A 72,089-nucleotide genomic window follows, 5' to 3' on the forward strand; every position below is an offset into this window, starting at 1 on the left:
GTTAACTCCGGCATTGAGGGTTCGTGTAATCCTACACAGTTAGTGGTGTTCATCATCCAACAAGAGGGTGTAGAGTCTAGCATCTATCTATTTATTCTGTTATGTGATCAATGTTGAGAGTGTCCACTAGTGAAAGTATGATCCCTAGGCCTTGTTCCTAAATACTGCCATCGCTGCTTGTTTACTGTTTTACTGCATCTATACTTCCTGCAATATTACTATCATCAACTGCACGCCAGCAAGCACTTTTCTGGTGCCGTTACTACTGCTCATATTCATTCATACCACTTGTATTTCACTATCTCTTCGCCAAACTAGTGCACCTATTAGGTGTGTTGGGGACACAAGAGACTTCTTGCTTTGTGGTTGCAGGGTTGCATGAGAGGGATATCTTTGACCTCTTCCTCCCTGAGTTCGATAAACCTTGGGTGATCCACTTAAGGGAAACTTGCTGCTGTTCTACAAACCTCTGCTCTTGGAGGCCCAACACTGTCTACAAGAATAGAAGCACCCGTAGACATCAAGCTATTTTCTGGCGCCGTTGCCGGGGAGGAAAGGTAAAAGACTCTCATACTCCGGTCCCAGGTAAAGTACTTTTCTGGCGCTGTTGTGTGTGTGCTCGAAGCTATTTCCTTTAGATCCTGCAATTGCATCTTTTTGTTTCTTGTTTACACTAGTTAGGCATAATGGACAACAATGAGCTTCTTATTCTATTTCCTGATTTAAGACATGGATGGTTTGATGCGAAAATTAAAAAACCTATGGAACATATTAGTATGAACGCTTTGAACACCATTGTTGCTAATGATATGGAAAATTCTAAGCTTGGGGAAGCTGGCTTTGATGAGCATGATATTTTTAGTCCCCCAAGTATTGAGGGGAAAATTTACTTTGATGATACTTTGCCTCCTATTTATGATGATTATAATGATATTGGTCTTTTAGTACCGCCTGTTATGGAGGATAAATTTGATTATGATTACAATATGCCTCCTATATTTGATGATGAGAATAATAATGATAGCTACTTTGTTGAATTTGCTCCCACTACAACTAATAAAATTGATTATGCCTATGTGGAGAGTAATAATTTTATGCATGAGACTCATGATAAGAATGCTTTATGTGATAGTTATATTGTTGAGTTTGCTCTGAAAGTTATTATGAGAGAGGAAAATATGGTTGTAGAAATTTTCATGTTACTAAAACACCTCTCTATGTGCTGAAATTTTTGAAGCTACACTTGTTCTATCTTCCTATGCTTGTTACTTTGCTCTTCATGGACTTGTTTATTTACAAGATTCCTTTTCATAGGAAGCATGTTAGGCTTAAATTTGTTTTGAATTTGCTTTTTGATGCTCTCTTTTTCTTCAACTCTTATTTCTTGCAAGTGCATCATTAAAACTGCTGAGCCCATCTTAATGGCTATAAAGAAAGCACTTCTTGGGAGATAACCCATGTGTTTATTTTGCTACAGTACCTCTATTTTATATTTGTGTCTTGGAAGTTGTTACTACTGTAGCAACCTCTCCTTATCTTAATTTTTTTGCATTGTTGTGCCAAGTAAAGTCTTTGATAGTAAGGTTCATACTAGATTTGGATTACTGCGCAGAAACAGATTTCTTGCTGTCACGAATCTGGGCCTAATTCTCTGTAGGTAACTCAGAAAATTATGCCAATTTACGTGAGTGATCCTCAGATATGTACGCAACTTTCATTCAATTTGAGAATTTTCATTTGAGCAAGTCTGGTGCCACTTTAAAATTCGTCTTTACGGACTGTTCTGTTTTGACAGATTCTGCCTTTTATTTCGCATTGCCTCTTTTGCTGTGTTGGATGGATTTCTTTGTTCCATTAACGTCCAGTAGCTTTGTGCAATGTCCAGAAGTGTTAAGAATGATTATGTCACCTCTGAACATGTGAATTTTTGATTATGCACTAACCCTCTAATGAGTTGTTTCGAGTTTGGTGTGGAGGAAGTTTTCAAGGGTCAAGAGAGGAGGATGATATACTATGATCAAGAAGAGTGAAGAGTCTAAGCTTGGGGATGCCCCCGTGGTTCATCCCTGCATATTTTAAGAAGACTCAAGCGTCTAAGCTTGGGGATGCCGGCATCCCCTTCTTCATCGACAACATTATCAGGTTCCTTCTCTTGAAACTATATTTTTATTCGGTCACATCTTATGTACTTTACTTGGAGCGTCTGTTTGTTTTTGTTTATGTTTGAATAAGTTCATCCTTGTGTGGGAGAGAGACATGCTCCGCTGGTTCATATGAACAAATGTGTTCTTAGCTTTTAATGTTCATGGCGAAGGTTGAAACTGCTTCGTTCATTGTTATATGGTTGGAAACGGAAAATGCTACATGTAGTAATTGGTAAAATGTCTTGAATAATTTGATACTTGGCAATTGTTGTGCTCATGTTTAAGCTCTTGCATCATATACTTTGCACCTATTAATGAAGAAATGCATAGAGCTTGCTAAAATTTGGTTTGCATAATTGGTCTCTCTAAAGTCTAGATAATTTCTAATATTGAGTTTTGAACAACAAGGAAGACGGTGTAGAGTCTTATAATGTTTACAATATGTCTTTTATGTGAGTTTTGCTGCACCGGTTCATCCTTGTGTTTGTTTCAAATAACCTTGCTAGCCTAAACCTTGTATCGAGAGGGAATACTTCTCATGCATCCAAAATCCTTGAGCCAACCACTATGCCATTTGTGTCCACCATACCTACCTACTACATGGTATTTCTCCGCCATTCCAAAGTAAATTGCTTGAGTGCTACCTTTAAATTTCCATCATTCGCCTTTGCAATATATAGCTCATGGGACAAATAGCTTAAAAACTATTGTGGTATTGAATATGTACTTATGCACTTTATCTCTTATTAAGTTGCTTGTTGTGCGATAACCATGCTCCTGGGGACGCCATCAACTCTTTGTTGAATATCATGTGAGTTTCTATGCATGTCCGTCTTGTCTGAAGTAAGGGAGATCTACCACTCATTTAATGGTTAGAGCATGCATAACGTTAGAGAAGAACATTGGGCCGCTAACTAAAGCCATGAATCATGGTGGAAGTTTCAGTTTTGGACATACATCCTCAATCTCATATGAGAATATTAATTGTTGTTACATGCTTATGCATTAAAGAGGAGTCCATTATCTGTTGTCTATGTTGTATCGGTATGGATGTCTAAGTTGAGAATAATCAAAAGCGAGAAATCCAAATGCGAGCTTTCTCCTTAGACCTTTGTACAGGCGGCATAGAGGTACCCCTTTGTGACACTTGGTTAAAACATGTGTATTGCGATGATAATCCCGGTAATCCAAGCTAATTAGGACAAGGTGCGGGCACTATTAGTATACTATGCATGAGGCTTGCAACTTGTAAGATATAATTTACATGATACATATGCTTTATTACTACCGTTGACAAAATTGTTTCATGTTTTCAAAATAAAAGCTCTAGCACAAATATAGCAATCGATGCTTTCCTCTTTGAAGGACCATTCTTTTACCTTTTATGTTGAGTCAGTTCACCTATCTCTCTCCACCTCAAGAAGCAAACACTTGTGTGAACTGTGCATTAATTCCTACATACTTGCATATTGCACTTGTTATATTACTTTGCATTGACAACTATCCATGAGATATACATGTTATAAGTTGAAAGCAACCGCTGGAACTTAATCTTCCTTTGTGTTGCTTCAATACATTTACTATGAATTTATTGCTTTATGAGTTAACTCTTATGCAAGACTTATTGATGCTTGTCTTGAAAGTACTATTCATGAAAAGTCTTTGCTTTATGATTCATTTGTTTACTCATGTCATTACCATTGTTTTGATCGCTGCATTCATTACATATGCTTACAATAGTATGATCAAGGTTATGATGGCATGTCACTCCAGAAATTATCTTTGTTATCGTTTACCTGCTCGGGACGAGCAGGAACTAAGCTTGGGGATGCTGATACGTCTCCGACGTATCGATAATTTCTTATGTTCCATGCCACATTATTGATGATATCTACATGTTTTATGCATACTTTATGTCATTATTATGCGTTTTCTGGAACTAACCTATTGACGAGATGCCGAAGTGCCAGTTCCTGTTTTCTGCTGTTTTTGGTTCCAGAAATCCTAGTAAGGAAATATTCTCGGAATTGGACGAAATCAACGCCCAGGGTCCTATTTTTCCACGAAGCTTCCAGAAGTCCAAAGGGGAAACGAAGTGGGGCCACGAGGTGGGGACAAAGTAGGGCGACGTGGCCCAAGCCCTGGCCGCGCCGGCCTAGTGTGTGGCCCCACCAGGACTCCTCCGAGGCTGCCCTTCCACCTACTTAAGGTCTCCGTCGCGAAAACCCTATCACGTTCGACGAAACCAGAGAAAACCTTCCAGAGCCGCCGCCATCGCGAAGCCAAGATCTGGGGGACAGGAGTCTCTGTTCCGGCATGCCGCCGGGACGGGGAAGTGCCCCCGGAAGGCTTCTCCATCGACACCACCGCCATCTTCATCAACGCTGCTGTCTCCCATGAGGAGGGAGTAGTTCTCCATCGAGGCTCGGGGCTGTACCGGTAGCTATGTGGTTCATCTCTCTCCTATGTACTTCAATACAATAATCTCATGAGCTGCCTTACATGATTGAGATTCATATGATGATGCTTGTAATCTAGATGTCATTATGCTAGTCAAGTGGATTTTACTTATGTGATCTCCGGAGACTCCTTGTCCCACGTGTGTAAAGGTGACAGTGTGTGCACCGTGTGGGTCTCTTAGGCTATATTTCACAGAATACTTATTCGCTGTTATGAATGGCATAGTGAAGTGCTTATTTATATCTCTTTATGATTGCAATGTGTTTTGTATCACAATTTATCTGTGTGCTACTCTAGTGATGTTATTAAAGTAGTTTATTCCTCCTGCACGGTGTAATGGTGACAGTGTGTGCATCGTGTAGTACTTGGCGTAGGCTATGATTGTGATCTCTTGTAGATTATGAAGTTAACTATTGCTATGATAGTATTGATGTGATCTATTCCTCCTTTCGTAGTGTGAAGGTGACAGTGTGCATGCTATGTTAGTACTTGGTTTGGTTATGTTGATCTGTTATGCACTCTAAGGTTATTTAAATATGAACATTGAATATTGTGGAGCTTGTTAACTCCGGCATTGAGGGTTCGTGTAATCCTACACAGTTAGTGGTGTTCATCATCCAACAAGAGGGTGTAGAGTCTAGCATCTATCTATTTATTCTGTTATGTGATCAATGTTGAGAGTGTCCACTAGTGAAAGTATGATCCCTAGGCCTTGTTCCTAAATACTGCCATCGCTGCTTGTTTACTGTTTTACTGCATCTATACTTCCTGCAATATTACTATCATCAACTGCACGCCAGCAAGCACTTTTCTGGTGCCGTTACTACTGCTCATATTCATTCATACCACTTGTATTTCACTATCTCTTCGCCGAACTAGTGCACCTATTAGGTGTGTTGGCGACACAAGAGACGTCTTGCTTTGTGGTTGCAGGGTTGCATGAGAGGGATATCTTTGACCTCTTCCTCCCTGAGTTCGATAAACCTTGGGTGATCCACTTAAGGGAAACTTGCTGCTGTTCTACAAACCTCTGCTCTTGGAGGCCCAACACTGTCTACAAGAATAGAAGCACCCGTAGACATCAAACCCCAAGAGGAAGGTGTGATGTGCACAGCAGTAAGTTTTCCCTCATAAAGAAACCAAGGTTTATCGAACCAGTAGGAGCCAAGAAGCACGTTGAAGGTTGTTGGTGGCGGAGTGTAGTGCGGCGCAACACCAGGGATTCTGGCGCCAACGTGGAACCTGCACAACACAATCACAGTACTTTGCCCCAACGTAACAGTGAGGTTGTCAATCTCACCGGCTTGCTGTAAACAAAGGATTAGATGTATTGTGTGGATGATGATGATTGTTTGCGAAGAACAGTAAAGAACAATTGCAGTAGATTGTATTTCAGATGTAAAGAATAGGACCGGGGTCCACAGTTCACTAGTGGTGTCTCTCCCATAAGATAAACAGATGTTGGGTGAACAAATTACAGTTGGGCAATTGACAAATAAAGAAGGCATAACAATGCACATACATATATCATGATGAGTACTATGAGATTTAATCAGGGCATTACGACAAAGTACATAGACCGCTATCCAGCATGCATCTATGACTAAAAAGTCCACTTTCAGGTTATCATCCGAACCCCTTCCGGTATTAAGTTGTAAACAACAGACAATTGCATTAAGTATGGTGCGTAATGTAATCAACACAAATATCCTTAGACAAAGCATCGATGTTTTATCCCTAGTGGCAACAGCACATCCACAACCTTAGAACTTTCTCACACGTCCTGCATTTAATGGAGGCATGAACCCACTATCGAGTATAAATACTCCCTCTTGGAGTCACAAGTATCAACTTGGCCAGAGCCTCTACTAGCAACGGAGAGCATGCAAGAACATAAATAACATATATGATAGATTGATAATCAACTTGACATAGTATTCAATATTCATCGGATCCCAACAAACACAACATGTAGCATTACAAATAGATGATCTTGATCATGATAGGCAGCTCACAAGATCTAACATGATAGCACAATGAGGAGAAGACGACCATCTAGCTACTGCTATGGACCCATAGTCTAGGGGTGGACTACTCACACATCGATCCGGAGGCGATCATGGCGATGAAGAGACCTCCGGGAGATGATTCCCCTCTCCGGCAGGGTGCCGGAGGCGATCTCCTGAATCCCCCGAGATGGGATTGGCGGCGGCTGCGTCTCTGGAAGGTTTTCCGTATCGTGGCTCTCGGTACTGGGGGTTTCGCGACGAAGGCTTTAAGTAGGCGAAAGGGCAGGTCAGGAAGAGTCACGAGGGGCCCACACGCTAGGCCAGCGCGGCCAGGGCTTGGGCCGCGCCGCCCTACTGTGTCACCGCCTCGTGGCCCCACTTCGTTTCCTCTTCGGACTTCTGGAAGCTTCGTGGAAAAACAGGACCCTGGGCGTTGATTTCGTCCAATTCCGAGAATATTTCCTTACTAGGATTTCTGAAACCAAAAATAGCAGAAAACAGCAACTGGCTCTTCGGCATCTCGTCAATAGGTTAGTGCCGGAAAATGCATAATAATGACATATAATGTGTATAAAACATGTGAGTATCATCATAAAAGTAGGATGAAACATAAGAAATTATAGATACGTTTGGGACGTATCAGATGCCAATACCGATGATGAATTACTCCTTCGGTGATGATGGTGGTGGTCCGTTCCTGCGATCTTTAAAGATCTCCTTCAGCTTCAGCTTCTCAGTTTGGCAGTTCTGCACTAAGACTCGAAGAGATTCATTGTTATCTGAAAGTGGCGGTGGCGGCCTTGTGATGGAAATTGAGTAATATTCCAGCATTCTGCGAAGTCGGTTGTTCTCCTCCTGAAGTATCTCCACTTCCCTTCTCAGAGCACGGTATTGATAACAAAACTCATCGGTGACCCGTAGTGCTTCCTCCACACAAGGGAAAGAGTTGAGGCTAAGAGCAGGCGGTAGAGGTCCCTGCAAGTTATGAGAAAAAGAACGTCCAGTGTTAACCGATCCCACCAAGATTTGCTTACTCTCCACAGTTTGCCGCTTCCTCTTTATTGATGACATCTCCTTCACTTCCTCCTTGAATTCTTCTTTCAACTCGGAGTCTTGAATATCTTCCTCCAAAGGCTCCTTGTCCTTGTTGTTGGAGACCATTGTGCTTCTAGATCAAAAACAAATCCTGGCAGAAAACAGCTCGAAACAAAACACGACGAGAAAACGATATACGGACCTCCAGGGGTCCGGGGGATTATATAGCAGAAATTTTCACGACAGAAGGAAAGTACCAGGTCGAACCAGAGTCGGAGAGGGACCACGAGGCGCCATCCTCATAGGGCGGCGCGGCCAGGCTGGGGCCCGCGCCAGCCTATGGGGGCACGCCCTCGTGCGTCTTCTCCCTTCTGTTTCGATCTCGTAATTTTTCATATTTTCCGAAAATAGCAAAAACATTGTTCGTAGAGTTAAACGCGGACTTTTTATTACCAGTACTGTTACCTATTCAAAGTCGAACTCTGCAGAACTGTCAATTTGACCTTTGATGAAAGCTTCCGGAGTCACCACTTGGATAACATCAACATCTTCATTATAAGAATCTCCAGAAATATAGTGCTTGAGTCTTTGTCCATTCACTACTTGTGTGGCATCTCCTTGCAGAGAACTAATTTTAATTGCCCCTGAACGATACACCTCCACAATGACATATGGTCCTTCCCATTTTGAGAGTAATTTCCCTGCAAAAAATCTGAGACGATACCGATACAATAGGACTTTATCTCCAACATTAAATTCTCTTTTGATAATTCTTCTATCATGCCATTTCTTAACTTTCTCTTTAAAGAGTTTAGCATTTTCATAAGCTTCACTTCTCCATTCATCTAGAGAACTCAATTGTAGCAATCTCTTCTTACCGGCAAGTTTAGGATCTTTATTTAGTTCTCTTACAGCCCAATAAGCTTTGTGCTCTAGTTCTAAAGGTAAATGACAAGCTTTCCCATAAACCATTTTATACGGTGACATACCCATAGGATTTTTATAAGCAGTTCTATAAGCCCATTATGCTTCCTTCAATTTAATAGCCCAGTTCTTTCTAGATTTATTAACGGTCTTTTGCAAGATAGATTTAATCTCTCTATTTGATAATTCTACTTGCCCACTAGTTTGAGGATGATAAGTGGAAGCAATTCTATGATTAATACCATATTTAGCAAGAGTTTTTGTAAAACCACCATGAATAAAATGAGAACCTCCATCAGTCATAATATATCTAGGTACTCCAAATCTAGGAAAAATAATATCTAAAAGCATTTTTAAAGAAGTCTCACCATCAGCACTTTTTGTGGGTATAGCTTCCACCCATTTAGTAACATAATCAACAGCGACAAGTATATGAGTGTTACCTTCTGAAGAAGGGAAAGGACCCATGAAGTCAAATCCCCAACAATCGAATGGTTCAATAACAAGAGTATAATTCATAGGCATTTCATTGCGTCTGGAGATATTACCAACCCTTTGACATTCATCACAAGATAAAATAAACTTCCTTGCATCTTTGAAGAGAGTTGGCCAATAGAAACCTGATTGTAGAACCTTTTGCGCGGTTCTATCTCCGGCGTGATGTCCTCCATAAACACTACCATGACACTTACTCAATATCTCTTATTGTTCATATTCGGGAACACATCTTCGCATAATACCATCCACTCCTTCTTTATATAAGTGTGGGTCATCCCAAAAATAATGCCTCAAGTCATAAAAGAATTTCCTCCTTTGCTGAGCTGAAAAGGTTGGAGGCAAGTACTTGGAAACAATAAAGTTAGCATAATCAGCATACCAAGGACTATCTCGCGAGCTCACCTTTATTACAGCCAATTGTTCATTTGAAAAACTATCATTAACAGGAACAGGATCATAAGCAATATTTTCCAACCTAGATAAATTATCAGCAACAGGATTATCAGCACCTTTCCTATCTATAATATGTAAATCGAATTCTTGCAAAAGAAGTACCCATCTAATAAGCCTAGGCTTAGCATCTTTCTTCGCCATAAGGTATCTAATTGCAGCATGATCAGTATGAATCGTGACTTTTGAATCAACAATATAGGATCTAAACTTGTCACAAGCAAACACTACAGCTAATAATTCTCTTTCAGTTGTAGCATAATTTCTTTGAGCAGCATCAAGAGTTTTACTAGCATAATGAATAACCTTTAATTTTTTATCTACTCGCTGTCCAAGAACAGCGCCTACAGCAAAATCACTAGCATCACACATAATTTCGAAAGGTAAGTTCCAATCAGGAGGTTCAACTATAGGAGCAGTTGTTAAGGCTTTCTTTAGAGTTTCAAAAGCTTCCTTACAATCATCATCAAAAACAAAAGGCACATCTTTTTGAAGAAGATTAGTAAGAGGCTTTGAAATCTTGGAGAAATCTTTAATAAATCTCCTATAAAACCCAGCATGACCAAGAACACTACGAATACCTTTAACGTCCCTAGGATAGGGCATCTTCTCAATTGCTTCAACTTTAGCTCTATCAACTTCAATACCTCTCTCGGAAATTTTATGTCCCAATACAATTCCTTCATTAACCATAAAGTGGCATTTCTCCCAATTAAGAACAAGGTTAGTTTCTTCACATCTCTGCAAAACTTTATCAAGGTTTTGCAAGCAATTATCAAAAGAATTCCCATAGACAGAAAAATCATCCATGAATACCTCTACAATATTCTCACAAAAGCCATGAAAAATAGCAGACATGCATCTTTGAAAAGTAGCAGGAGCATTACATAAACCAAAAGGCATACGTCTATAAGCATAAGTTCCATAGGGACAAGTGAAAGTGGTTTTCTCTTGATCTTTAGTTTTAACAACAATTTGTGAGAACCCAGAATAACCATCAAGAAAGCAAAAATGGGTATTTTTAGACAACCTTTCTAACATCTGATCAATAAAGGGTAAAGGGTAATGATCTTTCTTAGTAACCTTATTAACTTTTCGATAATCAATGCACATTCTATACCCTACAACTACTCTTTGAGGGATGAGCTCATCATTATCATTAGGCACAACAGTCATTCCTCCTTTCTTAGGAACACAATGCACAGGACTAACCCATCTACTATCAGCAATAGGATATATAATACCAGCTTCAAGAAGTTTCAATACCTCATTCCTTACCAAATCCTTCATCTTAGGAATTAGACGGCGCTGATGTTCAACAACAGGCTTTGCATCATCTTCCATGTTGATAGCATGTTGGCAAATAGAGGGAGAAATCCCCTTCAAATCATCAAGAGTGTAGCCAATAGCTCCTCGGTGTTTCTTCAGTATTTCCAATAACCTTTCTTCCTCAAATTCTGAAAGCTTAGAACTAATAATAACAGGATATATTTTCTTATCATCCATATGAGCATACTTAAGATTATCAGGCAATGGTTTTAAATCAAAAATAGGATCTTCCTTTGGTGGTGGTGTTGTACCTAAATCTTCAACCGGCAAGTCATGTTTAAGAATAGGTTGACGAAGGAAAATTTCATCAAGCTCATTCTTTTCTTCCCTAAAGACTTCACTCTCACTATCCTCCAAATGTTGCTGCAAAGGATTATTAGGAGCAAGAGCAATAGACGCACACTGTTCAACTCTAAAATCATTATTAGGCAAATCAGCTTTATAAGGAGTTTTGGCAAATTTAGAGAAATTAAACTCATAAGATTCACCAGCAAATTTAGTCACAATTTTTTCCTTCTTGCAATCTATAACAGCTCCACAAGTATTTAGGAAAGGTCTACCAAAAATAATAGGACAAGACTTACTAGCAGCAGAACCAAGTACCAAAAAGTCAGCAGGATATTTAATCTTACCACATAGAACTTCCACATCTCGAACAATACCAATAGGAGAGATAGTTTCTCTATTAGCTAGCCGAATAACCACATCAATATCTTCAAGTTCACAAGAACCAATTTCATGCATGATCTCCGTATAAAGCTCATAAGGTATGGCACTAATACTTGCACCAATGTCGCATAAACCATAATAACAATGATCACCAATTCTAACAGAGAGCATAGGAACACTGGCTTTCCTAGACTTATTAGGATGCGAAACAATATTAGAAGCATCTTCACAGAAAATAATATGACCATCTTCTACATTTTCAGTCACAAGATCCTTAACTATTGCAATAGCAGGTTCAACCTTTATTTGTTCTTCAGGTTCTATAGGTTTCTTTGCACTTTTATTAACCGCACTAGTTATAACAGAATACTCCTTCATTTTAGCAGGAAAAGGAGTTTTTTCAATATATTCTTCAGGAAGAATATGATCAACATGATTTCAATTATAGCATATTTATTTATAGATGAATCAGTTTTATCTTTGTATGGTTCATGATACTTATCAAAATTCTTCCTAGGCAATTCAAAGTGAGAGGCAAAAGCTTTATAAAAGTTTGCAACGACTTGAGAATCAAGACCATAAGTAGCACTCATATTACGAAATTTATCAGTCTCCATAAAAACTTCAATGCATTTATAATCATAGTTTATACCTGACTCTCTATCTTTGTCGTTCTCCCATCCTTCAGTATTCTCCTGGATCCGATCAAGAAGGTCCCTTTTAAACTCTTCTTTGTTGCGTGTAAATGATCCAGAACAAGAAGTATCCAGCAAAGTCTTATCTTGAAAAGACAGTCTTGCATAGAAATTATCAATAATAATATTACCAGGAAGCTCATGAATGGGGCATTTGAGCATTAAAGACTTCAATCTCCCCCATGCTTGGGCAATACTCTCTCCATCATGAGGCCAGAAATTATATATGCGGTTCCGGTCTTTGTGAATTTCACTTGGAGGATAGAATTTAGAATAAAATAGAGGCACAATATCCTTCCAATCAAGAGAATCATCATTCTTCAACAATTTATACCAATGCGCCGCTTTACCAGACAGCGATATAGAGAATAGTTTCTTCCTAACTTCATCCATAGCAATACCTGCACACTTGAATAAACCGCATAATTCATGTAAAAACAGTAAATGATCTCCAGGATGGACAGTTCCATCCCCTTCATAGCGGTTATCCACAACACGTTCAATAATTTTCATAGGTATTTTGTATGGAACCTCTTTCTCACCTGGCGCCTCATCCACTACCTTTGCAGTAGTAGTAGATTTTCCAAATAGGAATTCAAGAGAAGACCTCTCCATAATGAATTATAGCAGCAGACAGAAATAAAATCAGCACATACAGTAAAGGTTTCCCTTACCAATTTCACTTACCAATAACGCTTCACTCCCCGGCAACGGCGCCAGAAAATAGTCTTGATGACCCACAAGTATAGGGGGTGTATCGTAGTACTTTCGATAAATAAGAGTGTCGAACCCAACGAGGAGCAGAAGGTGTTGACAAGCAGTTTCGATGAAGGATTCACTGTAAATGCTCACAGACAAGTATTCAGGGGGTTTTGATATAGCAGATAAATAAAGTACAAGTAAATAAAATGCGAGAGTAATAATTGCAGCGAGTGGCCCAATCCTTTTTAGCACAAAGGACAAGCCGGTTTGTTTACTTATAATGACCAAACGTTCTTGAGGACACACGGGAATTTAGTCTAGTGCTTTCGCTTCATATAGCTGATTAATCTTCATTGTTTTGATAAGTGTTGTGTGGGTGAACCTATGCTAATGCACCGTCCTTCCTAGGACTAATACATACTTGTGATTATACCCCTTACAAGCATCCGCAAATACAAGAAAGTAATTAAGATAAATCTAACCACAGCCTTAAACTCTGAGATCCTGCTATCCCTCCTGCATCGATATACCAACGGGGGTTTAGGTTTCTGTCACTCCGGCAACCCCGCAATTAGCAAACGAATACAAGATGTATTCCCCTAGGCCCATAAAGGTGAAGTATCATGTAGTCAACGTTCACATGACACCACTAGAAGAATAACACCACAACTTAAATATCATAACATTGAATATAACCCAACACAATTCACTACTAACATTTAGACTTCACCCATGTCCTCAAGAACTAAACGAACTACTCACGAGACATCATATGGAACATGATCAGAGGTGATATGATGATGAATAACAATCTGAACATAAACCTTGGTTCAATGGTTTCACTCAATAGCATCAATAACAAGGAGTAATCAATACCGGGAGAGTTTCCCCTATCGAACAATCAAGATTCAACCCTAGATGTTACAGCGGTGATGAGGTGCAGCGGTGGAGATGGCGGTGATGATGATGGAGATGATGGTGATGATGATCCCAATGATGTCCAGCTCGATGACGGTGACGATAGCGTCGATTTCCCCCTCCGGGAGGGAATTTCCCCGGCGGATTTCAGCCTGCCGGAGAGCTCTTTTCTCTCTGGTGTTTTTCCGCCCCGCAGAGGCGGCTGTGTCTCTTCGCGATTATTCTCTGGAGCTTAGGTTTTCGGGACGAAGAACTACGCGAAGGAGAGGAGGCCAGAGGGGGCTGTGGGCCCCCTCCCCACAAGGCGGCGCGGCCAGGCCTGGGCCCGCGCCGGCCTATGGGGGGGCCCATGGCAGCCCTCCTCGGCTCCTCCTTCTGGCTGTCTCCGTCTTCTAGAAAAATAAGATTTTCCGTGTAATTTCCGTCAATTGCTGATCTTCCGAAATATTGCATTTTGACGGTGCTTTTTTCAGCAGAATCCTGACTCCGGTGCACGATTCTCCAATAATCATGAAACATGCAAAATAGATGAAATAACATAAGTATCATCTCTAAATATGAAATATATCAATGAATAACAGTAAATTATGATATAAAATAGTGATGCAAAATGGACGTATCAGTACCTCCAGCGGTGCGGACGTATTTTTTTAGCGGAGACAACATCAAGGTCGATAATGGCGTTTTACGTCCCGTCGAGGACTGCCGCCGGCGATTAACTGTTCCCGCGCGCGCCCAATATATTCGCAAGTATCGCCGGTGTTTCGCGCGCACTGAAAACGACCTGCGCGGCAACGCCGTTTCCCGCCCCGCCGTGACTATATATGGTGGACACCGGCGGGGGTGACGGGCACACCTCAAGCTATAGCATCCATCCATGGCCGACCACAACCGTAGTTGGGAACACATTGTTCAGATGTGCCGCCACCTTCATCCGGATGAGGACGAGCAGCTGGGCCGGGAGGCGGCGGAGGCGGAGGTTGCAGCGGCGGAGGCGTAGGCGGCAGAGCGCGCGGAAGGGCGCCTCGTGGTGACCAGGTCGGAGATCGCCAACGCCATGGCCAATCTCGCCGACGTCAGGGCGGAGCTCGCGGAGGCGCGGGCGGCCATGGCGGCCCCTCCCGCGGACGTCGTCATCCACGACATCGCGGACGACCACCCCCCCCCCCCCCCCCGAGCCCGGCCGCTTCGACTACGCCGGCGACCAGTTCGTTCTGGTCGCGTCCTTCGAGTCCCTGGCTGGGGACGCCCTGCGCCGTCAGGCTTGGTTGGCGGAGGAGGAAGCCCACAGCTATGCGATCGCCATGGCTGGAGGGTTAATGTGCTCGGACCTGGACTCGCTCCAGCGTAGGGGCCCTTCTCCCGCGCGGGTCAAGCAGGAGAACCGGGAGCTGGCGGGCGCCATCGCCGCTAGGGACGAAGCGGTGGCGGAGGCGGCTAGGGACAGGGCCCGCTTCCTCGCCCAGCTGGCGGGGTTGCAGGCGGCGGCCCAGGCGACGGCGACCCAGGCGGCGGCGGGGGCGGGGCCCAGCAACGGCGGGAGGAGGCGGTGGCCTGTGCGGCGGCGGAGGAGGCAGCGGCCCAGGCGACGGCGACCCAGGCGGCGGCGGAGGCGCAGGCCAGCTCTATGGCCAGGGCAGTCCTGTGGGACTCCTCTCTGGCCGAGGCCCTCGAACGCCGCAGGCGCCAGGACGAGATGTCCATTCTCCGTCGTGCCGCCGCGAAGCGCTCCCGCTTCGACGCCGGCGCCGGCCCTTCCGGTGGCCAGTAGTAGGCCGCGCGACTGCGAGTAACCGAGGCCGGTGTAGGCTACGCGACGACGAGTAGGTACAGCCGTTATAGTTTTAGGTTAACTCGAATAACCATCTCTGAAAAGATGGTCCTTTTGGTCAATCAATAGTAATGAACAAATATTATGGTAACCTAGTCACTGCCGACCGGGCCCGGATGCAACGAACATGGACACTTTCCGCGGCCGCGCAGCGTCCGCGGAGACGTAAACCTGGCGTATATTTAGGCCAGGTTTGCGTCGCCGCGGACAACCCAATCATTTTGCGTCGTGCCGCTGGCGGAGGGTCCAGAGGTATTTTCGGTCACGACGCTCACGTCGCGTCGCTGGAGATGCCTAATATTACACGTACAAGACTCGCCTAGTCTGACTCTAAAACACACGATTGCCCGGTGCTACACGTTCCGCCGGGTGGAGCACCGAATCTATGTTGGAAATTCTATCGCAATGACCATTTCAAGATTCGAAGTACTTGTCCGGAAAATTCCGACAGAAGCATTCCTCGTTTCACAAGCTAAATGCCGTCGCTGTACAGACGCTTAATTAGCAAACGGCAAAGTTCCAAAACCTTTTTTTTTATGTTCTCTTGGAGTCTAGGTTGACTCACTATTCTCAGTGAGCCCTTATAAATACTGATGTTTTTTGCGAGCCAGGAACTTCTCCCGTTGATCGTTTCAGTGCCTCACGCTAGGAAGAACACTCATGCGTCCTTCCCAACCACAAAAAATCGATTCCTGGCCGATCCGGACTAGTGCGTTTGGTTGGTGACTTGAGAGGGATGGGATGGATCATCCAGATATTTTGGGATGGGATGGTCTATATTGGGTGATCCCATATTCTGTTTGGTTTGAAGATCGGAGTGGGATGGGATGAAGTTTGTTTATGTTATGATACTAATAATAACAGTTATTAACAGCTGTCCAATTGCAATTAGCAAAAAACAGGAACGTCATCTTTACGAGCAGCCTGTCGAGCTCACGCACCGGTGATGGTGCTCTGCCATCCCAATGAGCCGCCGCCCGCCGTGCGCAGCCGCCGCCGCCCGGCCGTGCGCAGCCGCCGCCGCCGCCCGGCCGTGCGCAGCCACCGCCGCCCGACCGTGCCCAGCCCAGCCGCGCTGCACATGGCTCGGTTGCCCCGCCCACGGTTGAATCGCCGCGCGCTCCCAGTTCGAGGCCGCCGCGCGAGCCTAGGGCCGAGGCCGCTGCTACCGCCCAGGCCACCGCGCTCGAACACGACTGAGGTCGCCGCTAGTGCCCAGGGTCGGGGCTGTCGCACCCGCCCAGGCCGCCGCGCGCCCAGGGCCGAGGCCGCCATGCTCACCCAGGTCGACCGGAGTGCGCCCAACGCCGCTCTTGCCGTCGGCGACGTCGCAGATTAGAGATGAGGGAGAGGGATTAGCCACGGTCCATATTTTTAGGAAAGGGTGGATCGGGAGGTTCGGTCGATTTGGAGGGACTGGTTGATTCATGATTTTCAAGAAATATTCTTTTCTGGGATGGTCCCATCCACCTTAATTTGTAACCAAACATACCAAGAAAGAGGACCATCCCATCCCATCCATGTTTTGGTCCAGAACCAAACACACGCGACTCGCTCCTCGTACGAGTTTTTTTTTTTTTTTTTGCGAAACACAATACAATCAAAGATGCTCATACATACGCGCACACACTCACCCCTATGAACGCACACACGCACACCCTACCCCTATGAGCACCTCCAAGAGACTGCGTTGAAGAATTGATCCGGCGGGTCTTGAGATTGACGAAGTCACCACAGGCGCCTCGCTGTCGACGGGAACGTCGCCTCCCACTGAAGAAAATTCCGCCTTTATGAGACACCAAAGTGTCAAATCTGGGATTTGAACTCTGGTGGGCTGGGGGTGCCACTGCCCTCCTAACCATCCAACCACAGGTTGGTTCTCCGCTCCTCGTACGAGTTGGCAAGCAAAGATCCAAGATGCAGCCTCGAGTCTCCAAGCCAAGTCTGAGACAGGCAGAAATATTTTTAAAAAGGTAATAACAGTACAACAGTCAGTTGGTCGACGTTCTTCAGGGCTAAGGAAGAAACTAAATCAATCAGGGGGTGTGGACAACTTGGATTGATAGAACAGTGTGCCTGGATGGCTGGATTTAATGATAGTGTTTTAAGTAAAGATTTATAAGAAAATACTAATAGAGTGCGAAATATGGAGGAGCAATATATACCACTGCAGTACTGTTGGTACTAGCAAAAGCAACTTAGATGTTAATTACCATCATACCTTTGTTGAAGGCATTGCTTGGATATTGCTCGGGCATACTCTCTAAGGTGAAAAGACATGATCTGGCCTCATCGTTGAATCAGCAGATGGCGATACTCGTGTGCTCACAGTTCGTTGTTGCTAATGGTGGTGGATTATGTCGGTGTTGGTTGTTGAGCATCATAGATCAACTTTGACCTAAATGTTGAGTCGTGTCTCTTGATATTATGTTGTTACACAGATCGAGTGTTCTATGTTGACCTTTAATGCTTCTTCCGACCGAAATTAAATTTGTACATTTTCTACGGGAAGTGTACGCCCCGTGTATACTCGTACAAGTTATATCATGTTATGGCAGCGGGCTGAAGCCGAAACTACATCGGATTTCCTTTTGTTCTTGTCATTGCCCAATGTTATAGGCTTGAAGTATCTTGGGTTCATATCTCAGTTATTTTTAACTGGTCTAGCCCAGGATCATATGATGCGCCCAAGCGGTCCAATCACGTCCAATAAACACCTAGTGGCGCCCAGTGGCTTTAGTTGGGGTTAAACCGCACACGGAAAATCCCGGTCATTTTCTGGTTTTGGTCACTTTTAATGCCCCAAGCAGATACAAGAAAAACGGCCTAGTCCAGATAAACTTATCTAGGCCCTAGATACCAGCCCACCTAGCTGCTATATACCTAGACTGGAGGTACATTTTGGAGGTACATTTTAGGTATCCTCTCCCTGTTTTCCCCACCGCCTCCATTGTGCATCAAAAACCGCCATCCGGCCGATTTAACCACTCTGGTGACCCGTGGCCACCGGATCCGGCACCCCCAGCCGGATCCACAATGTCACCGACCAATAGCTCTCCCGCCGGCCGAAGTACACGCGGGGCCGCGTACTTCCTTCCGCTGCTACAAACTAGCGCACGGCGGGATCTTCTCCCGCGTGGGGCGGAGAGGGTACATGATGTCTGCGCTCGTCACGACATATACTATGCGCACTCTCGTACTCCCACATCGGAGGTGGAGAACTCGGGGGCCACCGCGCTTCGCGCGGAACCCTACCTCGTTGACTACTCATCGTCATCATCGAGGGAGGTGGAGCAATAAGTGGACGATGTTGCAGTCGACGGAGTGGAGGAGGTTGAGCCGAAACCGGAACCGAAGGAGGTGGAAGAGGAGAATGTTGACTTGCCCGAGCTAGAGGACCGGGCTCCCTGTCACTCACACTCCATCCACACAACAACACACAAGGAGATAGTTTGTCGCGACCTTGCGGCATACAACAACATGAAGCTAGAGGCAGGCACGCGTCTGAGGTGCACGAGTCGTACCGCCAACGCATCGAATACCTCCTACATGCATACTAGGTGGACACCTCCGACGACAAAGATTGAAGCCTCCGTCAAAGTTGACGCGTCCAGACATTGAAGCAACGCCGTGAACGCGTCCCAACAAAGAAACAACGCCGCCTTTTGGTCCCCTAGTGAAGCTCTGCCACCCCCTTTTGGTCCCCCGATGTAGGCTTCTTGATATAGGCTTCCGCTCCGTTTTATAAAAAAAAGCAACCACACCATACAACAGTTTAAACCGAAAAAAAACGATGGGGCAACAACAAAAACATGCTCGGCAAAAAAGGAAAAGATGCAAAGGAGACCAACCGCAAATCGACAAAACAATGGCGCCCCTCAACTATTACACCCTCCAAAGTTGTCCCACCATGCTACAAGCAATCCGGATCACCAAGTACCAAGGCAGCACCTTCAAGAAGGGATACGACGTCGACACGACGCAGTTGCCCGGACCAACGAATTGGAGCTAGGGTTTCCCCCGGTAATATGAGGGGAATTGAGATAGGATATCCACAACGTCCTTTAAGAATGAATGGCGACACCGCGACGGTGCAGGATGAAGCAGGCAAGGATCTCTCCCGAACCCTACAACCACAATCCCCCGAAGATCCGTGGCTTAGAAGCCCTGCGAGGTCCATGTGCGTAGGTGGTAAGGCACATTAGCTGCACGTCGACGGACAAGATAGATAAACAGGCCCGAAAAGCTCGGGTCCAACAAGGCTCGTAAAGCACCGCCAGTTTTAGGTCCGCTGGCCCGGATCCAACCTGCAAGCTACTTGTAGCCGCTGCCTCTGACTCGCCTTGATCGACAACCCCGCACCATCCTACCTGCATGCAGGGGCTTCGCCGCCACCCAACGCGCCACCCACCAGCATGTGCCGCCATCTTGAAGCCACCATCGCTGTCACCCTTGGCCAGTGCCACCTGGAGATCACCGATGCGCCACCGACGGCAGATCCGGGGCCGCTTGGTCCAGATCCATCCCGCAGCGAGCATCCAACAACGATGCACGCCACCGACCTCCAAGATGCCCAGCCCGCCGCCAAGACCTCCACTGCCTACCTCCGCAAGTGGAAGGCCGAGCCACCAACCACCATGTGGCCGCCTCCACTAGCAACTGCAGAAGCAGCTGACCGCAGCCCGCGCCGCCCAAAGACCTCGCCGCCCGCCCTAGCTGTCGACGATGACCGACCAGGCATGACATCACCACCTCATTGTTTGTCGCGCCGCCACTACAGGTCAAGCCGAGCGTCGTCACGCCGTGGCACCCATTGAGCACGCCACGCTCTGGCCCAGATGTGCTTGCCCACATCGACCAACTCGAGCCAAAGGACGAGAGAGCCTCGCCACCGCCGTCACCGACCTGGCTTTTCCCGGCCACGCCCTCTGGCAACAACGAGGAAGGGGAGAGGGAAGGAGGAGGCAGCGGCGGGGAGATCTAGGGGTTTTCCCCTGGTCGCCACGCAAGGGTGACACTGGAGGGACGAAGCATCTTTTGTTACATCGGCCCGGCTGGGGAGCAGCCCCCGATGTAGGCTTAGTTCTAGGTGTCAACGAGTTAACTATGATTATCATGTAAACTAGCTACTTTGGCACCTCAAGGTAAGCAACTAAGTAAAGTAAGGAAAAGATATTGAATACTTGGTTTCGACTTTTATCTCCTTCAAGTTCAATAAAACAAATTAGTATGCATTTGTACTCTACGGTTTCCATAACGGGTGGATAAGGCTTGTTTTATGGTACTTTCTACTGCGATATGAGAGGATAAGTACTCGTAGAAAAAAATCGCACGGCTGAGATTGTTCCATGTAGAATCAGCCCATTCGGCCATTATTAGTCAACTAGCACAAATGCCCGTGCGTTGCTACGGGTTTCAAATTTTATTTCTCAATGCATATATATAATTCACAACACACGATATATTTTTTGAAATGTGTGACATTTTTTGAATGTCCTTGAACAATTGTCGGATAACATGAACCTTTTTTTTCTAATCCATGATTTATTTTTGTTACGAGCGAGCATTTTTTTAACAGACGAACTTTTTTTGTATTATTTCAAACTTAGTGAAATATGAAAATTTTGAGATTCACCGTCACTGGTTATTGAAAGCCAACTTTTTCTTAATTTTTTTCTTTTAGATAAACAAACATAATACAAGAACTTAAACCTGTGTTGGGTCGCATTTGTAGTTCGTTCAGTCACATGTTGGAGACCAACACAAACAACTTACTTTATATTAGGCAAAGCAACTTATCATTGGGTCGTTTAGAAAAACATAGGGCTCCTTTGAGTTGGAGGATAGGAAAATCAAAGGAATGTGGTAGATATGGGAATAGGAAAGGATGGAATGCATAAATATTTCCTCGTTCCTTGTGCAAAGGAATTGAAGAATGAGGTCTAGGTGGACTTTTATTTTCTACAGGATTTGGCTTGAAACTGAGTTCCAAAGGAATAGTTCCTTTGATTTTCCTTTACACCATTCCTATGAATCAAAGGAGTGAATAATAGCATTTTTGGAAAATTTTCTAACCCTCTACTTTTCCTCCGCATTTCCTCCAAATAAAGGAGCCCTAAGATGTTCTTCCAAAGCATATTAGATCAGTCTTGTAGGCCATTATTTTAACACAGAAGGTGGGGCCAGGTGGATTCCCACCTTACTAATGTCCAACCACACCATGAATCACCAACTACACCAGCGACATGTTGCGCCTTGGTGGTTTTCTTCCCCTCTAGTGTGCCGCCGACGAGTCGAGATATCCTCCTCCAGCCCGTCCCCGACCTGGCGCATTACCCCATCCGCTTCGATATGGTCATAAGCTGCCAGCTCCTTCTTGAGTAGCCACCGACCCTCAAGCACCACCACCACCATGCCTCAGTCCGGCCGCCACCACCAATGACCGCGTTGTCTTCCTTACGCCCTCTCTGGCTTCCCTGACACCTCCTCTGCCTTCCTGCTGAGTATGCGGAGCTATAGCGCCCCTTTTATCGCTTCGCCTTGGCCTCTACCACCCCCGCGCGTAGCGCCGGCCATCATAACCGCTAGAGCTTGCCGCCATTTTTTTTTGAAGCATTAGAAGTTCTGCTAAAGCAACCAGTACACAAAGGAGGATATTTCGGTCTGCATCATGAAGAAACAATTTACCACTATATACTGCACAGATGAATTTTAGAGTAATTTTTTTAGCACAGTATACCACTTTGCTTGCATCTAGATGCAAAGATTCATATATCAAAGAGAAGTGCAGAACTGCAGATGGATTTTTATTGCCTTTTTCTTGACTTTATTAGCCAAACCAGCTTTAGTCGTACTCCAACCTAAATACATAGCAAGCCCAGATGTTCAGGCATTCTTCAAGAAAGGAAAATGGAATACAAAGTAGGGAGGCGCAATATTATTATCTTGTTGATGCTTTGCTTTGCATCTAGATGCAAAAGATTCATATCAAAGAGAAGTGCAGAACTACAGATGGGTTTTCATTGCATTTTTCTTGACTGTATTAACCAAACCAGTTTTAGTTCATACCCCAACTTAAATACATAGCAAGACCAGATGCTTAGGCCTTCTTCAAGAAAGGAAAATGGAATACAGGATAGGGAGGCGCGGTATTATTACCTGGAGGCTGATGGATGGCATGTCTGCTGCTTTGCTTGCATCTAGATGCAAAAGATTCATATCATAGAGAAATGCAGACTGCAGATGGATTTCCATTGCCTTTTTCTTGACTGTATTAACCAAACCAGCTTTAGTCGTACTCCAACCTAAATACATAGCAAGCCCAGATGCTTAGGTCTTCTTCAAGGAAGGAGATGGACGACATAGTAGGGAGGCGCAATATTATTACCTTGTGGCCGATGGCATGTTTGCCGCATGAATCTTACTGCAGAAACGTTGTAGGTACTTTGAGGCTGGCGGCATCTCCTCCATGCGCTACTGTCGGCGTAAGTGAGGAACGCCCTGTCGCCAGGGGCTCAGAACGTAGGTGGAGGGTGTTCATGCCACGACGGGGGTCCGCGAGGTCAGCGGCCGTCGAATGCATCGCCGGGGCGGAGGTTGAAGGCGACATCGGACGGACCAGCGAAGCCTGGGGTGGGGCACGCCGCGCGAGGACGACCGTCCTGTGGAGATGGACGTGGAGCATGTTCTTGCAGCCACTTCACCACACGTACACGATCTGAAAAGGTTTCATCTTCCGTAGGAAAAGAGGGGATCAGAGAAAGCAAATCTCACCTGGCTATTGCAAAACATACGATCTCTTTCATGCTAGCTCAAATAGACAAATCAAACGACGTTGAGATCAAATCGAGTAGCTACTCTGGCTTAAGAAGGCATTTTCTTTTGTTAGTGCTGCCGCTGGCCGTGTTGTTGCGCCCTACGTTGCACGGATACTTCAGAAAACTCACGTATCCGTATCGGATACTGCCGGATACGCGGATACGTATCGGATACCTGCGGATACCTATCATGTACGTAGCAGATTTTCCATTTTTTCAAAAAGAAACTAAATCGCTACTTTAGAGCAAGGTGGAGAAGCGACTAAGAGAGCGCCGGAGTTGTGAAGCTTTTACGCAAACGACCTCTAGGTACTCTTATATAGTAGTTTTTCTGAAAAAAATCAGTAATTTGTATATATGTTATTAAAAATCATATGTATCGGTGTTTTTAGAAAATCGGTTTATCGGCATATCGCGGTATCCGTATCCGTATCCGTATCGCCGTATCTAGGCAACCTAGGTTGCGTCGCCGTCGAAAGGAGATCGAGACGTGAGGCGGAAGGGCCGCGCCGTATGAGCGATTGGAGGCGGAGCTTAGGTCCAAGAGTGTTGATGGCCTCCTGCTCGTACTCGTTCACGCCCAGCGGCAAGTCCAGGGCCGGAGCTCCATCTTCATCTCGAAGGCCATGCCGAGGTAAGACGAGGCGAGAAATCCGCACCCACCCCAAACGCCGCCGCTAGGAGGAGGAAGGGGGAATAGGGTTAGCCGTGTGCGGGGCTGCAATAACAAAGCGACACTATTGGGCGGCAATACGTGTGCTCCTTCCGTCTCATTGAACAGGATGTATTTTTTTTTGTTTTTTCGCCAAAGAACAAGGCGTGGGGCGTGTTTTGCTCCTGATCTCCCCCATACCCTCCTTAATTAATGATGCATGCTCCTCAGTAAATACGCATGCTCCTTAATTAACGAGACGAGCCAGTTTACTTTCTTTCCTACTCCTGTGTGAATTTATTGATTTGCTCCTATAAATACGTTGCGAGAGGATCTTTAATAATTATGGACTGCATGTAATCGAGACAGGTTTAAGGAGATGGAGAGATTTTCTAGGGACAAGTTTGGAATGTTTTGTCTGTCGATTGCCTTCTTAATAATCGCGCGAGAAGAATTGGAGGGAGTATCTGATTTGATTTGGTGGGAGGGTAAAATTGTCTTACTGAAAATATGGTTGACGAAAGCTACGACCGGAGGAAACATAACCAGTTCCTCCTTTTTATATAGTAGAGATAGAGATTTCAGCATAGAACGACAGGAAAAGTAAAAAAACAAGCCCGAAACAGAATCCATCTCTCCATGCTCACTCTACGCGCCGGCGCCGCCGTGTAGACGCCGCTGGCGCCTGCACCTCCTATTTGCCTCAACTGCCTCGTCCTCCTAGACACCGCCGCCTCCTCGACGTATCACACGCCCATAGGAGAAGGGCCGCCGCCGCCACCTCCACCTCCCACGCCGACAAGGACGACGGAGCCGCCGCTGAATCCATCACTCCCTGCTCCCCAACTCTACGGGCCGGCGCCGCCGCATAAAGGCCGCCGCCTGCACCTCCTAGACGCTGCCACTGCCTCCTCCTCCTAGAGGCCGCCGCCTCCTCAACATCCCACGCGCCCATAGGAGGAGGGACGGCACCGCCGCCACCTCCCACGCTGACAAGGACGACGGAGCCGCCGCCGCCGCCACCGCCACCTCCCTATAGCAGGTAATTCTCTCACCACGAGATCGATGTGATGTCGAGACGACAAACCTGCTGATTTTTTGAACCTATATCAGTTGTTGAATCCCTGTACTTTAGAATTCAGTAGCCTCTGTGCCGTGTTAATCAACCGGTACTGCACTTCATCGGTTGATTCCTGATGGTAGTGTTAACGTGTAAAGTTTAATCCACTTAGTACAACAAGATTTATGCTCTGCAACTTCTTTCCATTGCTCAAAATAGGTTACAGGTGTGGCGCGTCACAGAATCAACAAATCTACACGAGATTTTCTTGCATTGAGAAACTTTATTATTCTTGCCTGATATCAACAAACATTCCTGCATAATGACCATATACTCTATGCTGAAAATCTTCTGCCGTTCTGTTTTTTATGCTACTGAATTCTAAAGCTAGACCCAGTGCCTTGTTACAGTTACTGAAAATAACGTGTCAGTGTTCTTCATTATTACTTTGTTATGGCATGAAAAAAACAGCTTTGTTTAATTTCTTTACTACTCAAATTTGCTAGCATGAATCTTACTCTTAGACTCACGACAACGATGAGGCCGGGGATAATGGTGAGCATATTGTGCCGAGAACATTTGGTCCTTTGCTTGCATATATTTCGTCGTCCAATCAAGCTTTTACTGGTAAAGTCCTTGATACATTACCGATAAAACCAAGAGGTGCTCCATGTAAGAAGAGGCCTAAGCCATTCCACGAGAGGTTCAATTCTAGACAGAAAGGTAATTGTAAGATGAACAGCTACTATCAAGTTATCTTCTGATGTAGTATGCTTATAATTTATTTGATCTTTCTGTTATGAAACAGGTATTTAATAATGGCTTCCATCCGCCTAAGTGCAACATGATGTGCCACTGTCCGTGAGCAGCAATGTGCTATTGGTGTTATTGCAATCTGTTGCAATCCTGTAATCTCAAACTTCTTAGTTCATAAACATGTAATCGGTACACAAGATAGGTCATCTATGCAGGGAATAGACGGGTTTATTAAGCACACATATCATTATACTGTGTTTTACGTTAATTGCAATGTCTGAGCTGCTCACATTTTGTGAAACCATCATCTGTTGAGTAAAGCATGAGTTGCTAGTCATCAGTCTCAAGTGTTTGGCTTTGGGGGTGGCAGAACTAATGGTACTCCTTTTGGCAATGCTTGTAGTTCTGGTGGTGCTGCCAATTTACCTTCACAGCATGAAAAGTAGGAGTTATGCAGAGCATCAATAGCCATGCTTCTAGTTCTGGTGTTGCTGCCAATGTATTTTTATTTTCTGCAAATAGCAATGCTTCTAGTTCTTGTGGTGCTGCCAATGTATTTTTATTTTCTGCAAATAGCAATGCTTCTAGTTGGTGGTGCTGCCAACCGAGTATGAACTTACTGTTAATCTCTGTGCTTTGTGAACGAAGGACACGTGAAACTGCAAAACGTTAAACATACTGCATCTCGTAGGGAATTAACAGGAACGATACTTGGAGTCAAACGAATATGAACTTGCGCTGTTAATCTGTCCTTACGTGAAACTGAAAAACATAAACATACTGCATCTTGTACGGAATTAACAGGAACATTCTTATTTATTGGATTGTATGCAATGCAAACTATATACAGTGGAAAGAGATACATGGAGATATGTCTAAGGCTCCTCTAAGCTTAGAGCCTAAGCTAATTGCTAACTGTGGTTACTGGATCAGTTGTAGAGATCATCCTCATCAGCTGCCACGGCGGTGTCGAAGGCGTTGACAGAAGCTTGTGGCTGCGAAGGGAACCGGAATTCGGTGCCGAAGCCCCTGGACTGCTGCAGCGTCTGAGCGAACGACTGGTACTTCCTGATGTCGCCGTCACTCACGCTCCTCCTCGCGTACTTCATCGACTCCTCAAAGTGAGTCGCCTTGATCTCAGCCATTTCATCTTCCTGCCCGCTGTCCACCTCCATGGCTTCTTTTCCAAGCCTCTGCCTCTCGATGTCCTTCTCGATGTCTTCTCTGATGGCGTACTTGCATGCCCTCTGGCAAATCTCGGTTAAGTCAGCGCCGCTGAAGCCCGTGGTGAACCTCGCGAGCGCGCCGAGGTCGACGTCCTTGGCCACGGGAGACTTCCTGAGGCAGGCCTTGAAGATCTGGTGCCGCGAGGCCTCGTCCGGCAACGGGATGTAGATGAGCTGGTCGAGGCGGCCAGGACGGAGCAGCGCCGAGTCAATGATGTCCGGCCTGTTGGTGGCGCCAATGATGAACACCGTCTTCTTGGCGTTCATGCCATCCATCTCAGTCAGCAGCTGGTTAAGGACTCTGTCCGCCGCACCGCCGGCGTCTCCCACACTGCCGCCCCGCTGCATCGCGATCGAGTCGAGCTCGTCGAAGAAGAGCACGCACGGTGCCGACTGCCTCGCCTTGTCGAATATCTCCCGCACGTTGGCCTCGCTCTCGCCGAACCACATTGTGAGCAGCTCGGGACCCTTGATACTGATGAAATTGGCTTGGCACTCGTTCGCAATCGCCTTGGCCAGCAGCGTCTTGCCGCAGCCTGGTGGCCCGTAGAAGAGGACGCCCTTGGAAGGTGACATGCCGAACTTCTCAAACTTCTCGGGGTGCTCCACGGGGTACTGGACGGTCTCCTGCAGCTCTCTCTTGACGCCATCGAGGCCACCAACGTCGCTCCAGCTGACGTTGGGCACCTCCACAACGGTCTCACGAAGAGCCGAAGGATTGGTGCCGACTAGAGCAATCTTGAGGTGGTCGTTGGTGACGGCCATGGAGTTCAAGATCTCGGCATCGATGGTGTCATCCTCGAGGTCGATCACGTCCATCTTCTCCCTAATGCACTGCAGCGCCGCCTCCGTGCAGAGCGCGGCCAAGTCGGCGCCAACGTAGCCGTGCGTGTCCTTGGCCACCACTTCCAGGTTGACGTCCTCCGAGAGCTTCATATTTTTGGTGTGGATGCGCAGAACCTCAAGGCGCCCAACCTCGTCCGGCACGCCAATGTCGATCTCACGGTCGAACCTCCCGAAACGCCTGAGAGCAGGGTCGATGCTGTTGGGACGATTGGTGGCGCCCATTACGATGACGTGCGCTCGTGCCTTCATCCCGTCCATGAGCGTCAGCAGCTGGGACACGATACGCCTCTCGACCTCACCGTGTGTCTTGTCCCTCTTGGGAGCAATGGAGTCAATCTCATCAATGAAGATGATGGAGGGCGCGTTCTTCTCGGCCTCCTCAAACGCCTTCCTCAAGTTGCTCTCGCTCTCTCCGGCCATCTTGGACATGATCTCGGGGCCATTGATGCAGAAGAAGAAGGCCCCTGTCTCGTTTGCCACCGCACGAGCGATCAACGTCTTGCCGGAGCCAGGAGGGCCGTACAAGAGGATGCCCTTGGGAGGCTTGACGCCGAGACACTTGAAGACCTGCGGATGCCTAAGCGGCAGCTCAACTAGCTCCCTGATCTGATTCATCTGTTTGCCCATGCCGCCCACGTCGTCGTAGCCGACGTCGTCCAGCCTCTCCTCGTCCTCCCTCTTCACCGGCTCGCCGTCGCAGAAGATCTCCGTGTCCGCCGCCACAATGCAGTAGTCGACCGGAGGGTCGATCTCGATGACCTTGAACTCGACGCTCCGCATACCGCCACGTACGAGGAAGAGGTCACCCTTGTGCACGGGGCGGTAGGCGTCGACAAAGTATGGCTTCAGGTAGGCCTCGAACAGGTTGCCCGTGATGCCCTCGATGGTGTCGTCGACGGGGAGGACGCTCACGCGCCTGCCGTACTTGGCGTCGGGGCACAGGTGCACGGACACAACGTCGGCGATGCGCACCCTGAGGTTGGAGCGGGCCACCTTGTTTATCTTGAGCTTGTGCTCCTCGCAAGCCTCGTCGGGGACGACGATGCAGACAGTGGTGCGGCGACGCTTGCCCTTGAGCAGCACGATGTCACCCTTGAAGATGGAGAGCTCCTCCATGGTGGCCGGGTGGAGGTTGCAGATGGAGTTGTCGTCCGTGGTTGCCTCCTCCACCACCAGCCGGTTCGCCGCCTTCTTCGAAGACAACGTGCTCGCCATCGCGTTTGAAGAACGAACTCTCCTGCTCTGGGCCGGTGCTTGGCAGATCTGATCGTGTTTTCTGGTGAGGAGGAAACACCGGGCTAGGCCTGCCTTTTAAACACGGGATTGCTCCGCCTCGTCCCGGAACTCGACTCCGATCGGGAAGTCTGTTTCTTGCTTCGTTCCCGAGTCGCGTCACAACCTGTTTTGGTGAGTCGTTTTGGCAGATTTTCTTTTTTTTTGGAGCAACAGTCGTTTTGGCAGATGTCCGACGGCTTGTGGGCTACCGATTGACTTGTGGTCTATTTCTGCGTTCAACACGTTAAGCCTGTAACTACGATACGGCGTACCATAATTAGCGGATTCGCTCGCTAGCGCGCGCGGTAATGGAACATTTAGCGGTAGGTTTTTTCAACAGCCTAACGTGACTACATCCGAACCATGAGAAAACAAGTATTAGATGGTTTTATTTGTTAACTACACATTACTTAAACAAGGGCTAAACGTTTTCATGAATACAGCCCAATAGTCAATTTATCTTCATATATCTTGTATACCAGTCAGCTAGTAAAAACAATCAGGATGAACTACAATGCCATGACAACCAGACACTATATTTAGAAGGATACGTGCTAAACAAAAGGCAGGAGAAATTGCGAGGCTGAAATGTCACAAATAGAAAGGGAGAACGAGAAAAATCGGCATAGCTACACTACCTGATTGCAATATGAATTCAGAGCAGCAAACTCAGTCTCCAGCCTCAGTTGATATTCCAATAGAATAATAAAATAGAAGGACCAAAAGGTGTTTTAGCACACCCAATGCCAGACGGATACACAAGCCACAACCTATTTGACTACATCCATAATGTATTCGAGCACCAAGTGTGATACAAGAAAAAATTACTTTGGCAATAATTATGTACTGATGTTCATAGCTAAGCTGCAACCTTTACATGTACTGGCAATAAACTTTTTGGTAAGCAGATTTACAGGCAAAATGGAAGGCGAGGACGGTTGTGACTGCGAATGTAGCGAACCAGATCATCGGTGTTGTTCTTATGGTAATCAATTGTGTCACTCAGCTGCTTGATGGCTTCTCTTTTCTCCTGCACTCTAGCTGCTAGCTCGCCATCTTTTTCTTCAATTATCTTCTCAAGTTGAACCATCTTTTGATCTGCTTCAGCAGCATTCCTAACCATTTCTGACATCACCTTTTCTTTCTTTCTCAAACTAAAAGACAACTCATCATTTTCCTTGAGCAGTTTCTCCTGCTCATCAAGATGATTGTGTAACATGTTCTTTAGGACACTGAGCTCTTCACTGCACGCAGATAAGCGGGTAATGAAGTGTACGGAGCTTTTACTGGAGTGTGATTCGATATTATCTAATTGACCAGCCAATTTAGAGATCATTAACTCGGAGCTTTCTTTTATTTGCGCAAGAGTTCCTTCCAGCATGCTGATCCTTCCAGAAAACTGTTGTGCTTCCTGTTCAAGATGCCTGATCTCTGCCTGTGATTTTTCCACTTCCTCTACATAGTTGTCTTCTTTGCATTTGCTGTCTGCTTCAGTTACTTTAAGCTTCTGCTTGGCTAGTTGGAGCTGGTTTTCAATTTCCTGGACTTGCTTCTGTAAATTTTCATTCTCCTTGTTTGCATATAGCTTTTCCTCTTCCAAATGCCGATATTTATCCAAAATTTCTGTGCTTTTCTCCTCTAGTATATTTATCTCTTCAATCTGATTTTTCTTCAGTACTTCAAGCTGGGACACCTTTGTGCACACCTCGTCATATGCGTGCTGGTGTCTCTGATAAGCACTAAGTATCCCTCTGAGGCTCTGCTGGAGACCACCAAGTTTTGCTTCATGACCTGTAATTTTCTGCTCAACTCTATCTTCAAATTTACTCATGACCGACATGTTTCCGGTGCATGCTTGAATCATATTTTTCAGACCCCCCTCCACCTTGGTCTTCTGAGATGACAATATATCAATTATCTTCTCTAAATCTTTTGCATTACTATTCATGTCATCAATTTGACTAGCTGCATCAGCCTGAACCTTCTCGAGTTTCTCATGCAAGTTTGAAACTTTTAATATTGCCTCTTCAAACTGTTTTTCCAAGCTGGAATTGTTTTCCAGCTGAACCAAGAGATCCTCCTTCAGCTGCACCATCTCACTCTCAAGATTCTTGATAGAAGACTCTGACTGTTTTAGTTGTGTTAATAATGTATCCTTCTCTTCTTGTGCTACCTCAACCTTCCTCTGTAACTCAACCTTAACTTCTTCCAACTGTTTCGTCAAGATGCAATTGTTCTGTTGTGAACCCTCATTAGCTTTCTGTAATGCTGAAATGGTCTGACTTTGCTTTTCTAGATCTGTCTCAAAGCTTCTCACAGAAGCTTGAGATTGCTGTAACTCTGACAGGGCCTTTTCCTTCTCTTCACGAAGTGCTAGAATATCCATGCGCAGACTTGTCCTTGATTCTTCCAATTGCTTTTCCAAGGTGGAATTGTTTTCTAGCTGAATTGAAAGATCCTCCTTCAACCGAGCTATCTCACACTCAAGATTCTTAACAGAAAACTCTGACTGTTTTAGCTGGGTTATTACCTTATCTTTCTCTTCTTGTGTCACTTTAATCTCCTTCTGCAACTCAACCTTGGTTTTTTCAAATTGTTCCGTCAGGGCACAGATGTTGTTCTGTAAGTCATCATTAGCTTGCTGTAGAGCTGAAATACTTGCACTTTGCTTTTCTACCTCTGTCTCAAGGTTCCTGGTGGAAGCGTGGGACTCCTGTAACTCTGACAGGGCTGTCTCCTTCTCTCCACGTAGTGTTACAATCTCCTCAAGCAAGCTGCTCCTTGATTCCTCCCATTGCTTGTTCAAGCTAGCATTGCTATTCTTCATGTCTTCATTAGCTAGATGCAAGATTGAAATTTGTTCTCGACCTTGATCTAACTCAATTCTAAGATTCTCAATGGAAACCACGGACTGCTGCAACTCTGAGAGGGTTTTATTCTTCTCGTCTTGAATTGCTACAATTTCAGCATGGAAACTAACCATGGCCTCTTCATTTTGTTTCTTCAGGTTAGAGTTTCCCTTCTGCAGATCTTCATTGGCAAGCTGTATATTATAGTTGTTTTCTCTTTGCTGCTCCAACTCACATTCAAGTCTCTTGACTGAAGCATTTGATTTTTGTAAATTATCAAGGGTTTGTTCCTTCTCTCCTTGTAACAGAATGATCTCCTCTTGCATATTAGTCTTAGCATCTTCTAGCTGCCTATCCAAGCTAGAAATTTTCTCCTGCAGTTCATCATTAGCTTGCTGGAAAACTGAAATTTGGTTCTGTTTCTCTTCCATTTCACTCTGAAGATTCTTGAGGTAAGCCTCCGACTGGTCGAACTGAGCAAGTGCTGCATTTTTCTCCTCCAGGTGAACTATTACCTCATTATACATATCATTCTTCGCTGCTCTGAGATCTTCAATGGCCTCGCGAAGAATTGAAACTTGTTGGTTTTGTTGTTGTAACTTACTTTCAAGATCAACAGTTGAAGCAACAGCTTCATTCTTTTGTCTCTGTACTGCTGCAAGTTCATTTTGTAGACTTGAATTCACCAACTCCAGGTTCTCGTTATTCTTCTCCATAACGGAAATTCGCTCAAGTTGCTGTTCGAACTCATTCTCAAGTTTCTTCAGAGAAATTTCTAACTGATTTTGCTCTAATGCCACAGAATGCTTCTCTTTCTCTAGCTCTGCAATATTATCATTCAGAGCAAGTTTTGTTGACTCCATTTCCTTTTCTAGTTCTTTGACGCTGGCTTTTGCTATCTCCAACTCATTCAAACACTTGGAATGTTCTGATTCTAGTATTGATTTTTCTTCTTGCGCAGCTCCAAGTTCCTTGCTCAGATTGTTCATTAGATCCTCTTTCTCCACTGTCAAACTATCTATCTGTATTGTTAAATGTTGAAGCTTGCTTTCCAGTGAATTGTTTTCTCCAATCAAGGTATCATTTTCAGTTTTTGTTTCAATAAGAGTTTCCCTCAGTTCGGAACACTCAGTATGCAAATTCTTCTCTTTTGCTTTCAGGTTATCACATTCCACTGACAGCATCAAGTTCTCATTCTTGGATTCTTGGATTTCTGATAACAAGGTCTGCACTTCTTTCTCAGCTAACTGGGCCTTCTCAAGGTGGGATGACAAAGACTTGCATTTCTCCACTGTATCTCGCAGTTGGTTGCCCATATCTTCCCTGTTGTTCTCCAGGTCTACAATTGAAATCTTCAGGCCATCTCTTTCTCTTGCAATTATTTGCTTCTCATCGGATAATATTTTGATCTCATTCTCCATGACTGTTTTTCTCTTCAGCGATTCTGCCACCTCTTTCTCTGCACCTTCAACCAATAATTTGAGCTGTTCGTTATCGGATGACAAGTTTGCAACATCTGAAGATAATTCTACTCTAGTGGCTTCTTTGTCCGTTATTGCTTTATCTAATAGCTTCTTCAGATCAGATATTTCCTTCGTTTTTTCTTCTGCTTTTTGTTTCAGCTTCTCAATTTCTTCTTCCAAACTCTGTAATTCACTTTCATGTTCTCCAACAAGGATTTGCTCCCAACCATCTTCTTCATTGGCTGTGTCTGCTTTTGGCTTAGGAACATCATTATCTGATCTGTCTGCTTCCGAGTCTGAACTAGATGAATCTGAACCACTGGAACTGTGACCAGTGTTTTCTAGCTTACTGATTAGCTGTTTGCAGTGCTTGTGAAGGTATTGATAGTCTTTGTGGAAACCCTTTACAAGGGAAGATAGCTTTGATTTCTTGAAGGAATTTCCAGAATCATCTGCTTCACTTTCAGCCAGCTGATTCTCTTCTCCGATCATTCGTAGAATGTGCTCCACATTCTCATCAACACCTGGGAAAAAAAAGAACTAAACTTTAGTCAAACCATATATGGCTAAACTTCAACAAAAATGGCTAGAAGCAGGCGCCACCTTTAACTGACGTATCATAAGGAGTTTCTTATAAAATATAGCATCCGTCAAGAGTGCTTAGATGATCAAGCGAAATGGAAAATAAACAAGTAATATATCATTATCAACACCCAACAGGAATATTCTATTTCAGAAAATAATTTAAAGAACAGGAAAAAGAATGTGATTTACGATCCCTATACACTCTAGATGAGAGACCACCTCCCTCTCCCTCGCATCCCCCCTGGAGGCGGCCGCCGGCAAGGCTGTGCGGCGCCGGTGAAGTGGGCGGCGGGGAACTTCCCTCGGGCCCCCGCGCGCAGCTGTAGGGAGGAAGACGGCCGTGTGGGGGTTGGCCTCCGCTGCTGGGAGTTGACGGCCCTCCTCCCTCCGCCCCCCTCTCCAGCGCGGCCTCGCCGGCGCTTGGGAGTGGTGGCAGGTGGCTGGGTGCCCCCTGACGACCAGGTTGGGGCCATGGATCCAGGGCGGCGGCCTTGGGCGCAGGGTGGGGCGACGTCGACCTGGCGGCGGGTGGCGGTGCTGCAGTCCGTGTTCTTCGGCCGTGCGGGCGGTGAAGGGGCGGCGGGTGTGGGCATGGTGGCACTAGATCTGAACACTGCTGCTCCTTCCTGCGGTGCTCGTCGCACCTCCCCGCCCCGGACTCCCTCTGGTGGCTGGTGTGTGTGGTCGGATGTGGGCTCTGGACTGGGGGAAACCCTTGGCCGACGGTGGCGGCCACGACGCTGACGGCGCCGCTCTCCTTCTTGAAGGCGATATCGAGGTTGTATCCCCTCCCTTCCTGCCCTATCTATCTCGGATAAAAACCCAAAACTTTGGTTTGGATGGTGGCAGCGCTCTGGTGGTGACGTTCCCTTGTTGGAGGCGCCGTTTTGAGATAGTGGGTTTGGATGGATGAGCTCGGTGGAGGTTGGTAGGCATCGTCTTTGCGTGCTCCTGCAGCTTGGTCTGGTGTGTTGTGGTTTGTGCTGCGGGTGGCAGTGATGTTTGTGGGTGGCGGTGAGGCGAGACGAGTGCTCGGAGTCCTTCTCCTCGGCGGTAACTCCCAATATCCATGCGTGCTCAGGGAGAACGGTCTACCTCCGATAGGTACGGTGCCCTCCGATCCGGGGCGAGAAAGCAGGGAGCTTTCTTTGGAGGTGGAAACGGATGGTGCTTGGGCTTTGCTTGGCTTCTGGAGATTGACGATGGTGCGAGTCCCTCAATGGCGGTCTTCTTCACCAGCTTCAACGCCCCTTTAGGCGGATCGCAAGGCTGGACAATGGTCTCGAAGCTCAAGTTGTGTTTCATTCCTTTTCTTGTTTTGTTTGATGTTTTCGTTTCCTGTTAGCTGGTTTTCAGCACCTTGTAACAACTTGCCGGCAATAGCCTTATTAATTTAAGGCAGGGCTACGACCTAATGTTTAAATACACTCTAGATCACAAAAACCTACAGAATAATTGATGTAAGTTACATATTAGTGGAGAGTATACCCTTTTTGTTCTCCAGTAGATGCCTGGACTTTCTAATTTTGTGTTTCTTCGTCATGCTGGACAGCTGAAGGTTATTGTATCCACAAGCTTGGGATCATCACATGATCATAGTTGAGATCTTGGGATGATGCAACTCAAGATTGTACCTTCACTCATTCACCGTAAATGTTCCAAGGGTGAACTGCAAAATTAATAAAGAGATAATTAAGTCAGGGCTAGAATAACTGTTACTAGAAGAACCATTTGATACGAGTAACTGACAAAGACGGTACAGCGAAGACAGCATCGCGTTTTGGGGGTTACATAAAAGCATCTTAGCAAACTACAGAATTTTTGTTGTCCAGCTGAAGAGAAATGGTCAAGAATACACGGAGGCATGCATAGTAGGAAACTTATGCAGGTTAGTTTCAAAAAAAAAAAAACTTATGCAGGTTTTTGGCCTTGAAACACGGGACGGAATGAACCAAGCGCTCCACAGACAGATTAGGAGAGGATATCAATATGCTTGTCGCCCTCTTCCTTGCCCAATCTAGCATCTCTGATTCTCGATGCTAGCTGACACGTACAAGGACACTCACATCACAGTGATGGGTGGTCATCCTCCAACAATACTCGAAGTGGTATAGAAACTTTTTTTTTAGATTCAACTCGTACAGGAACTTCACTGTATCTAGAATTCTACAACAGGAAAATCAGAGAGAGTGGACAGATCAACGCACCGAGCGAAAAGATTCCTGGTTCCTCCGCTGTATCTCGCACCTCTTCTTGAGCTCGAACTGCCAAGATCTGAGGAGAAAGAAAGAAACAAGCACGATCAAGAGCCGCGCATGGAGTGGACTGCAGTCGAGCGGAGCTGTCAGTTGGCAGATCGAACTGAGGTAACAAACTGATGAAGGAGAAAGAGGGGGTGGGAATCGAGCGGGACAGAAACAAAAGGAGTTACCGGGAGGGATGAAGCGGTTGCTCGATCGGGACACAAGGGAGCGGCAGCCACAGGCTCTCTCGCCAGTCGCCACTCTACCAGCGGTAGCCGATGGATGTGTGGGCAGAGTTAGAAACTCCTGCAGAGAAGCGAGTGAACAGCAAGCAACTCCTGGCCTCTAGCTGAGAGCCCTCCGGGTTTGAGCTCAATTACGGGATTGCCCCCAAAACCCAAACAGCGCTCCCGCCATTTCAAACGCGAGGGACGCATCGTGCGGACACCGCCAGCCAGGGCCCACGCCGAGCTGGCGGGGCGTGGGAGCCAGCCAAGCACCACTGCCCAGGATCTTGTCTCGTCCGAGCTGCGGAAAGGCGTATCGGCTTCAGAACAAAAAATAAAGCCATAGAATTCCAAATTCATGGTGGGGTCTGACGAGGATGGTGCTCTGCTTTTCTTCTTGTTGGCTTGTGATCTTGTCTCTCCTCCACCAGGAATCTTTTGTGGCTCAATGCCGTGGAACTCCAACTCCACCGATCGAATGATTCGCGTACGTACATAGACGCTGCGTTACGATGTGTCTGTTAATGCAAGGACAAACCGATTAAACTTAGAGCATCTCCAACAGAGGCTCTAAAATTTGGCGCTGTAAAAGTCGTTTGCAGCGCGCTCGTTCCGGATATAGCGCGCGACGCAGGCGCGAGCTTCGTCGGAGGCTCTATTTTACAGCGCATACAAAGAGGCAAAAAACGCCCCTTCGCCAGAGGCTGTAAAATAGAGCTCCACAAACAAGTTTTTTCAACATACATACATCAAACAAGATCAAATAGGCCACAGTTAAATCTGAAAAAATCAACTAAAATTTACAACTCTACGGGGAGCTTATCCTAACTAGCAATTGATCTAGCTAGCCAGAGCAATCGATTGATCTAGCTAGCCAGAGCAACTCTGTACGATTGATTGCCTTCCCGCGCGGCGGCCAGAGCAATCGATTTCATCCTCGCGAGGCCGGCGCAGCTCGCATCGCGGAGGCCAGCGAAACTCGCAGCGTCGGGCAAGGTCGGGCGCGGCCGGCGGACCTACGAGCTCGCAGCGCGGCGGCGGCGGCGGAGCTTGCGCGCCGGGCAAGGTCGCGCGCGGCCGGTGAGCTCGCACGCCGGCAATTTCGGGCGCGGTCGGTGGACTGCGGAGCTCGCACGCGGCGCGGCCACGGCGGAGCTCGTGGCGTGGCGGACCTGTAGAGCTCGCAGCGCCAAGCAAGGTCGGCGGTGCTCGCGGCACGGCGGCCGGTGGTGCTCGCGGCGTGGCGGAGCTCACGGCGTGGCAGTTTTTCTTCGCGCGGGTGGGAAGAATGGCACTCCCAATTTACAGCGTGCGCTAGCCGGCGCACTAGATATACCGCTTTGGATAGTGCAAATTGCCGCGCGCACTAAAATATTTATAGCATGCTGTAGTTTGCAGCGTCTGCTGGAGGACAAAAAAACACGCTGGGTGCTGTATATTGACAGTTATTTTAGCGCAGCGCAAGTTTACAGCCTCTGTTGGAGATGCTCTTAGTTATTGACGTGATTACGTGGTTAAGTGTAGCTAAGAATGGTAGAGCATATCTCTAGCACATACCGCAAAACAGGCGGCACCGTAGAATAATCGCCGTTTTGCGGTTTTGAACTGAATATTCGTTCGGAGCACAAAGCACGTTTCGGATTGCTTTTTGCTCTAAACATTAAACCGAACCTCTCATGGGCGGAGGCAAGAAAAAAGTTGGCCGGTCAACACGAAAGTCATGAAAAAATTATGTTGTATCTCATCTTGTTGTTTGAGCCCTCTATATTTTGATATCGTCATAAGGAAGCTTATTCAAATAAGCATGAGGCACCGGTAAAGAGCAAGGACGAGGTGTAATGTTTGACGGACCCTCGTGATCCAAAAAAGTTCTTTAATTTGAAAAGAAAATTTAATGGCTCTTTGCATGTCGTGCTCCACCGGATCTCACCAATGTGGTCGGGTCGTGGCCATGACCGACGTCCTTCGATCCGGATCCGGTGCGTGGATCCACTTTTGGTCCATGCAGATCTCATATGTGTCATCTTCTTCCTTGACTGGTTGTCGCCACTGGTTTGGGTTCTTTGTGGTTGGATGTGCGTTGGTGTGGCAGTAGGGTGACCTGTTGAGCGCTTGTGTCTTGTCTTCTCTGGGGTGAGTTAGGTTGGTTCCTGGTGCTCCGCTCTAGATGTGGGGCACGGTGGCCGATGCCCATGCTGCGGGTGGTGTTGTGCAGGTGTTGTTCCATTCCCTTGGTCGTGAGGACGACGAGGGTGTCTGTATGGAAGACGATCGTGGCCTAAGACAACTGTGGCCTGGAGGTCGCTTGTGTGGTTTCTTTGGTCTAGACATAGATGGCGTTTGCTCTAAACCCTTTTGACCTCGCCCATGTGGTGGGTTGGCTAATCGTAGCGGTTGTGGTAGGTGGCCAGTTTATCGGGTGAAAACCTTGCATGACGTTGTCGGTTGTCGGTGCCGGGGGCGGCGCTCTTGATCGTCATTCTGGAGGCGGCGTCGTAGGTTTATCCCCTTCTACCTTGGCTCTAGGTGAAAATCTTGGTCTAGTTGATGGACCGGGCGGTAGCTATGCTTAGGCTCCATTCCCTTCCTGGAGGAGGCGTCCTAGGATCCTTGGTTCGCATTAGCTAGTTATCGATGTGGTGTTGCTGACGGTTGTGGTTGGGCTTGGAGCCTCTTCTCCCGTAGTGCTCTGGATTCTTGTTGCCATTTGGTGCTCTGAGTGAGATATTTTTCGTCCGATGGTGTGGTGCCCTTGGAGTCAAGGAGAGGAGGCAGTGGTCTCTCTTCGGCAATGGACGAATAGTAGCAGGACGATGAGTCCCCCTTTTGAAGGAGACGAAGACCTATGTCTGGTTGTCCTGACATTCACTTCCTCCTTTATTGACGAGTGCCTTGGTGGATGAAGATTTGATGTTTATAGGCTGCCTTTCCGTTTCTTTCTTTTTGAATGCATGTATCGTTTTTTGTATCTTCATCTACAATTCTTCCCAGCGCCTTGGGTGTGCTTTCAATATAAGCTGGTTCTGCCAGCATCCTCCATGCTTATAAAATATGGCCGCTAAAAGCATTATTAATCTAATTTCGGACCAAAGCCTATTATCTAGAAAAGTGGCTTGGAAGTGAGCCTTGCTTAACTGGTTGGGGGAGTGGATGTACAAACCCAGCACCTGAGTTCAAATCCCCACAGACGCAAATTTAGGTTCCTATATATACTTGAGACCCATGCTAGACCTGGTACTCGTGCAATTTATCTTAAGAACTATGCTTTAATCAATTAAAAATCTTAGTACTCATGCATATGGTTGTGTGCATTCCTAGTTGGTGTAGAGGCTGGGAAGTGAAAATCTCCCTATTTTTAAAGGAAGTGACCCTAGCTCAACTGGTTGGGGGACTGGATGTACAAACCCAACACCTGAGTTCAAATCCTCACGAATGTGAATTTATGTTCCTATTTATACTTGAGGCCCAGGCTAGACCTGGTACTCATGCAATTTATCTTGAAGACTATGCTTTAATATTTCATCAAGATTAAAAATCTTAGTACTCGTGAATATGGTTGTGTGCATCCCCTAGTTGGTGCAGAGGCCGGGAAGTGAAATTCTCCCCATTTTAAAAGGAAGTGAGCCTAGCTCAACTGGTTGGGGGAGTGGATGTACAAACCTAACACATGAGTTCAAATCCTCGCGGACGCGAATTTAGGTTCCTATTTATACTTGAGGCCCAGGCTAGACCTGGTACTCATGCAATTTATCTTGAGGACTATACTTTAGTCTTTCATCAAGATTAAAAAATTTAGTACGCATGTCTATGGTTGTGTGCATCCCTAGTTGGTGCAGAGGCCGGGAAGTGAAATTCTCCCTTTTTTGGGACCTCATATCTGGCGAGCTCGGGAACAGAAAAGGAACGGGTACCCCCGCAGGTCGCTCCCTAGGGTGACTCCGGGGCCGATCTCACCGCACCACCACCAAGCCCCCCCGCCGCGCCCTCCTCTCACCACTGCCGGCGGCCCTCGCCGCGGTGGCGACGGAACCAGCCGCCGAAGGTGGTTGGGGGTGGAGGTCGTCGGGGATCCTCGCCATGGCCGCTAGGGCGGGTCTAGTTGGGTCATCACCGTGCAGCGTCCAAGGCGACGCCCATGGTCGGGGTGGAGGCGGAGATCTCTTCCCGGCGGTGCCATGGATGGAGTAAAGATGTTGGGCCGGAGGGTGGTGATGACGTGTGCTTAATGGAAGCGGTTAGAAAACCCCAAGAGGAAGGTGTGATGAGCACAGTGGCAAGTTTTCCCTCAGTAAGAAACCAAAGTTTAATCGACCAGCAGGAGAAAGACGTGACTTCTAAAGGTGTTGTTGGCTGACTATTGGCAGGGCGCACTACCGGTGTCGGCAACAACGTGGAACCTGCACACAACACAACCAAAATACTTTGCCCCAACTTACAGTGAGGTTGTCAATCTCACCGGTTTGTTGAACACAAAGGATTAGACGTATCGAGTGGAAAGAGATGTTTGCAGTAATTAAAGAGAACAGGATTTGTAGAAAGTAAACAGAACAAGATTGCAGTGGTTGAATTTATCAGTGTAAAAGAAAGGACCGGGGTCCACATTTCACTAGAGGTGTCTCTCCATAAATATAAATAACATACTGGGTGAACAAAATTACAGCTAGGCAATTGACAGAATACCGACCATACATGACAAGATGATTACTATGAGATTTGTTTGGGAATTACAACACAATACATAGACCGTAATCCAACTGCGTCTATGACTAATAATCCATCTTCCGGTTATCGTCCGAACCACTTCCAGTATTAAGTTGCAAGCAACAGATTATCGCATTAAGCAATGTGTGTAAAGTAAACAATAGAATTACCCTTGTATAAAACATTGTTGTTTTCTCCCTAGTAGCAACAACATATCTACAATCTTATAAGTTATTGTCACTCTTCCAAAAAAAAACTAGAGGCATGAACCTACTATCGAGCATACATACCCCATCTTGGAGTCACAAGCATGTACTTGGCCAGAGTATCTACTAGCAATGGAGAGCATGCAAGATCACAAATCACATATGACAAGAATATATAATCGATCTCAACATAGTACACAATATTCATCGGATCCCAGCAAACACAGCATGTAGCATTACATAAAGATGATCGTGATCATGTAGGGCAGCTCACAAGATCTAAACATGAGGCACAAATTGGAGAAGACAACGATCTAGCTGCTGCTATGGACCCATAGTCCAGGGATGAACTACTCACGCATCACTTCGGAGGAAGGCATGGTGATGTAGATGCCTCCGACCTTGATCTCCCCCTCCGGCAGGGTGGCGGGAAGAGCTTCAGAACCCTCCCGAGATGGGTTCTGTAATGGCGGCCGCGATGGAACTTTTCATGGATGGAGGCTCGGGTATTTAGGGCTATCCCGAGATCGTGAATAAATAGGCGAAGGGGCGATGTCAGTGGAGGCCAGGGTGGCCCGCACCACCCCTAGGCACGGGCCAGGGCTAGGACGCGCCTAGGGCTGGTGTGGCCACCCCGCTGCCCCCCTTTGACTCCCCTCTGGACTCTGTCTTTGTTACGGAAAATATTTACTTCAGCTTTTGTTTCGTCCAATTCCGAGAATATTTTCTGTATAACTTTTCTGAAATACAAAACAACAGAAAACAGGGAACTAGCACTGTGGCATCTTGTTAATAGGTTAGTGTCGGAAAATGTATAAAAGTGCAATGAAGTATGAGCAAAACATATATGAATTGGTGTAAAACAAGCATGGAGCATCAAAAATAATAAATATGTTTGCGACGTATCAAGCATCCCCAAGCTTAACTCCTGCTCGTCCTCAAGTAGGGTAAGTGATAACAAAATAATTTTTGAGGTGACATGCAGCCAACTCAATCTTGATCAAGCATTATAAAGCATTGTGAGCTGGGATCTAAGTACTCTAAACATAGGCATGATAGATATGATTCAATAGAACTTAGCAACTATGTTATAACATGAAGAGTAACTCAAACAAAGGATCATGAATAATAGTGCATTGAAAGCAACTGTTTGCTTATGAGCATAGAGAAAACATAACAAAGTGGTACTCAACATGTCCTTTATGAAGTACCAAAACATAAATGCTAGGACACCTTCAAAGTTCAAAGGGTGACTAGATACAAGTAATTTAAGAACAAGCAATAGTCATAATCATGAATCAATCAATAATAATTTTGGGACTATGCACATTGAACTAAGAATGACAACTATGCTCTCTTAATTGGTGCATAAAGAAGAAGATGAAGACTCAACATAATAGTAAAAGAGAGACTCTTTGCAGAGTAAGCAAGATTAACAAGTTTTATAAACCTTCCAAAAAGTATGGTACACTCATTAGCTTTGAGCTCTCATTGCCCCTATCATAAGCATCTTGAATGGTTAAAGTTAATGTGAGGCAAATATGAGCTATATGCTTGACAAATCACAAGTTGAAAATTTCATGCCCCTTGAATACGAGTACCTAAACCTCATGCTACTCAACTTAGGTCCCAAATATGTTCTTGTCATTGTAAATATACATGTATCATCGAGAACCGCCAACGGGGTACCTCTTGCTCGATGATATGGAAGTACTCTTGTAGGAGCAATCCCATGCCAAAACAAAAGAACATGACATCAACTAAATATGAAATTGTGCAATGTTGAAAGCGTTCCCCATGAAAGCATGGTTGTGCTAACTCCCAAATTGCAATTTGCAAACATATAAACTTCATAAGATAGTCACAATGATCAAGTTTATTAAGTGCAAGAAAGTAAATGTGCCATCAAGTTCGTGAGAGCTTTACTAACTAATTTTCTCATGCCAAAATTTAATTTGGAAGATAAATAAAAACATGATGAATATACTTAGAATAGCAATAATGCTACTAGGTAGATATGGTGAACACAATTGGTAATCTTTGGTTTATTGGTGGTTGGATGCACGAGTAAAGTTCATACTCAGTACAAGTGGAGGCTAGCAAAAGACTGGGAGCGACCAACTAAAAGAGCAATAATGATCATAATCATGCATAGCGATAAAACATTATCAATCAAAGCATAAAGTGATATTATAAGTCAAAAACTAAATGATCATAGAGGTTTTAGTTAACTGGTTATAGTCATAACATGGTATAAGCATGTGTCAAGTCAACCCAATAAAGCACCAGAGGAGAATACCATAATATTATGCTTTTATGATGAAAATAACACATGATTCTTTCAATGACACATTATGTACTCTCAACTATTTGAGACAAGTCATGCTACAACAATAAATACTAAGCATATGACAAGAATAACATCCAACATGACATGCCAAAGTCTATGCCACAGTCTAGACAAGCTTCCTTTTACATCACTATATATAGTCATGAAATATTTTACTCGTATCCAACACCAATCAACTTATTTGAAATAGATCTCAGAGATGAAATACATTCTGGGCCAGAGAGCTAATCATACACAAATAAAGAATACTAATGAGCTTTGAAAAAAATTCAAGTGAAAGAACAAGAACTAAACGTAGTACTAGAAAATTAGAACACTCGCAGAACAATAAGAGCGAATAATTGAGCGTTCTACGTAACTAAAACGGAGCGGGTCTTTATCCAAAACAAATTTGTCGGGATCCAACATATGCTATGATACGTCTCAAACGTATCTATAATTTATTATGTTCCATGCTACTTTTATGATGATACTCACATGTTTTATACACACTTTATGTCATTATTATGCATTTTCCGGCACTAACCTATTGACGAGATGCTGAAGAGCCAGTTGCTGTTTTCTGCTATTTTTGGTTTCAGAAATCCTACAAAGGAAATATTCTCAGAATTGGACGAAATCAACGCCCAGGGTCTTATTTTTCCACGAAGCTTCCAGAAGACCGAAGGGGGTACGAAGTGGGGCCACGAGGGCCCGTACCCATAGGGCGGCGTGGCCAGCATGGGGCCCGCGCCGGCCTATGGTGTGGGGCCCCCGCGCCGCCTCCAACCCTACCCTTCCGCCTACTTATAGCCTTCGTCGCAAAAACCCCTGTACCGAGAGCCACGATACGGAAAACCTTCCAGAGACGCCGCCGCCGCCAATCCCATCTCGGGGGATTCAGGAGATCGCCTCTGGAACCCTACCGGAGAGGGGAATCATCTCCCGGAGGACTCTTCATCACCATGATCGCCTCCGGATTGATGTGTGAGTAGTTCATCCCTGGACTATGGGTCGATAGCAGTAGCTAGATGGTTGTCTTCTCCTCATTGTGCTATCATGTTAGATCTTGTGAGCTGCCTATCATGATCAAGATCATCTATTTGTAATGCTACATGTTGTGTTTGTTGGGATCCGATGAATATGGAATACTATGTCAAGTTGGTTATCAATCTATCATATATATGTTGTTTATGTTCTTGCATGCTCTCCGTTGCTAGTAGAGGCTCTGGCCAAGTTGATACTTGTAACTCCAAGAGGGAGTATTTATGCTCGATAGTGGGTTTATGCCTCCATTGAATGCGGGGACAAAGGACAGAAGTTCTAAGGTTGTGGATGTGCTGTTGCCACTAGGGATAAAACATCAATGCTTTGTCTAAGGATATTTGTGTTGATTACATTACGCACCATACTTAATGCAATTGTCTGTTGTTTGCAACTTAATACTGGAAGGGGTGCGGATGCTAACCTGAAGGTGAACTTTTTAGGCATAGATGCATGCTGGATAGCGGTCTATGTACTTTGTCGTAATGCCCTGATTAAATCTCATAGTAGTCATCGTGATATGTATGTGCATTGTTATGCCCTCTCTATTTGTCAATTGCCCAACTGTAATTTGTTCACCCAACATGCTATTTATCTTATGGGAGAGACACCACTAGTGAACTGTGGACCCCGGTCCATTCTTTTACATCTGAAATACAATCTACTGCAAACTCTGTTCTTTACTGTTCTTCGCAAACAAACATCATTTTCCACACCATACGTTTAATCCTTTGTTTACAGCAAGCCGGTGAGATTGACAACCTCACTGTTACGTTGGGGCAAAGTACTTTGATTGTGTTGTGCAGGATTCCACGTTGGCGCCGAAATCCCTGGTGTTGCACCGCACTACACTCCGTCACCAACAACCTTCACGTGTTCCTTGACTCCTACTGGTTCGATAACCTTGGTTTCATACTGAGGGAAAACTCGCTGATGTACGCATCACACCTTCCTCTTGGGGTTCCCAACGGACGTGTGTTAACTACCACGCCAACAGCAAGGATTTTTTCTAGCGCCGTTGCCGGGGAGATCAAGACACGCTGCAAGGGGAGTCTCCCACATCCAATCTCTTTACTTTGTTTTTGTCTTGCTTTACTTTATTTTATTTACTGCTTTGTTTGTTCTCTATTTCAAAAATACAAAAATATTAGTTACTAGTTTTATTTTATTTACTGCTTTGTTTGTTCTCTATATTAAAAACACAAAAAAGTTAGGTACTTGCATTTACTTTATCATGACTAGTCCTGTAGTTGTTATTCTATCACCTGAGGAATCGATCTTTACTTTTAAACAAGGTGGTGAAGAGAGTTTTAAAGAAGCTTGGTCTAGAATTTTTGATTCTTATAGTAAAACTGAACCTAAAATGACTCTAAGTTTGCTTCTTAGTAACTTTTATTTTGGGCTTATTCTTCGTTATAGATATGCCTTAGATGCTGTATTAGGAGGAGATTTCCTTCACTGTGATGGGGATCAAGCTTTTAATGCCATAAGAAAAGTGGTTACATCATCTAGCTCCGCTAATAATTTTGATTCATCTCTTGCTAGCATTCATAATAGATTAAACACCCTCGAGACAAATATATCTTGTTTAAAGGAAGGGTACAACCAGATTCGCGAATATTATGATTATGTTCCAGTAAGTTTTGAACCTTCAATGTGGGTGCCTACTACTAAAGTTGCTATTTGTGGTGAAACTTTTCATGCCCGTTGTGATATTATGTCTGAGTTTTGCCTTATGCCTAAAAGAATTTATGAATCTTTGACACTTTGGGAACTTACTGAAGGAGGAGAAGGAATAACTCTTACTGATAACTCTGTTATAATTCCTATGGGTATAGCTGAAGGGGTGTTCACAACCTTTCTTTGAAGAACGGTATCCACTGATTATCTCGTTGTTGAATGTGTAGGGACAGGACAAATCACACTTGGAAGGTCCCTGCTGAAACTCGTGGGAGCAATCATAGATGTGGGGAAAGGCACTCTAAATTTCACCTCTACGCCCGGATGCAGTCATATATTCCCTAAACCAAAGAGTAAGAATAAGAGTAAGAAAAGTAGGCGCAAGGCCCCTGGTAAGAATGCTAATGCTTCATCTCTTGATGTTACTTGATTCACACTTTCTGCGCCTAGCTGAAAGGCGTTAAAGAAAAGCGCTTATGGGAGACAACCCATTATTTTACTACAACACTTTTATTTTATATTTGAGTCTTGGAAGTTGTTACTACTGTAGCAACCTCTCCTTATCTTTATTTTATTGCATTGTTGTGCCAAGTAAAGTCTTTGATAGTAATGTTGATACTAGATTTGGATTACTGCGCAGAAACAGATTTCTTGCTGTCACGAAATTTAGCAGCCCCGTCTGTAGGTAACTCAGAAAATTCTTCCAATTTACGTGCGTGATCCTCAGATATGTACGCAACTTTCATTCAATTTTAGCTTTTTCATCTGAGCAAGTTAAGTGCCCCAGAAAAATTCGTCTTTACGGACTATTCTGTTTTGACAGATTCTGCATTTTATTTCGCATTGCCTGTTTTGCTATGTTTGATGGATTTCTTTGTTCCATTAACTTTCAGTAGCTTTGTGCAATGTCCAGAAGTGTTAAGAATGATTATTACACCTCTGAATATATGAATTTTCAATTATGCACTAACCCTCTAATGAGTTTGTTTCGAGTTTGGTCTGGAGGAAGTTTTCAAGGGTCAAGAGAGGAGGATGATACAATATGATCAAGAAGAGTGAAAAGTCTAAGCTTGGGGATGCCCCGTGGGTTCATCCCTGCATATTTCAAGAAGACTCAAGCATCTAAGCTTGGGGATGCCCAAGGCATCCCCTTCTTCATCGACAACTTATCAGGTCACCTCTAGTGAAACTATATTTTTATTCAGTCACATCTTATGTGGTTTACTTGGAGCGTCTGTTTGCTTTTATTTTTGTTTTTGTTTGAATAAAATCGGATCCTAGCATTCTTTGTATGGGAGAGATACACGCTCCGCTGTTGCATATGAACACATGTGTTCTTAGTTCTAATTTTAATGTTCATGGCGAAGGTTAAAACTGTTTCGTTCATTGTTATATGGTTGGAAACAGAAAATGCTTCATGTGGTAATTGGTATAATGTCTTGAATAATTCGATACTTGGCAATTGTTTTGCTCAATAGATCATGTTTAAGCTCTTGCATCATGTACTTTGCACCTATTAATGAAGAACTACATAGAGCTTGTTAAAATTTGGTTTGCATGATTGGTCTCTCTGAGTCTAGATATTTTCTGGTTAAGGTGTTTGAACAACAAGGAAGACAGTGTAGAGTCTTATAATGCTTGCAATATGTTCTTATGTAAGTTTTGCTGTACCGGTTTATACTTGAGTTTGCTTCAAACAACCTTGCTAGCCTAAGCCTTGTATTGAGAGGGATTACTTGTCGTGCATCCAAATCCTTGAGCCAAAAACTATGCCATTTGTGTCCACCATACCTACCTACTACATGGTATTTCTCTGCCATTCCAAAGTACATTACTTGAGTGCTACCTTTAAAATTTCATTCCTTGTCTTTGCAATATATAGCTCATGGGAAAATAGCCTTAAAAACTATTGTGGTAAAGAATATGTAGCTTATGTATCTTATTTCTTATAAGTTGCTTGTTGAGCGGTAACCATGTTTCTGGGGACGCCATCAACTTTTACACCTTTGTTGAATATCATGTGAGTTGCTATGCATGTTCGTCTTGTCTGAAGTAAGGGCGATTTTCATGATCAAATGGTTTGAGTATGCATATTGTTAGAGAAGAACATTGGGCCGCTAACTAAAGCCATGAATCATGGTGGAAGTTTCAGTTTGGACACTAATCCTCAATCTCTTATGAGAATATTATCTGTTGTTGAATGCTTATGCATTAAAGAGGAGTCCATTATCTGTTGTCTATGTTGTCCCGGTATGGATGTCCTTGTTGAGATCTATCAAAAACGATAAATCAAATGCGATCTATCTCCTTGGACCTTTGTACAGGCGGCATAGAGGTACCCCTTTGTGACACTTGGTTGAAACATATGTTATGCAATGATAATCCGTGTTAATCCAAGCTAATTAGGACAAGGTCCGAGCACTATTGGTATTCTATGCATGAGGCTTGCAACTTATAGGATGTCTTATACATAACACATATGATTTATTACTACCGTTGACAAAATTGTTTCTATGTTTTCAAAATGAAAAGCTCTAGCACAAAAATAGTAATCCATGCTTCCCTCTGCGAAGGGCCATTCTTTTACTTTATGTTGAGTCAGTTTACCTACTTCTTTCTATCTTAGAAGCAAACACTTGTGTCAACTGTGTGCATTGATTCTTACATGTTTACCTATTGCACTTGTTGTATTGCTTTATGTTGACAATTATCCATGAGATATACATGTTGAAGTTGAAAGCAACCGCTGAAACTTATATCCTCCTTTGTGTTGCTTCAAAGCTTTCTACTAAGAATTTATTGCTTTATGAGTTAACTCTTATGCAAGTCTTATTGATGCTTGTCTTGAAAGTACTATTCATGAAAAAGTATTTGCTATATGATTCAGTTGTTTATTCATTGTCTTTACCATTGCTTCGAATCGCTGCATTCATCTCATATGCTTTACAGTAGTATTGATCAAGATTATGATAGCATGTCACTTCAGAAATTATCATTGTTATCGTTTACCTACTCGAGGGTGAGTAGGAACTAAGCTTGGGGATGCTTGATACGTCTCAAACGTATCTATAATTTCTTATGTTCCATGCTACTTTTATGATGATACTCACATGTTTTATACACACTTTATGTCATTATTATGCATTTTCCGGCACTAACCTATTGACGAGATGCCGAAGAGCCAGTTGTTGTTTTCTGCTGTTTTTGGTTTCAGAAATCCTACAAAGGAAATATTCTCGGAATTGGACGAAATCAACGCCCAGGGTCTTATTTTTCCACGAAGCTTCCAGAAGACCGAAGGGGATACGAAGTGGGGCCACGAGAGCCCGTACCCATAGGGCGGCGCGGCCAGCATGGGGCCCGCGCCGGCCTATGGTGTGGGGCCCCCGCGCCGCCTCCAACCCTACCCTTCCGCCTACTTATAGCATTCGTCGCGAAAACCCCTGTACCGAGAGCCACGATACCGAAAACCTTCCAGAGACGCCGCCGCCGCCAATCCCATCTCGGGGGATTCAGGAGATCGCCTCCGGCACCCTGCCGGAGAGGGGAATCATCTTCCGGAGGACTCTTCATCACCATGATCGCCTCCGGATTGATGTGTGAGTAGTTCATCCCTGGACTATGGGTTCATAGCAGTAGCTAGATGGTTGTCTTCTCCTCATTGTGCTATCATGTTAGATCTTGTGAGCTGCCTATCATGATCAAGATCATCTATTTGTAATGCTACATGTTGTATTTGTTGGGATCCGATGAATATGGAATACTATGTCAACTTAATTATCAATCTATCATATATATGTTGTTTATGTTCTTGCATGCTCTCCGTTGCTAGTAGAGGCTCTGGCCAAGTTGATACTTGTAACTCCAAGAGGGAGTATTTATGCTCGATAGTGGGTTCATGCCTCCATTGAATCTGGGACAGTGACAGAAAGTTCTAAGGTTGTGGATGTGTTGTTGCCACTAGGGATAAAACATCAATGCTTTGTCTAAGGATATTTGTGTTGATTACATTACGCACCATACTTAATGCAATTGTCTGTTGTTTTCAACTTAATACTGGAAGGGGTGCGGATGCTAACCTGAAGGTGGACTTTTTAGGCATAGATGCATGCTGGATAGCGGTCTATGTACTTTGTCGTAATGCCCTGATTAAATCTCATAGTAGTCATCGTGATATGTATGTGCATTGTTATGTCCTCTCTATTTGTCAATTGCCTAACTGTAATTTGTTCACCCAACATGCTATTTATCTTATGGGAGAGACACCACTAGTGAACTGTGGACCCCGGTCCATTCTTTTACATCTAAAATACAATCTACTGCAAACTCTGTTCTTTACTGTTCTTCGCAAACAAACATCATTTTTCACGCCATACGTTTAATCCTTTGTTTACAGCAAGCCGGTGAGATTGTGTAATCACCAGATTTTGGCCGAATCAGGAGATGGGCCGTAATTGAGATGGGCTTGGAGGATATACACGTGGAGTGTCTCTGAAGCGGCCTTGCACGAGAGTTTGGGCTAGATTGCTCGTGTATCTGTATATTATGGTAGATTAGAATCAAGAGATAGAGTTTAGCCCGTACACGGTCAGGTTTATTCCCGAATTAGAAAGTCCACGGACTATAAATATGTATCTAGGGTTATTGAGAAAGGAGGACAATCACGTTCACAACAAACACAATCTAGGCGCATCGCCACCCCTTGTTTCGAGGGTTTCTCCCGGGTAAGCATCATGCTGCCTAGATCGCATCTTGCGATCTAGGCAGTATAGGTTTATTCATTATCCCGTGTTTCTCGTACTGAAGCCTTGTTGATGGCGAGTAACACTACTTATCGTAGATGTTTTGGGGCTTGCATCGTTGTTCTTCTGATATGCTTGATTAGCTATGCCGCCCCTCGATATCTAGTCACCCTTACACCTATCTTAGGTGTAAGGGTGGCATCTTGCTTCGTCCTTATTTAGTAGATTTGATCTGTTATAGTTGCTCCTTGTTCTTCAAGGATTAGTTTAATATCCATATGGTTAGGCCTTGCAAACGGGTTGAACGATCCGGTAGTGCGATAGGTATGGTTTGCCGATCCTAGAAGGGATGTTCCGGGAATCGACTCCGTGTTGGTTTTTAGGCCTCTTTTAGGGTTAGTTTTCCGTCATCTTTCGTATCTGCTAGGCTCAACTACGTGTAGGATGTTCCGGTTATACAGTGAAAACCCTAAACTGTCGTAGATCGATTTAGCTTAATATTTATGAAGCAGGATACCCATGTTATTGCAAGATCTATACGAACCATGGGTCAATCGGCTCTTTGAGCCGATGAGCAGGGTAACCTGAGAGCCGATCGAGGCTCATTTAATGTTTACGTGTCTACCATGCAGGAAACTGATCGAAGCGATCCAACACCTCCCTGACCAGGTATAGATCAGGTGGCACGCCCTTGCGACCGTCAGGACGTGTGCCAGAGCATTGCGGGCCGTCGACCGAGGGACCAGGGCCCACCAGCAGTCTTGGAAGCCTCCCGGCTCTTCGTGTTGCTCGTCGCTGCTCGCCGGTGGGTTTTGGCAGGCAACACATTCTGGCACGCCCGGTGGGACAATCTGCAGCAACCACGTCAACACCTGCAGCTGAGATGTCGGACGAACCAGTCAAGTACGAAGATCTGCCTGAAGAGCACAAGAAGAAGTATGATGAGCTTAAGGCTCTCTTCGAAGCCGATCTCATCGGCTCTTTCGAAAAAACCCGTTCACATGGCATTAAGTTCAAGGGATTCACACCCGAAGGCGTGCTCGATGGAGTAGATCTGTATCTTCCTTCGGAGGAGCGCACCAGAGCCCTGCGCCAGGAAACCAATTATATGGTGGCTCATTCTCTACATCGTCATTCCGAGAGCCTGGTGAACGCTTTCGAGCGTGTTGCGCTTCGTGTGGTTCAGGAAATCATGAAGCATCAGTATTCTCCGTCAGGACCTGCCTTAGGGACTCACCAAGGAGAAATACCGTTCCACACCAGACCGCAACTGCCATTCACGCTTGCAGCTCCACAACAACAAGGTTCACCGGCATACGTCGTCTACAAGGTTGGAGGTGATCCTGGCGATTACCAATTCCTGTACGAGCCGCCCAAAGAGATCCCACATGGATACGTGTGCACATACGTGCCGGACTGCAACAACTGGGCGCACACGAACCAGATTACAGCAGGAGGGATTGCTGGAGCAGGAGGGAGTTCCGGAGCAGACGTTGAGAAACAGGCGTGCTAGCTAAATATGCCACCGGAACGAGTCATGAGAGCTCAACCCCTGCAGCTCATACCGTGGATCAAATCAGTGCAATCTTGAGAGACCAGTTCGGTATCCTGCCAAAGAGGAGACCAATCGGCTATTCCAAGCCGTATCCCAACGAATATGATCTGATCCCGCTGCCACCCAAGTATCGGCTCCCTGACTTCACAAAGTTCAGTGGATCAGAAGGGTCTAGCTCAATTGAGCATGTGAGCCGATATTTGGCACAGTTGGGCATGGTTTCAGCATCAGACCCGCTACGTGTAAGGTTCTTTGCGCAATCGCTCACGGGTCCAGCTTTTGGGTGGTACACCTCGTTGCCGCCAGATTCAGTTCGGACATGGAAGCAACTGGAAGAGCAGTTTCATGTACAATATCACTCAGAAGCTACCGAAGCTGGCATTGCCGATCCGACGCAGTACGGCAAAGGCGGGGAGAGACGGTGTCTGATTACATTCAGCGTTTCAGGACTGTCAAGAACCGATGTTATTCGGTTCGTTTAACTGAGAAAGAAGCAGTCGAGCTGGCAGTGGCAGGCCTCGCAGCGCCGCTCAAGGATCTGACTTTCCAAGTGGACTACAATTCACTGGCGCATATGGTCCAGAAACTGACATTGTATGAGCAGCGCCACCCAGAATTGTACCAAGACAAGTTCAAGCGCCCGATAGGCCTGGTCGAGGCAGAAGAAGTTGAAGACTCTGCAGAGGATCAGGAAGTCGCCGTGGCTGAATGGGCTCGGGGGGCAGTACCCGTGTCCTGCAAATGGGTGAAACAACCAGGGCCTGCAAAAGGGTTTGACTTCGATATAAGCAAAACTGAGCAGATCTTCGATTTGCTGCTGAAGGAAAAACAGCTGAAGTTATCTGAAGGCCATAAAATCCCTACGGTGCAAGAGTTGAACGGGAGACCATACTGCAAATGGCATCACACGTTCACCCACGCCACCAACGACTGCAAAGTGTTGCGCGGACAGATTCAAATGGCGATAGAACAAGGCCGATTAATCTTCGGTCAGTTTGCCATGAAAGTGGACATGCAACCGTTTCCTGGCGTCAACATGGTGGAGTTCAACCATGCCACGAAGCGTCAGCCGGGTTTCTCTTTCGATATCAACATGGCAGGGCCTGTAGACCGCCATGGTAAAGATAAAGAGGAGAGCAGTCACTCCCGTGGCAAGGATAAGAAGGAGGCCGATCCACGCGACCAGCCCAATATGATAACAGACGGTACCTCACCGAGGGAGAAGTGAGAAGCGTGCGGTATCAGCGACCACTCTCCGCGCATCTCCTTAACAAATATGAATATCAGTATGACCGACGTCGGCGGTATGACGTGGATGATGAAGGATATCGTCGGTCTGGTGCAGACAACAGAAAACATCGTCGATATGATAGAGACGACGAAGGATATGAACGCCGCGCTAAAGGGAGGTCAAGAGAGCAGGAAGACATGGACAGGCACTGGGATTGTCCTTTCTTTAAGCACTGCTGGGACTCAGGAATGAGCCGATTGCCTACAATCGACAACTGCCCAGAATGTAGACAGCAGAGGAAGGGCACAAGTGAAGTTTCAGTGTTCAAGCGTCTAGGGCCTCTCCCACCTCAGAATAAACGAGCTGAGTCCTCTCAAGATGAAGACTTCGAGGAGTCAGAAGAGGAAGAAGAAGATAAGTACCACCGACCAAGGTGGTGCCCTGATGGACTCAGTCATTCCCAGAAGCGCAGGGTTCAGCGGCTACGCAACTTGGAGGAAGCCGAAGCGCAGTACATGTACACATTGAGGAAAGCACGGCCCGATCTGGCCGTGAAAATTCAGCAAACATTGGAGACGGAGGCGTGCCCGCCAAAGAAAGAATGGCGCCCCAAGCAGACAAAAGCCGATGCAAATGTATCGGCTGACACAAACATGGTGTTCATACTGCCGTCGGAGTTTTATGCTCCAGGATCTGAAGAAGTGCCAGTAGCATAGTTCGACTGCGGCCCACGGCCGGTTATCTTTGAAAAACCGCGAGAAAGGAGCTACAGGCACTTGAAGGCCCTGTACCTAAGGGGTTATATCAATGGGCAGCCTGTCAACAAGATGTTGGTTGACACGGGAGCGGCAGTCAATATAATGCCGTACTCCATGCTACGGCGTTTGGGACGCTCTAACGAAGATCTGATCAAGACCAACGTTACATTAAGCGATTTCAACGGCCAAGCATCAGAAGCGCAAGGCGTTCTGAACGTGGATCTAACCGTAGGCCGGAAAACCATCCCTACGTCGTTCTTTATCGTCGACAGCAAAAGCACCTACGCTGTCCTGCTAGGGAGGGATTGGATTCACGCCAACTGCTGCATTCCATCCACGATGCACCAATGCCTGATACAGTGGGATGGAGATGAAGTGGAGGTCGTTCATGCAGATGACTCGATCGAGATCTCATTAGCTGGCATGTATATCTGGGATGCAGACGACCAAGAGCCGATCTCTGGAATCAGTTTGGACGGCTGTGAGCGCATCGAAGCTTCAAAAAACGGGGTGAGGCTGGTCTTATCCACCGGCCTGACAGAGTAGCAAGATCAAAGTCAGTAGACGTACGTGGCAAGGCCGATCCCTGCGATCGGCCCCAAAAAATAAAAAGCAATGGTCTCACCACGAGCATGTCACGTAGCCATAGTAAGATGACTGGAGAGCCGATATCTTCAATTACTTGAAAGATTCGGCTCGGGGGGCACTTAAACGGATAAGGTACGAGGCTACGAAGTAGGTGCCCAGTGGCTGTCCATGGCCAGCATCTCAAGAAAGACTTCCCAAATATGTGGGATGTTGGACATTGAAATATGGGGGCCGATGCTTAAATCAATCGGCCATAAAAAATAATTTTTTTTAAGTATAGCTGATGCACAGACATCGACATAGAAACATTTTCTTCATTAATAAAGAGGATTTTTACAGAGAAGAGCCGATTGCTCAGGAGAGGAAGGACAAAAGAGCCGATTACTACTACTAGTCCTATGCTAGTAGTCCTAGTCTAAGGGCCGTTGCTGCCCTCGTCGGCGCTGTCGTGGCTGCCGTCGGCGCTGCTACCGGCGAGCTCCTCGTCGCTACTGTCGTAGCCCCCGGCAGGAGTCTCTTCCTCCTCCTCGTCGTCATCATCGTCGTCGTCGTCCGATCCGGCGCGGAAGCGCTTCGCCGGCGGCTCGTCGGAGGAGGTGTCATCCTCCTCTTCCTCCTCCTCGTCGGAGGAGGTGAAGTCATCCCAGGAGAAGCGGTCGTCCTCGCTCTCCGCCTACTCCTCCCCATCAACGAGGAATTGGAGGTCGTCTTCTCCGTTGGTCAAGGACTTGTCATCCTCGGACCAGACGGAGGAATCGTGGTCCTCCTTGTCCCACGTCGTTGGGGCGAGTATGTCGTGCGCCGCCAACGAGCCCCACTCTGGCGTCGGCTCACGAGAAGAAGAGGATAGAGAGGAAAGATCCGATGAGGTAGAGGAGGAGGAGGAGGAGGAATCCATGGTGCGAAGGAGGGTTTTCCGATGGCTACTGGAGATGAAGAAGCGAACTGCTCGATGCGGTTAAATAAAGGGGATATAGTGGAGATTTAATGCTACGGCGGTTCCCGAGGACATGGTGTCAAAACTGTCAAATCATGCAGAGAAGTTGAGAAGGCAAGGCATCATGAGGAAAGGATACTGTGACGGTTCTGCTCTGCCACGACATGACCCTGCGAAGAAAAAAAAACAGAGTGGTTTTGAAATTATCATTACCAAAACCAGGGGGCATGTGTTATCACCAGATTTTGGCCGAATCAGGAGATGGGCCGTAATTGAGATGGGCTTGGAGGATATACACGTGGAGTGTCTCTGAAGCGGCCTTGCACGAGAGTTTGGGCTAGATTGCCCGTGTATCTGTATATTATGGTAGATTAGAATCAAGAGATAGAGTTTAGCCCGTACACGGTCAGGTTTATTCCCGAATTAGAAAGTCCACGGACTATAAATATGTATCTAGGGTTATTGAGAAAGGAGGACAATCACGTTCACAACAAACACAATCTAGGCGCATCGCCACCCCTTGTTTCGAGGGTTTCTCCCGGTTAAGCATCATGCTGCCTAGATCGCATCTTGCGATCTAGGCAGTTAGATGCGATCTAGGCAGTATAGGTTTATTCATTATCCTGTGTTACTCGTACTGAAGCCTTGTTGATGGCGAGTAACACTACTTATCGTAGATGTTTTGGGGCTTGCATCGTTGTTCTTCTGATATGCTTGCTTAGCTATGCCGCCCCTCGATATCTAGTCACCCTTACACCTATCTTAGGTGTAAGGGTGGCATCTTGCTTCGTCCTTATTTAGTAGATTTGATCTGTTATAGTTGCTCCTTGTTCTTCAAGGATTAGTTTAATATCCGTATGGTTAGGCCTTGCAAACGGGTTGAACGATCCAGTAGTGCGATAGGTATGGTTTGCCGATCCTAGAAGGGATGTTTCGGGAATCGACTCCGTGTTGGATTTTAGGCCTCTTTTAGGGTTAGTTTTCCGTCATCTTTCGTATCTGCTAGGCTCAACTACGTGTAGGATGTTCCGGTTATACGGTGAAAACCCTAAACTGTCGTAGATCGATTTAGCTTAATATTTATGAAGCAGGATACCCATGTTATCACAAGATCTATACGAACCATGGGTCAATCGGCTCTTTGAGCCGATGAGCAGGGTAACCTGAGAGCCGATCGAGGCTCATTTAATGTTTACGTGTCTACCATGCAGGAAACTGATCGAAGCGATCCAACACCTCCCTGACCAGGTATAGGTCAGGTGGCACGCCCTTGCGACCGTCAGGACGTGTGCCAGAGCATTGCGGGCCGTCGACCGAGGGACCAGGGCCCACCAGCAGTCTTGGAAGCCTCCCGGCTCTTCGTGTTGCTCGTCGCTGCTCGCCGGTGGGTTTTGGCAGGCAACACATTCTGGCACGCCCGATGGGACAATCTGCAGCAACCACGTCAACACCTGCAGCTGAGATGTCGGACGAACCAGTCAAGTACGAAGATCTGCCTGAAGAGCACAAGAAGAAGTATGATGAGCTTAAGGCTCTCTTCGAAGCCGATCTCATCGGCTCTTTCGAAAAAACCCGTTCACATGACATTAAGTTCAAGGGATTCACACCCGAAGGCGTGCTCGATGGAGTAGATCTGTCTCTTCCTTCGGAGGAGCGCACCAGAGCCCTGCGCCAGGAAACCAATTATATGGTGGCTCATTCTCTACATCGTCATTCCGAGAGCCTGGTGAACGCTTTCGAGCGTGTTGCGCTTCGTGTGGTTCAGGAAATCATGAAGCATCAGTATTCTCCGTCAGGACCTGCCTTAGGGACTCACCAAGGAGAAATACCGTTCCACACCAGACCGCAACTGCCATTCACGCTTGCAGCTCCACAACAACAAGGTTCACCGGCATACGTCGTCTACAAGGTTGGAGGTGATCCTAGTGATTACCAATTCCTGTACGAGCCGCCCAAAGAGATCCCACATGGATACGTGTGCACATACGTGCCGGACTGCAACAACTGGGCACACACGAACCAGATTACAGCAGGAGGGATTGCTGGAGCAGGAGGGAGTTCCGGAGCAGACGTTGAGAAACAGGCGTGGCTAGCTAAATATGCCACCGGAACGAGTCATGAGAGCTCAACCCCTGCAGCTCATACCGTGGATCAAATCAGTGCAATCTTGAGAGACCAGTTCGGTATCCTGCCAAAGAGGAGACCAATCGGCTATTCCAAGCCGTATCCCAACGAATATGATCTGATCCCGCTGCCGCCCAAGTATCGGCTCCCTGACTTCACAAAGTTCAGTGGATCAGAAGGGTCTAGCTCAATTGAGCATGTGAGCCGATATTTGGCACTGTTGGGCATGGTTTCAGCATCAGACCCGCTACGTGTAAGGTTCTTTGCGCAATCGCTCACGGGTCCAGCTTTTGGGTGGTACACCTCGTTGCCGCCAGATTCAGTTCGGACATGGAAGCAACTGGAAGAGCAATTTCATGTACAATATCACTCAGAAGCTACCAAAGCTGGCATTGCCGATCTGACGCAGGTACGGCAAAGGCGGGGAGAGACGGTGTCTGATTACATTCAGCGTTTCAGGACTGTCAAGAACCGATGTTATTCGGTTCGTTTAACTGAGAAAGAAGCAGTCGAGCTGGCAGTGGCAGGCCTCGCAGCGCCGCTCAAGGATCTGACTTTCCAAGTGGACTACAATTCACTGGCGCATATGGTCCAGAAACTGACATTGTATGAGCAGCGCCACCTAGAATTGTACCAAGACAAGTTCAAGCGCCCGATAGGCCTGGTCGAGGCAGAAGAAGTTGAAGACTCTGCAGAGGATCAGGAAGTCGCCGTGGCTGAATGGGCTCGGGGGGCAGTACCCGTGTCCTGCAAATGGGTGAAACAACCAGGGCCTGCAAAAGGGTTTGACTTCGATATAAGCAAAACTGAGCAGATCTTCGATTTGCTGCTGAAGGAAAAACAACTGAAGTTATCCGTAGGCCATAAAATCCCTACGGTGCAAGAGTTGAACGGGAGACCATACTGCAAATGGCATCACACGTTCACCCACGCCATATCATTCTTCTCTCCCTACACTTGAAAACTTCCTTCATACAAAACTTCACACAATTCTTTATTAGCAGCATTAGTACAATCAAAATAAACAAATCCACTTGGGTTCAATTCTAGCATATATCAAACATCTATTAAAGCATTAGCTACTGTAGCAACCTTTCAAAAAGCTATTTGATTAAAAGAACTAAAAAATAAAGAGATTTAAGAGGCAAATGCAAAGAGTGCAGAAATCTGTCAAAATAGAACAGCAGGTAAAGATCGATTTTTCCGAAATTCATCTGTTGCTCATCTCGAAAAGTGGTCAACTAACGAAAGTTAGATAATAACCTGGGGCATACGCATAAACAATGGCAGCTGAAAATTCCACTCTGGCTATTTATACGAAGTTTTATGGTGACAGCACATAATCTGTTTTCAGGACAGCAGCTTCCCCAAATCATACTTTCTTCCTATTAGAGGCTATTCTTGGCACAAAAATGAAATAAAATGATAAGAAGAGGTTATTACATAGGTAATAACTTCCAAGACTCAACAAAAATAAAAATTATAGAAAAAAACATGGGTTATCTTCCAAGAGTGCTTTTCTTTAACGCCTTTCAGCTAGACGCAGAAAAAGAGCTAGCATCAAGTATTATCAAGTGAAGAAGCATCAACATCATAATTTGTTCTAATAATAGAGTCGTAATATGACTTCTTTCTTTTCCGAGATAAGTGTTCCATACCTTTATTTAGTGGGAATCGATATTTAATAATCCCATCTCTCGTATCAATAGCAGCACCAACTGTTCTAAGAAACGGTCTTCCCAAAATAATTGGACAAGAAGCATTACATTTAATATCCAAGACAACAAAAGCAACGGGGATAAGGTTATTATTAACCATAATATGAATATTATCAACTCTCCCCAAAGGTTTCTTTGCAGCAATATCAACAAGATGAACATCCAAATAACATTGTTCCAACAGTGGTAAATCAAGCATATCATAGATTTTTCTAGGCATAACAGAAATACTTGCACCAAGATCACATAAAACATTTCAATCAAAGCCATATATTTTCATCTTCATGATGGTCTCTGATACGTCTCAAACGTATCTATAATTTCTTATGTTTCATGCTAGTTTTATGACAATACCTACATGTTTTGTTCACACTTTATATCGTTTTGATGCGTTTTCCGGAACTAACCTATTGACGAGATGCCAAAGTGCCAGTTTCTGTTTTCTGCTATTTTTGGTTTCAGAAATCCTAGTAAGGAAATATTCTCGGAATCGGACGAAATCAACGCCCAGCATCTTAGAATTCCACGAAGCTTCCAGAACACCCGAGAGCCACCAGAGGAGAGCCACAGGGGGCCCACACATGGGGCTGGCGCGGCCAGGCTAGGGCCCGCGCCCCCTATTGTGTGGCGACTCCGTACCCCCTCCGACTCCGCCTCTTCTCCTATATAAAGGTCCCTGACCTAAATCTTCGAGACGAAAAAAGCCACGGTACGAGAAACCTTCCAGAGCCGCCGCCATCGCGAAGCCAAGATCTGGGGGACAGGAGTCTCTGTTCCGGCACACCGCCGGGACGGGGAAGTGCCCCCGGAAGGCTTCTCCATCGACACCACCGCCATCTTCATCAACGCTGTTGTCTCCCATAAGGAGGGAGTAGTTCTCCATCGAGGCTAAGGGCTGTACCGGTAGCTATGTGGTTAATCTCTCTCCTATGTACTTCAATACAATGATCTCATGAGCTGCCTTACATGATTGAGATTCATATGAGCTTTGTATCACTATTAGTCTATGTGCTACTCTTGTGATGTTATTAAATTAGTCTATTCCTCCTTCACGGTGTAATGGTGACAGTGTGTGCATCGTGTAGTACTTGGCGTAGGTTATGATCATAATCTCTTGTAGGTTATGGAGTTAATTATTACTATGATAGTATTGATGTGATTCATTCCCCCTTCATAGTGTAAAGGTGACAGTGTGTATGCTATGTTAGTACTCGGTTTAAATTGCAAAGATCTATTATGCTCTAAAGGTTACTTAAATATGAATGCCGAATGTTGTGGAGCTTGTTAACTCCGGCATTGAGGCGCTCTTGTAGCCCTACACAACGAATGGTGTTCATTATCAAACAAGAGTATATGTAGCACAAAGGAAGAAAACTTATTTATTATGTGATCAATGTTGAGAGTGTCCACTAGTGAAAGTATGATCCCTAGGCCTTGTTTCCAAATACTGCAATCATCGCTTGTTTACTGTTTTACTGCATCTTTACTTCCTGCAATATTACTACCATCAACTGCACGCCAGCAAGCACTATTCTGGCGCCGTTACTACTGCTCATATTCATTCATATCACTTGTATTTCACTATCTTTTCGCCGAACTAGTGCACCTATACATCTGACAAGTGTATTAGGTGTGTTGGGGACACAAGAGACTTCTTGTATCGTGATTGCAGGGTTGCTTGAGAGGGATATCTTTGACCTCTTCCTCCCTGAGTTCGATAAACCTTGGGGGATCCACTTAAGGGAAACTTGTTGCTGTTCTACAAACCTCTGCTCTTGGAGGCCCAACACTGTCTACAAGAATAGAAGCACACGTAGACATCAAGCACTTTTCTGGCGTCGTTGCCGGGGAGGAAAGGTAAAAGGCACTCATACTCCGGTCCCAGGTAACTAAGTACTTTTCTGTTGCCGTTGTGTGTGTGCTCGAAGCTATTTCCTTTAGATCCTGCAATTGCATCTTTTTGTTTCTTGTTAAACACTAGTAAGGCATAATGGAAAACATCTGTGAGCTTTTTAAACTATTTCCTGAGTCAAGACATGAATGGTTTAATGCGAAAATTAAAAAACCTATGGAACCTTATTTGCATGCTAGTAGTAATATTAGTATGAACGCTTTGAACACCATTGTTGATAATGATATAGAAAATTCTAAGCTTGGGGAGGTCGGTTTTGATGAAAATGATCTCTTTAGCCCTCCGGGTATTGAGGAGAAAGTTTATGTTGATTATGATATGCCTCCTATATATGATGATTATAATGATAGTGGTCTTCTGGTGCCGCCTACTATGGAGGATAAAGTTTATTATGATGATACTATACCTCCTATATTTGATGATGAGAATAATAATGATAGCTACTTTGTTGAATTTGCTCCCACTACAACTAATAAAATTGATTATGCTTATGTGGAGAGTAATGATACTTTTATGCATGTGAATAAGAATGCTTTATGTGATACATATATTGTTGAGTTTGTTCATGATGCCTCTGAAAGTTATTATGAGAGAGGAAAATATGGTTGTAGAAATTTTCATGTTACTAAAACACCTCTCTATATGCTGAAATTTTTGAAGTTACACTGGTTTTATCTTCCTATGCTTGTTACTTTGCTCTTCATGAACTTGTTTATTTACAAGATTCCTATGCATAGGAAGCATGTTAGACTTAAATGTGTTTTGAATTTGCTTCTTGATGCTCTCTTTTGCTTCAACTCTTATTTCTTGCGCGAGCATCATTGAAATTGCTGAGCCCATCTTAATGGCTATAAAGAAAGAACTTTTGGGAGATAACCCATGTGTTTATTTTACTACAGCACTTTTGTTTTATATTTGAGTCTTGGAAGTTGTTACTACTGTAGCAACCTCTCATTATCTTATTTTATTGCATTGTTGTGCCAAGTAAAGTCTTTGATAGCAAGGTTCATACTAGATTTGGATTATTGCGCAGAAACAGATTTCTGTCTGTCACGAATTTGGACAGGGTTCTCTGTAGGTAACTCAGAAAAATCTGCCAATTTACGTGCGTGATCCTCAGATATGTACGCAACTTTCATTCAATTTGAGCATTTTCATCTGAGCAAGTCCAGTGCCTCTAAAAAATTCGTCTTTACGGATTGTTCTGTTTTGACAGATTCTGCCTTTTATTTCGCATTGCCTCTTTTGCTGTGTTGGATGGATTTTTTTGTTCCATTAACTTCCAGTAGCTTTGGGCAATATCCAGAAGTGTTAAAAATGATTGTGTCACCTCTGAACATGTGAATTTTTGATTATGCACTAACCCTCTAATGAGTTTGTTTTAAGTTTGGTGTGGAGGAAGTTTTCAAGGGTCAAGAGAGGAGGATGATATACTATGATCAAGAAGAGTGAAAAGTCTAAGCTTGGGGATGCACCCGTGGTTCATCCCTGCATATTTCAAGAAGACTCAAGCATCTAAGCTTGGGGATGCCCAAGGCATCCCCTTCTTCATCAACAATTTATCAGGTTTCTTCTCTTGAAACTATATTTTTATTCGGTCACATCTTATGTACTTTACTTGGAGCGTCTGTTTGTTTTTGTTTTGTTTGAATAAATTTATGCTTGTGTGGGAGAGAGACACGCTCCGCTTGTTCATATGAACACATGTGTTCTTAGCTTTACTTTTAATGTTCATGGCGAAGGAAAACCGCTTCGTTAATTGCTACTAGATGACACCCCGCGCGTTGCTGCGGGATGTAAGCATGCCAAAATGCTCAATATATAGACGGCTGGCTATAAAATTGATATAAGAACAAAAAAAAATAAAAGAGACATGACCAGTGAAGTTGGATTGTGGTAGCTATTTCTAATGTATGAGAACTCAATGGCATACGTCAGTGGTAATTCTCGGTTGTTCATACCCTGCAAACTACAACTATTTCAGCTAAGCTTATCTGTAGACACTATAATGTATCCACTATTTTGCCATATCCTTCTCCACTTATTACATATGAAACAAAATAAGAAAAACATTATTCACTGGAGTTGATCTGAAGATATGTTACCTAATATTGAGCATCTCACACTTGCCTGTAAATAATGATTAAATTTTAAGACCATAATAAGGTCCATGGCAAGCGGATTCTTGGATTGATTCATAAAATTGTGATAAGTTCAATTCTCTAAGGAATATAAAGCATGGCATCATTGTGATTCATAAAATATCATAGTCCAAATTAAATAATTTTCCCTGATGCAATGAGACTTAGTTTTTCAATACATACACGTCTACAACAATAAAGGATGACACATTAAAATGGACTGACAGGATTATCAAATTCCATACACATATAGTGCACAGTTTTTTCTCATAGATAGACTGGTACCGCTCTGCATCTTCGCATATAACTATATCTACAACAAATGAAACGATATGCAAAAATATACTCGCTGGTAGAATGGATGATCCAAAATAACACCATGTTCCATAGGTCGACAGCTTGAGCATCACCTACATTACCAGAGGATATACAATAACTGGTAAAACGCCAGGTGACATTATTACAGGTAGAAAATAATACAACTGTATTTTAGAAGTGATATAGTGGGAAGTACATACCTGATAGGTTAGTAGTTTTAGCAGTTTGCTTAGTCGTTTAAACACTTGAAAAAAGCATGCAGTCTGCTTTGTATTTCAGAAAATGGCAGTGACAATAGTACCGTACAAAAATAGACTGTTGCATACACCTAGCAGGAATAAATGAAAGATTAGTAAGTACTCCTTAAGCCATAGATTAGCCTTCACAAAAAAAGCCATAGATTAGCCATGTGTTGGCGCGATGCTGAACAGTGCAGAATGCATGTACTGCAAAAAAAAGTTGCCCAGCCAAAACAGCCAGAATATGCAACAACATATGTGGCCTCAAAAATAAAAAGGACACCGCTCTCCAGCAACTCATTGTAGACCTGCCTGGTTGATTCCAGGTATCGAGCACCTCCCGGTCATTCAAATTGCCTAATAAAAGATATGCTGCACATATGGAATCAGTTTCTTAGTATAAAAATTGTAGAAAACTATGAACTGAGCAAAACCAAAATTGCGTAAGAAGAGAAAAATATGATGATTGCCTCCACCACAGGCGGTAGGTGGTCCTGGTATACTCACTCGGGAATCTCAGCAAAAAGAAGTCTCGGATAGAATTTACAAAGGTCCAATGAAAATTGACATGTACCATTAACAGGGGTGGCCTCACATGAGCGCTGGTTGCTGGCCAGGAGTTGTCGCTTCACATGTCTAGCCTGAGGTGCGCTTCAGGTCATCGTTCTTATGCTCGTAAGTGGCAGTGGCAGAGGTGGGCTCTAGGTCGTAGTTCCTCAACCAAGATTTCGGAGGAATTGAACGTGGCACACAGGGGAGGATGGCTCCAGCGCAACGCCGGCGTTAGGCATCGATCTTGAATGGTGCCGGACTGCAGATCCATAAAGAACGAAATCAGATGACGAAATATGAAACGATGTTAAGATCCTATACTCCAGGAAAATTTCGCGAGCTTGAAATCTTTACTATAAAGGGAGGAAGAGGAGACGATTGAAGATGCCTACCCGTACTGGAGGACGACGGGAGCAAGGTCGAGGAGTCGAGCTGGAGCACGGAGTTTAAATAGAGGAAATCTGAACGAACTCCTAACGGGGCGACGGAGGATTGCTGGCGGCTGGCTAGGAAGCAGGCGATTGGGGCGAATTGTTGGATGGGGAAGGCGATCAAAATAGGCTGAGGCGGAGCACAAGATTTAAAGGGGGAGAATCTGCCTGGACTCCTCGTATGTCCTCCATCAGTTTCTTGTGCAGTTGTTTCTCGCGAAAATTATGTGAATTTAATAGCGAGCTCAAATGCTCAATCGATTAGATTGGCAAGGATGGTGGTTCCTTACGCGAATTGAGGGGAAGTAATGACGGGCCCACGTTACTAAATCAGCCCACGTATGAAGAGTTTTCGTCCGCGAATGAATGAGGGACGAAGGCACGACACTACCGTGCGAGGAGGAATGGCAGCGCAACACAGGTGGGAAATTGGGGTGACGTGGCTGCGCGAGAATGCAGGAAAATGGGACCAACTATTTAGAGATAGAAGATATGGTTGGAAACAGAAAATGCTGCATGTGGTAATTGGTATAATTCTTGAATAATTTGATACTTGGCAATTGTTGTGCTCATATAGATCATGTTTAAGCTCTTGCATCATGTACTTTGCACCTATTAATGAAGAACTACATAGAGCTTGTTAAAATTTGGTTTGCATGATTGGTCTCTCTGAGTCTAGATATTTTCTGGTTAAGGTGTTTGAACAACAAGGAGACGATGTAAAGTCTTATAATGCTTACAATATGTTCATATGTGAGTCTTGCTGCACCGTTTTATACTTGAGTTTGCTTCAAACAACCTTGCTAGCCTAGCCTTGTATTGAGAGGGATTCTTCTCGTGCATCCAAATCCTTGAGCCAAAAACTATGCCATTTGTGTCCACCATACCTACCTACCACATGGTATTTTTCTGCCATTCCAAGTAAATACTTCATGTGCTACCTTTAAACAATTCAAAAGCTATTATCTCTTATTTGTGTCAATGTTTTATAGCTCATGAGGAAGTATGTGGTGTTTTATCTTTCGATCTTGTCATTTACTTTTGACAGACTTTCACAATGGACTAGTGGCTTCATCCGCTTATCCAATAATTTTGCAAAAAGAGCTGGCAATGGGGTTCCCGGCCCCAATTAATTAACTTGCATTAATAATTCTCTTCACATGTTTTGCCCTGATCTATCAGTAAGCAACTTAATTTTGCAAATAGACACTCCTTCATGGTATGTGAATGTTGGAAGGCACCCGAGAATTCGGTTAGCCATGGCTTGTGTAAGCAAAAGGTTGGGAGGAGTGTCATCCATAAATAATGAAACTAAAGTACATGTGTAAACAAAAGAGAAGAGGGATGATCTACCTTGCTGGTAGAGATAACGTCCTTCATGGGAGCCGCTCTTGAAAGTCTGGTTGATGAGGTAGTTAGAGTACCCATTACCATTCGTTGACAACAACAAACACCTCTCAAAACTTTACTTTTATACTCTCTTTATGATTTCAAAACTTAAAAAGCTCTAGCACATGATTTAATCCCTGCTTCCCTCTGCGAAGGGCCTTTCTTTTACTTTATGTTGAGTCAGTTTACCCACTTCTTTCTATCTTAGAAGAAAACACTTGTGTCAACTGTGTGCATTGATTCTTACATGTTTACTTATTGCACTTGTTATATTGCTTTATGTTGACAACTATCCATGAGATATACATGTTACAAGTTGAAAGCAATTACTGAAACTTAAATCATCCTTTGTGTTGCTTCAATGCCTTCTACTTTGAATCTATTGCTTATGAGTAACTCTTATGCAAGTCCTATTGATGCTTGTCTTGAAAGTATTATTCATGAAAAGTCTTTGTTATATGGTTCAGTTGTTTACTCATTATCTTTACCATTGCTTTGAATCGCTGCATTCATCTCATATGTTTTACAATAGTATGATCAAGATCATGTTGGTAGCATGTCACTTTAGAAATTATCCTTGTTATCGTTTACCTACTCGAGGGCGAGTAGGAACTAAGCTTGGGGATGCTTGATACGTCTCAAACGTATCTATAATTTCTTATGTTCCATGCTAGTTTTATGACAATACCTACATGTTTTGTTCACACTTTATATCGTTTTGATGCGTTTTCCGGAACTAACCTATTGACGAGATGCCAAAGTGACAGTTGTTGTTTTCTGCTGTTTTTGGTTTCAGAAATCCTAGCAAGGAAATATTCTCGGAATCGGACGAAATCAACGCCCAGCATCTTAGAATTCCACGAAGCTTCCAGAACACCCGAGAGCCACCAGAGGACAGCCACAGGGGGCCCACACATGGGGCTGGCGCGGCCAGGCTAGGGCCCGCGCCCCCTATTGTGTGGCGGCTCCGTACCCCCTCCGACTCCGCCTCTTCGCCTATATAAAGGTCCCTGACCTAAATCTTCGAGACGAAAAAAGCCACGGTACGAGAAACCTTCCAGAACCGCCGCCATCGCGAAGCCAAGATCTGGGGGACAGGAGTCTCTGTTCCGGCACGCCGCCGGGACGGGGAAGTGCCCCCGGAAGGCTTCTCCATCGACACCACCGCCATCTTCATCAACGCTGTTGTCTCCCATGAGGAGGGAGTAGTTCTCCATCGAGGCTAAGGGCTGTACCGGTAGCTATGTGGTTAATCTCTCTCCTATGTACTTCAATACAATGATCTCATGAGCTGCCTTACATGATTGAGATTCATATGAGCTTTGTATCACTATTAGTCTATGTGCTACTCTTGTGATGTTATTAAAGTAGTCTATTCCTCCTTCACGGTGTAATGGTGACAGTGTGTGCATCGTGTAGTACTTGGCGTAGGTTATGATCATAATCTCTTGTAGGTTATGGAGTTAATTATTACTATGATAGTATTGATGTGATTCATTCCCCCTTCATAGTGTAAAGGTGACAGTGTGTATGCTATGTTAGTACTCGGTTTAAATTGCAAAGATCTATTATGCTCTAAAGGTTACTTAAATATGAATGCCGAATGTTGTGGAGCTTGTTAACTCCGGCATTGAGGTGCTCTTGTAGCCCTACACAACGAATGGTGTTCATTATCAAACAAGAGTATATGTAGCACAAAGGAAGAGAACTTATTTATTATGTGATCAATGTTGAGAGTGTCCACTAGTGAAAGTATGATCCCTAGGCCTTGTTTCCAAATACTGCAATCATCGCTTGTTTACTGTTTTACTGCATCTTTACTTCCTGCAATATTACTACCATCAACTGCACGCCAGAAAGCACTATTCTGGCGCCGTTACTACTGCTCATATTCATTCATATCACTTGTATTTCACTATCTCTTCGCCGAACTAGTGCACCTATACATCTGACAAGTGTATTAGGTGTGTTGGGGACACAAGAGACTTCTTGTATCGTGATTGCAGGGTTGCTTGAGAGGGATATCTTTGACCTCTTCCTCCCTGAGTTTGATAAACCTTGGGTGATCCACTTAAGGGAAACTTGTTGCTGTTCTACAAACCTCTGCTCTTGGAGGCCCAACACTGTCTACAAGAATAGAAGCACACGTAGACATCAGTCTCCCAGCCATCTTCTAAATTTTTAGGAATAGAAGCTTCACGCTTTAAGTTCTCTTCTCTAATTTGCATTAAAGCATTTGTAATGTGCTTTGTAAAAGCCATATTTATAGCACTAGAATTAGGACTTGTAGAAAGTTTTTGTAAGAACTTAATTACTTCAGAGATATTGCAATCATCAAAATCAAATTCATTATTATCAAAGGTAAAAGGACTTTTGTCTCCCATACTCCAAAAAAATTCAACACACTTAACAGGAGCAGTTTCAGTTGTTCTAGGCAATTTTGTAGAGGGAGTGGGGACTTTTCTTATACCAATTATTTTACCATTAATAGTAGGAGAGTGGCTAGCATTTGAAACTTCATTACTACTGGTGGTGGTTATGGTACAAATTTTAGTCAAATTATTGTTTGTAGCAATTTCATCTTCTCTTTCCCACCTAGCATGCAATTCCGCCAACATCCTAACATTTTCATCAATTATAACTTGAATGACATTCAAAGTTTTACTTTTTTAACATCATGAGGCAACACTTTTAATTTAATAAATTCAACATCATGAGCAAGGCTATCAACTTTAGAAGCAAGAACATCTATTTTTCCAAGCTTTTCTTCAACAATTTTATTGAAAGCAGTTTGTTTACTAATAAAATCTTTAAGCATGACTTCAAGATCAGAGGGTGCACTTTTATTGTTGTTGTAGGAATTACCATAAGAATTTTCATAAGAATTACCATTATTAGAAGGATATGGCCTATAATTGTTGCTACCAAAATTATTCATATAATCATTGTTGTTGAAATTGTTGTTTTTAATGAACTTCACATCAACATGCTCTTCTTGAGCAACCAAAGAGGCTAACAGAATATTATTTGGATCAACATGTGTTTTACCATTAACAAGCATAAACATAATAGTATCAATTTTATCACTCAAGGAGGAGGTTACTTCGACATAATTTACCTTCTTACCTTGTGGAGCTCTCTCGGTGTGCCATTCAGAATAATTTATCATCATATCATCAAGTAATTTAGTTGCACCCCCCAAAGTAATGGTCATAAAAGTACCTCCAGCAGCTGAATCCAAGAGATTTCTTGAAGAAAAATTTAATCCTGCATAAAAAGTTTGGATGATCATCCAAGTAGTCAGTCCATGAGTGGGACAATTCTTTACCAAAGATTTTATTCTTTCCCAAGCTTGAGCAACATGTTCATTATCAAATTGTCTAAATTTCATTATGTCACTTCTCAAAGATATAATCTTAGCAGGAGGATAATATTTTCCAATAAAAGCATCTTTGCATTTAACCCAAGAATCAATACTATTTCAAGGCAAAGATAGCAACCAATCTTTAGCTCTACCTCTCAAAGAGAAAGGAAACAATTTCAGTTTAATAATGTCACCATCTACATCCTTATATTTTTGCATCTCACAAAGTTCAATAAAATTATTAAGGTGAGAAGCGGCATCTTCAGTACTAACACCAGAAAATTACACTTTCATAACAAGATTTAATAAAGCAGGTTTATTTTCATAGAAGGCTACTTCAGGAGCAGTTGGAGAAATAGGTGTACAAATAAAATAATTATTGTTGGTGCTGGTAAAGTCACACAACTTAGTATTTTTAGCAGAACCCATTTTAGCAAAATTAAAACTAAGCAACAGAAATAACATCTATAATAGAAACTATTTTTTGTATTTGATATAATGAAGCAAACAAAACAAAATACAATAAACTAAGCAAAACAATAACAAAGTAAAGAAATTGGAGATGATAGAATCTCTTTGCAGAAATCCTCTTTCTCCCCGGCAACGGCGCCAGAAAATCTTGATGGCGTGTGCTTGATGGAAGTGCTTGGGAAACCCCAAGAGAAAGGTGTGATGAGCACAGCGGCAACTTTTCCCTCAGTAAGAAAGCAAGGTTTAATCGATCGGTAGGAGAAAGGCGTGACTTATGAAGGTGTTGCTGGCTGACTATTGGCAGGGCGCATTACCGGCGTCACCAACAACGTCGAACCTGCACACAACACAACCAAAATATTTTGCCCCAACTTACAGTGAGGTTGTCAATCTCACCTGTTTGCTGAACATAAATGATTAGACGTATCGAGTGGAAAGAGATATTCGCAGTAATTAAAGAGAACATGATTTGCAGAAAGTAAACAGAACAGGATTGTAGTGGTTGGATTTATCAATGTAAAGGAAAGGACCGGGGTCCACATTTCACTAGAGGCATCTCTCCATAAAGATAAATAACATGCTGGGTGAACAAATTACAACTGGGCAATTGACAGAATATCGACCATACATGACAAGATGATTACTATGAGATTCGTTTGGGCATTACAACATAATACATAGACCGTAATCCAACTACGTCTAAGACTAATAATCCACCTTCCGGTTATCGTCTGAACCCCTTCCAGTATTAAGTTGCAAGCAACAAATTATCGCATTAAGCAATGTGTGTAAAGTAAACAATAGAATTACCCTTAGATAAAACATTGTTGTTTTCTCTCTAGTAGCAACAACACATCTACAATCTTAGAAGTTATCGTCACTTTTTCTTAGTTTTCTTTTTCTTTTTTTTGCTATGTGCATTTGTACTACCATCTTGGTGGTGGTTGTACTGTTGTTGCTAAAGGCTGGATGTAATTAGTATATATCGATATTTTT

General features: G+C 44.6%; 2 protein-coding genes and 1 long non-coding RNA gene across 4 annotated transcripts; all 3 read right to left on the minus strand.

Moving 5' to 3' along the window:
* Window positions 1-21,910: 21,910 nt before the first annotated feature.
* On the minus strand, window positions 21,911-23,573 carry LOC127343171 (uncharacterized). Its single transcript, XR_007877067.1, has 4 exons — window positions 23,438-23,573; window positions 23,052-23,381; window positions 22,823-22,968; window positions 21,911-22,327 (listed from the first exon to the last, which is right to left on the minus strand). It is a non-coding gene; the product is annotated as an uncharacterized lncRNA (long non-coding RNA).
* A 3,297-nt stretch (window positions 23,574-26,870) lies between these two features.
* On the minus strand, window positions 26,871-29,236 carry LOC127343170 (cell division control protein 48 homolog D-like). Its single transcript, XM_051369286.2, has one exon. It carries the CDS (start codon window positions 29,234-29,236, stop codon window positions 26,879-26,881), a length of 2,358 nt encoding a protein of 785 aa, XP_051225246.1. The 3' UTR covers window positions 26,871-26,878.
* A 714-nt stretch (window positions 29,237-29,950) lies between these two features.
* On the minus strand, window positions 29,951-36,755 carry LOC127343173 (uncharacterized). Of its 2 annotated transcripts, none has more exons than XM_051369288.1 (4): window positions 36,625-36,755; window positions 36,401-36,467; window positions 35,682-35,862; window positions 29,951-34,132 (listed from the first exon to the last, which is right to left on the minus strand). In XM_051369288.1, exons 3-4 carry the CDS (start codon window positions 35,734-35,736, stop codon window positions 30,207-30,209), a joined length of 3,981 nt encoding a protein of 1,326 aa, XP_051225248.1. In that variant the 5' UTR covers window positions 35,737-35,862; window positions 36,401-36,467; window positions 36,625-36,755; the 3' UTR covers window positions 29,951-30,206. The 2 variants fall into 2 exon arrangements, with proteins under 2 accessions (XP_051225248.1, XP_051225249.1); XM_051369289.2 differs by having other exon boundaries at window positions 36,401-36,518; window positions 36,625-36,743.
* Between the last annotated feature and the right edge of the window lie 35,334 nt (window positions 36,756-72,089).

This window comes from Lolium perenne, chromosome 3 (genome assembly GCF_019359855.2).
Source record: "Lolium perenne isolate Kyuss_39 chromosome 3, Kyuss_2.0, whole genome shotgun sequence".
Taxonomy (NCBI): Eukaryota; Viridiplantae; Streptophyta; class Magnoliopsida; order Poales; family Poaceae; genus Lolium; species Lolium perenne.

Excerpts from the sequence above, each read along its gene's own strand:
- LOC127343170 (XM_051369286.2), bottom strand. The coding sequence starts at position 29,236 with ATGGCGAGCACGTTGTCTTCGAAGAAGGCGGCGAACCGGCTGGTGGTG.
- LOC127343173 (XM_051369288.1), bottom strand. The coding sequence starts at position 35,736 with ATGACGAAGAAACACAAAATTAGAAAGTCCAGGCATCTACTGGAGAAC. Across the intron at positions 34,133-35,681 it reads TCTACTGGAGAACAAAAAGG|GTGTTGATGAGAATGTGGAG; the intron begins GTATACTCTCCA and ends TTTTTTTCCCAG.